Source organism: Diadema antillarum, unplaced genomic scaffold (assembly GCF_040938485.1).
Source record: "Diadema antillarum isolate AM-2024a unplaced genomic scaffold, OU_Dant_1.0 scf00000197, whole genome shotgun sequence".
NCBI classification, from domain to species: Eukaryota; Metazoa; Echinodermata; class Echinoidea; order Diadematoida; family Diadematidae; genus Diadema; species Diadema antillarum.
In genome coordinates, this window is record NW_027271086.1 from 888,934 (window position 1) to 949,881 (window position 60,948).

Consider the following 60,948-nt stretch of genomic DNA (forward strand, 5'->3'; position numbering starts at 1 on the left):
GCCCACCATAGGCGGCTGAACACACCCTTTTATTGCACAGGAAAATTTTCCATTAATTCAGGAATCACATGTTCATTTAAAATTTGTAAGTATCCATTTCCGTTCATGCTGTTTTCAAAGAAGAAGGGCCCTAGGAGCAAACCGTTTCCACAAAGCCCAGTCCGGACATTCAGCTTTCCAAAAGAAAAAAAAAAGGAAAATTGAAAAGGATTTATGCTGGTCTTACTAACTGAAACTTGGTCCAAAGTCCAATTTGACCCATTGTGCAAAAAGAATGATTACTTAGCCATACATGACCGTGTAAGAATAAATAAGATATCATTGGAAAGAGGAGATATGTGACTTTAAGATGTTGCTACTCACTTTGGTGTAAAGTTAACACAATATTCATAAATTTGAAATTAAATCTTGTTACTTTTTTATACGCACTGTATAGTCGTATCATTTAGAGCACTGATATCGCAAAAATATATATATATAGCAAATGACTTTGTTTTTGCATTTTGAATGGTCAATCGTCCATACAAATATTTTAACTATTCTTATGAATATCCATGTGTGCATCCACCGGCACATGTGTATCCCATTATTACATGTGACCTTTATTCATACAGTATTCTCTTCACTTAGAATATCCCTCCAAAGAATATATATATATACATTCCAATAAGCTGCTATACAAATCAAAGTAGAGTCTATTTTGAGTGCAGAAAGCTATCTCACCACTCTCAAATTCTTGGAGATAGAAGCGATGTATTTTTTCTGATTTTTGTAGTTTGAAATCAATGATGAGATTGCACACGTGCTCAAAATCTCTCGTGTATCGATCGATACTGACGAGACCGTCCTCATCCTTCAACCAGGCTGCAATGATCGAATCATCTTGACAAACAGCTGGCCAGGAAGACATACCCTCCTTCTTCAAGACATGCTCCTTCTTCCCAGTACCATCAAAGCACATGAGAGCTGATGAATCTGTCAGTATCAGGCCTCCCGTGGTGTGAAAGGAGAATAAATGCAGAGGCGTATATCCATCAAATATTCTTTCCCTGACAGCCTTACCGCCATGTGGGGTAAACACCTGGATCTTCTTGGGTTTCGTGTAACCCATGTAAATATTGTCGTCTCTATCCACAGTGAGACCACCATAGCATCCGTCATCGAAACTCATCGTCTCGAACGTAACGTCGAGCTTCTTCCACTCTGAAGTGTAGAGAGACATCCAGTTGTTTATATCACGTACAACACTTCGACCATCGGAAAGAAATCCAATTTTAATGACACAGACACCCTTTAGTTTCGTCTTCTGTAACTCTCCATCAGGGGAGTACACACAGATTCCGTCGAAACAGGATCCCACCGCCATCTTACCGTCTGGTGCACGGGTCATACAGGTCCTAATGGTTTTGCTAGGGAGCTCTACATCTGCTTTTACATCCCAAGTATAACCTTTCAGCTCTCCAAGACAAAGTTCACTGACTTTCAAGTGTTTACTAAACGAAATCTTTTGAGCTCGTTCTGTCACACCTTTCGGTGATTGGCCGTCAGGATCATCTCGTCCAAGGAAGCTCTTTAAGTTCTCACACAGCGTGTCGTGTGCAAACAGGGCGTCTTTCTCCAGCGGTACCTTAACGCCGTTACTTACAAGCTCCTCCATAGCGTTCATATGTCGAATTGTTTGGCGACTCTCTTCTTCCATGACTTGTAATTCCTTCTCGAACTTTTCTGACCAACTTTTTGCTTGCCGTTTCAGCGCTTCTCTTCTGGCTGACAATAGCTGCATGTATTCGTCGTACGTCTTGTCGATGTCATCATTGAGCTTTCCCAGCATGTTTGCTATTTTACTGCGCTGTGTCTCTATGAAATGGATATGATTTTCAATATTTGTTTTCTTTGATTTTGCCCATTCTTGTAACTGCTTGATGTTTTTCATCAATTTCTCCTCATGGATAGCTGCCTCTTCGATCTGATGCCCTGCTTGTAAATGCCCTAACATACCGCATCTTAAGCAGACGTACTCCCGACACCCGGTACAGAAACACACCTCATCATCGTTAGGATGTTTCTTACATTTCCGTCTCCTTTTAAGAGGAACTTTTCCCGAGAGCACCTCGCTCATGGGCACCTTTTCGTGGTTAGAGAACGGTTTCCAAGAAGAGTGTACTGTCTCACACGATTTGCACATATATTTGCCACAGTCTTGACAGTAGGACACAGCGGGCGGCTTTTCGTCCATCTCACAAGCTGTGCATGTTGGACTCTTGATTTTCACTTCATCTACCATAGAACTTACGGGTACGTTTGTCTGTAACTTACTCACATCTCCACTGGGCAGGGGCGTTTCTTTCCTGCAAATAGGGCATGTTATAGTTTGTTTGGCGGGATGAGCTCGAGAGATACGTTGCAGACAGTCTTTGCAGAAGATATGAGAACACGTCAGTGATCTAGGTTGGTTGAAAAGTGTCAAACAGATAGGACACTCCAAATTCTGACTGCTGATTTGATGAAACGTTGCCATGGTGTCGCTCTGTGACTGAAGCAAAAGAAAAATATAGCGGTAAACCCATCAACAAGTGACCTACGTTATAGCTGCATAGATTGCATTTACCAAGTAAAAGATTAACAGTTCATGCAAAATATGGTGTCAGAATTTATACATTTTTATATTTGAACATACTAATGAACCACAATTTAGCAGAATTGTGTGAATTTAATTTTTCATGTAAAGTTATGAAAAGGAACTGATTGATCAGGTCACCCTTAAAAAGGGAAGTATAAAGAAGTCTGGCCTGTGCCAAGTTCTACTCATGTCTCCTAATCTCCCTACCTCTTATCTCTTTTCAACAATGTGTGATAAAATCGCTATAAACGTGAATATAATTTCCCTCCGAGACAATGATTGAAACAGCATTATCATATAAACAGGCTATGTTATACACTGCAGCTTACCTCTATTGGTAAACATGATAGCCAAACGAGCAAAATCATAGCAGAAACATAAACCAGAGAAAAATGGAGAATCAAATACAAGTACAGTATTTTTATAGGAATCTTTCATTATAGGCACAATTAACATGCATGTGTGGATATAGTTTCCTATTCACTGCTATCGCTTACCAAGTGTGCTGTTGTGCTTCCGGGTTCAATATTGCTGATTTCTGCCTGGCTCCAAACTACATCCAGGAATGGTTTCGCAATCTCTTTTTCTGTTCAGCCAGTAGAAAGGTGCGAACACCTATTAGACTGAACGTAGTCTAATTTTTAAGATCCCAACATAAACTATCAAGAGTTTGTTTACAGACAGATACACTATGTAGCCCTATCAAAATGGCCGGGCGATCCATGAATGTACACGTATATCAGGCGAATGTCTGTATTCTTCGTGACCTTTTGACTTTGTCACATTTTTTGTAGTTCTGTAGAAGCGGGTTTTCCCCACATCTTGTGTCTACATGAATATCACAGCGTAAAATGAAATTAAGCCGCGTACAGCGAAATGTTCGTGCAACATTGAGCTCAGATGGAAATTATTCTCTCTCAAAAATGATATCAACAAAATTATAATGTTTTCATGCTAACGGGGCACTTCAACGATAGTCTGAGGGAAATTTTAAGATGACTAGGTCAATATTTCTTAAATGGTGTCAGTTTTCTTGTACAGTAAGAGTAAAGTTTGTTTGCTGTTATAGAATTATCATAATAATGATGATGCTATGGAGAAAACTAAACCTTATAACTGTTACTTTTGTTAAAACACATTATAATTGTGTCATTTCACTCAATATCGTATATGGTGTGAACGGGAACATTAACGTTCTGTGTGACGGGGGATGCGGGAGACGATATATAGTGGAGAATATTGGACATGTCTCAAGATACGCCTATTTCATGCATCATTGCAAGCAGATAAAAGTGTAGAAATATTTGAGATCGAGCCGTGTTAACGAGTAGTGGGTGAAAATGAAGAGGTAAACCTGATTGAGACCCAATACTCTATGATATATTTCGCCCTCTTCGTATATCCAAATTGAGACAATGTCAAATGAAATCCTCTGAACCTTTTTACAAACTTTCCGGATATCTTAACTTTAACTTACCTTTATGGTCCAGAGTACATTTTAGATATCCCTGCAATTATTTCTGTCCAATACAATTTACCAGGTACATTGTATATACATCTCCCTAGAAGAATATATGTATCTAATTTAGCCAGTAGCAGCTGTGTTTTGAGGTTCATACATATGTGGTCATTTATGCGTAACGAAAATGAATAAGAAATCAAATGAGCTCATTGGCCCGAATTCACGAAGGTGGTACAAATGAAACCATGGTTAAACCATGGACAAAAACCATGGAGCACGTGTGTCGCACGGAATATTTCGTCGACAAAATTACCATTTCGTTAAAGAATTTTTTATTTCGTGGACGAAATGATCATTTAGTTACAAAATGTTGTCATTTCGTTATAAAATAATCATTTCATCTCCGAAATGACTGATTTCGTAACGAAATATTCCATGCGACACTTGGCGCTCCATGGTTTTTTTTTAAAGGTTTAAACCATAGTTTCATTTGTACTACCTCCGTGAATTCGGGCCTCGTGTACTGTTTTGTGTGAATGTGTGTATGCATAAGCCTGTGAGAAAGAGTGAGTAAAGAGCGAAAGGATGTGTGTATGATTGACAGTAATTACAACCCCGGTGTAGTAATTGATAGCTACCGGCATCATAATCAAATCCTCTCATTCATTTATCCAACTTCTTCTCTTTAAATCAAAGTGGTCTGACCTTTTTTTTTTTAACAAGACAGGTTCCACAATGTGTTTTTTTTTTCTTTGCGATGAAATAAATAAAAAAAACAGGGGCCCGTTGCATAAAACTTACTATTGAATTTCAATGGTAACTACCGTCAAAATTAGGCATCACAGCCAATCAGCATCAAGGATTGTAAAATTTACCGCTAATTTGAAGACTTACCGCTAGAAAGGAGCGGTAAGTCCAGCGGTAAGGGTTTTATGCAACAGGGCCCAGAAATGACACCCATTAGTAACGACGTTGCTGTTGAAATGAAGACTTGGTAATAAGTGCGACATACTTGGATTTCTTGTTGAAAATTTGTCCCAACGAGACATCCATTATGTCTATATTTATCTCCTACCATGGACGTAACATGCCATTTACAAAAACTAAGCAAATTTTCCACTTAGATTATCTATAATAACTGATATTATTCTTTGCAAATAAAAATCACCGGCAATCAATCATTATCATGATTCCAGTTATCCTTCCTACTTACTGAATTTCCATTATTATGTCAAAGAGAATAACTAAAAAACGTACTGAGTACAATACAATCATAAAAGTGGGCTTGAATAGACCAATCTCCCACCAACCGTCACACGAAACTCGATCCCCTCAAGAGTCTCTACCTCCTTATGCGGTCCAGGGCGTGTCAAAACGTGAACCAGGATGCATCACAAAGACATTTGTATTTAAGCCAGCCATACATCCTCAGATGGAGGGGAATCGTCAAACTTCTCTGTAATAATGTTCAAGAAATCGTAGCCATTACAATGATTGCCGTTGATAAGGAATGATTTGTATGGAGAATAAAAGGGGAAAATAAGTTCTTTAGAAATTCTTTTCTCATCCCGGTTGCATGATGACTTAGCTTTAAAGAGTGCAAAGACTGCCAGCACACATCAACAAGCAACGCAGGGAAGAAGAAAGCTGTCAAACGATTGCAAGCATTAAACAATGATAAACACGCAAATTATTCAATTCAATTCAATTCAATTCATTTATTTTTCATTCTTCTTTTTCCAACAAAACATAACGCATAATATATTTGGAATTACATCATAAACATAAACATTCGACTTTGTAAAAGATAAATAATACAAATAAACAAAAGAATGGATACTGCCAAAAAGTACAAAGTTATGCTTCAGTTGAGAAAAAAAAAAGAACTGAGAGGTACACTAAAAACAAGCTTGTATGTTGTGAACCACTTAAAAAATGAACAAACTTATGAATTACGTGTACTTATTTACAAATACTTATCACAGATATAATTTAACAGAACGGAACAAGACAGGAGAAATACAAAAGACATGACACGACTTGACAAAAAAGACGGAAAGAATGGGGAGAGAGAAAGCAAAAAAAAAAGAGAAAGAGAATAAGAGAATGCCTACACACTGAACTAGGGAAATGGAACAGGGGGCGATTGAGAATGTGCTTCAGAGGGCTGGTACTGCATGCAGAAGAACCAAAGAGGAGTCTAAAAGGACCGATACTTCAAGTTATTTAAGTATATGCTTATAATATGATTAGATTTACATCCGGTGAAATACTGAACCCTGAACTGTTTCCACAGAGAAGATATATATATATATATATATAATCTTAGAGGGCAAAGAAGACTACATTATGATAGTATGATTATCCATGGAGCTAAACTATTCCATGGTATTTAAAGCAACCCCTGTAGATGGATGAACAGAATTCTACAAAGATTAAACTTCTGGTTACTATAAGTATACAAACAAAGAAACAAACAAAAATAAAGAAGCGCTGCAAATGTAAATTATGTCATCATTGATTTCAATGGAAATACAGTACCGGTACACAGAAGTTCTCGTTTTACCAATTTGTAGTTGCCGATACGCTGATATCATCAGCAAAGCGTGTAGTACACAGGTACAGGATTATACAAGAATGCCTATAAATTATTATTTTGAACAAAGCGCATTTTAACGTGCTGTGAATGACTATACAATCATATTGTGTGTAACATAAAGTATGATGACATGACCCAGATATTTAAAAAAAATATTGAGATGCATTTACATTTTTACGTTTCACATGTGATAAAGATACAATGTTTGAAGTCATTTACATTTTTCACGCTATGTCTACTAAGTGAATGGGTGAAATTGGTGTTGGAGTCCTACAAGGCCGATTTGATTATTCAATCATGGTCAGTAATCAAACATATTTGGATTCTCTGCTAGGAATATCTGTAACGTGGTATTTCAGTGAACTTTAATTCTCTTGGTGTTGTTTATAATACCTTATCAAGTGAAAAACTTGGTTTATCAAGCAATAACTAGGTTTATCGAAAAACTCTGTTTGTCGTGATAATTTTTTTTTCACTCGATAAGCAGAGTTTCCCTCGAAAAAAACTGAGTTTTTTCGGCTATAAACTGAGTTTATCGGTCGAGAAACTCAGTTTATCGGAATTATTGGGCATATAGCGTACCATATACACACCACACTACCAAAGACTCATTACCATAAACACCGGACCTCCGCTGCAACAAATTGGATGACGTCAGTGGTTTAATACGCCATTTTTTTACTCCAAATTTACCACGGTGGGAAGAATTTTACACCCATTAAAAAGAAAGGAACATTACAAGTGATACGAGTATGAAAATACAGATGACAGAGGGAGAGAGTGAGAGACAGACAGACAGACAGACAGACAGACACCACAGGGAAAGAGGTATAAATGTTACTCGTGTATTAAACGCGCTCGTGAGCTATAGATTACGAACTGGCTTTTGTGATGGACGCCTTCCAAGTCATGTCGTGTCGCCTCTGTGATATACATTTTATAATTCGTATCTATAAGTCATCACGGCATAGTAACGCATAAATCATGCATCATAAATAGATAAACGAAAGGAAGTACCACATCTAGTCGCTATTTTAATATAAAAAAATGATAACATTTAAAAATATATATGTAGTATGATATATGGATCATCACTATTGGTATTGTCAATCAGTGATATATGAGATGAGTTTTGTATGTGGAAAATAAAACCATACACTTAAGATAGGATCAGTTACCCATTTCAGGAGGAAGGTATGTGCGTCATTACGGTGATTTCCTCATTGGTACCTGTGATGAAGATTAGCTATTTCATTTATTCATTCATTCATTCATTCATTCATTCATTTTCCATTTCCTGCAGAAACATATAAATATCTTATAGAAGTTGAATGCATAAATTGCATCACAATGTATAATAAAAGAAGTGAATAAGTTTGCAAAATATTGAAATCGAAAATTGAATATTAGCTTTCAATGGCTTTCAGCTGATGTTTCCCAAAAATAATGTCATATCATTGAGAGCACTGATATCGCAAATCAATTGTTTCAAATGACTTTGTTTTACTTCTTGAATGATCAATCGCCCAAAGAATATTTCATAAGTGTATAGGAATATACATATGTGTAGGCACCGCACACGTGTATCCCATTATTGCATGTAAATTCCATTTATCTTGTTTCCCTGTTCACTTAGCTCAAGTTGTTATATATCATTTCCAACAAATTGAGATTACAATGTAACAATGAACATAATAACATGTAATAAACACATAGTTTTTGGTCAACAGAGATAGAAATAAATGCTATATCTTTCTGGAAAACTCCGAAACAAAGTTGTTGGGAATGGAGGGGACTGCTAAAAAGCAGAGCTTGTAGTATGCAGTCCCCTCATTAAAAAAAAAGAAAATACAAAGCCTAAAAACGGACTTGGCAATTTACCTTACAGATAAAATAAAAGACTGAGTAATACACACATATATTCACACACACACACACACACACAGACGCACATTAACAATCACCAGGCAGCTCTCTAATATTGTAAAGGAAGAAAAAATAATAATCAAATAAAAATATTAGTGAAGAAGGTATATCTTCAAGATACTGAAGTGGACAAGAAAAGGGAGAAGGGAAAGAGGTGGTGGGTCATAACCAGGGCACGTGAGGCACAGAAGCTTCGGCTCGCTGAGAGAGTTATAAGATTATAGACAGCATCAACAATTTTGAAAGTCAAAACTGACAAGAGAATGTATTGAGTTGTGTAAAAATTTCGTTAAAAGTTCTTTACCTTTAAAGAAAAAGGATTGAATCTTACGGCTTCTATTATACTATTATCAAGAGAATTTCAGAATTTTGTTCCAGAAGAAGAAAATAAAGATTTTGCAAGAACCGTCCTGGTCAACGGCAAATGATATTCTTGGGATTGGCGGGTCGGATATGCATGAACAGTTTCGGGTTGTTTTTTTTGTAAGCATGGAATGAAATATAGAGGGGAAAGAATGACTGGTGAGTTTGTTCACTAATTGTTATAGTTGCAAACGGTATAAATCATGGGTTTACAAAATATCATTTTCATGAAATAAATCATCAGCATGACTTCTCCGAGATTCGTTACAATTGTTAAGAAGAGGTTTTTTTTCTGCAATAATAATTTTCTTTCTATAAGTAGAAAATGTGTTTCCTCATGCGAGTATCCCATAATTTAAGTAAGGTAGTAACAACGTAGGGTAAAACATCAAAGGATTCTTTTTTTTGTGGAGAAAAAATCTAATTTTGTTTATGACGCCTATATTCCTGAGAAAAAAATGCGACATATAGAATCAATGTGTAAATTAAAGGTGAGGTTGTTGTCAAGAATCAAACCAAGAAATTTGATAGAAGACACTTCTTCTATGGTCGTGTCTTCAAGGGAGATATTTCTCGGTAAATTTTCCAGGCAATACTGAAAAATATAAAACTATATTTGTTGCTTTTTTGTGGGTAGACGGACAGTTTGTTTGCTGTAATCCATTGCAGTAATTTCATTTATTCAATATTTCAAGTATCAATTAATCTCTCAGGATCAGAATCATATAAAAACACACGATAATTCATGAAGAAGCACGTTTTGGTCGATAGTATCAAAGGGCTTGGAGAGGTCCAGGAAGACACCAATATCAAAATGAAATTTATCAATAGCTTTTGAGACTTTATCAAGAAGGTAAAGATTGCATGAGATGTGCTATGTTTTTGCCGAAAGCCAAATTGATAATCAGAAATAATTTTGTATCTAAAAACTTCAAAATTTCGAGACAGAAGTTAGCAAAGATATTGGTCTATAGTTGGAAACATCTTCCCGTTCACCCGTTTTTTGAGGACAGGAATTACGTTGGAAACTTTCGTAACCTTTTTTTGATGGGAGATTACAATATAGATTTATTACAACCCACCCATTTCCATGACATATTACTTTCCAACTCACTGCATCCCCACATCAATAAACCTACCAGAATAAATAACACCACCCATAGTAAAACATTAATAGATAATATACTGTCTAATGTTATAAATGAAACCTGTACGAACGGTATTCTTTATTCGGATATATCTGATCATTTACCGATTTTTATGATTAATGATAAATCTGTAATAACTCCAATACGTTGCCAACCCAAACAGTATTTGAAAATGTATCGAAATGAAACGCCACAAAATATTGATTCATTGAATCAAGATTTATTCGAAGAACAATGGAATGACGTCTTTGAACTCCAAGATGTTAATTCTTCCTACGAAATTTTTTTACAAAAACTATTAGATTATTATGATAAACATATTCCTTTAACTCCCAAAGTAAATGGAAGGAAAAGAGCTCGGCAACCGTGGATCACTCAAGGTCTTATACATTCCATTCTTACTCGAAACCGTCTTTATAAAATATCTCTGAGGAAACCTACTCCTGAAAACGTGAAAAGGTATAAAACATATAGAAATAGATTAACTTCTTTGATTCGAGTTTCACGTAAATCATATATTTCAAATAAACTCGAATCTAATAAGGATGATAAAAATGCTCTTTGGCGGATTGTTAATGAAATACTCAAAAAGAAACCTACGGAATGTCCTGATAGCATTACCCATAATGATAAAGTTATTACTAATCCTGATCAAATTGCAAATATTTTTAACAATTTTTTTGTTAATGTTGGTCCTTCTTTAGCTGCATCTATTCCCATAAATGATATCAAAAATTATAAAGATTACTTACCTGAAAGTAATCAAAACTCCTTGTTTTTTACTCCAATAAATGAATCAGAAATTATTGATATTGTTCGATCTCTGAAATGTAGTAATTCCTGTGGGCCTGACAACTTAAGGGTGAATTTTTTGAAAAAAATAATTTACCCCTTAGCAGCCCCTCTCACCCATATATTTAATTTATCCTTACTTAACGGTGAGTTTCCAGACTTTTTTAAAATCGCCAAAGTTATCCCCATTTATAAAAGAGAAGATCCATCATTGGTGAAAAATTACAGACCCATCTCATTGTTACCTGCAATATCGAAAATTTTAGAAAAATTAGTTTATAAGCGTCTCTCCTCGTTCATGATTGAAAATGAAATATTAAATGTGAATCAGTTTGGTTTTAGGAAAGGATTTTCTACCGATTATGCTATAATCAAATCTGTTGATAATATTATTGATGCGCTTATTAAAAAGGAGCACATAATTGGAGTTTTTATGGATCTTAGTAAAGCATTCGACACTATTGATCATGACATTTTATTTGAAAAATTACATAATTATGGCGTGAGAGGGATTACTTTGTCATGGTTTAGAAGTTATCTAAGTCATCGAAAACAATATGTTGCATTTAAATCCAGTCATTCGTTCCATTTGAACGTGTCATGTGGTGTCCCTCAGGGATCTATCCTCGGGCCCCTACTTTTTTTGATTTATATTAATGATATCATTAATTCCTCTCCATGTTTAAACTTCATTTTATTTGCAGACGACACCAATGTTTTTTATTCCCACAAGGATATTGTAACATTGGTTGATACATTTAACATGGAATTAAGTAATATTTCGAAATGGTTTAGAAGTAATAAGCTTTCATTGAATATTGATAAAACATGTTTTATACATTTTCATACGCTTCAATCCCAACCCACCCTTCCTCAAAGTATTTCTATTGATGATATAAACATTGCTGAGAAACATTCAACCAAGTTCCTAGGAGTGACCCTAGATAACAATCTAACTTGGAATACTCATGTCCAGAATATTATAACAGCAATATCTAAAGCAACTGGTGTGTTAAGGAGAATAAAATACTTAATTAATGATCAAACTTTAATGATGTTATATAACGCCTTATTTTTACCATATGTAATGTACTGTAATATTGTATGGGGCAACTGTAGCAAAACCAAATTGAACACAATTTTTCTTCCTTAGAAAAAGGCTCTTCGTATATGCACACATTCAAATTTTTTGGCTCACACTGATCCCATATTTTGTCGCCTAAAAACTCTAAAGGCCCATGATATACATTCATACTTAACTGCTATATTTATGTATAAACACATTCGAAATTTATTACCATTTTTCCATAATGCCCTAGTAACTAATGATCATATTCACTCATACCCTACCCGTCGTTCCCATGATTTTCATTTAAGTAATCCAAAGCTTTTACTTGCTCAAAAGTCGATTAGACATCACGGTCCGGATACATGGAACACTCTTCCTGAGGAGTTGAAACAGTGTGCCTCCTTGTTTTCATTCAAAGCAAACTTAAAGAAGCATATTTTATCACAGTATACTTCAAATACGAATTAAGCACGAATAATTTATATGACTTATGTTGGTCTCCCGATAGTAGCAACATCGTAAGTCATTCCCTCTTCCAGCAAACCAATTTTATCATTCCAAATCCCAGCCTATCTGCCCCTGTGCACTCTCAAGCACTCGCACGCACATTCACCACCATCACACATCAGAGTTTATTTTCCCCTGCTATCTTCGCAGCAGAATTTGTATTGTTTACCAATTTACCTACCTACCTGCCTTTTCCTTGGGCCGGCCATCTTTTCAAGCAATGCTTACAATGGCGGCCCTCTGCATTATCATTTCTTAAATATAATATTGTTATTGTAATCCCAGCTGCATAGACATGCATACTGTAATATCATTAATTTCCTTTTATATCGTTGTTTATGCAAGTCAAACGACTCTGTTTCAAATATACTTTGTATGTTTCCCATGTTCACGATTATTCAATTTATGTATATATTGATTTGCAGAAAATAATGTATCTATCAAATAAAAAAAAAATAAAAAAACCTCAGGGACAACACCATTACTTATGGACAAATTAAAGACAGGCACAAGTGGATCGACAATATAATCTATAGTACTTTTTAAAAGAACATTCAATAGAGTCATGCCCAGCACTTTAGATTATTCCACCAAAGAATCCACTTTTTTTCTGCTTTGTTGCTGCAAAACACAATAATGTCGAGTATGACAGATCACATTAAATTGCATCAAATATGTAGAATCTATCTGTAGTGGAGAAAGCTATCTCACCACTCTCGAACTCTTGGAGATAGTACCAAACTCTTTCTGGTCTTTGTATTTTGAAATCAGTGATGAGATTGCACACATGGTTCAAATCTCTCGTGTATCGATCGATACTTACGAGACCTTTCTCGTGCTTCACCCAGGCTATGATGACCGAATCATCTCGACAAACGACTGACCAGGCAAACATGCCCTCCTTCTTTAAGACATTCTCAGTCTTTCCCGTACCATCAAGACACAAGACAGTTGTTGCATCTGTCAGTATCAGGCTCTCTATTGTATGAAAAAAGAATAATTGCCTAGGCGTATATCCATTACATGTTATTTCCCTGATTGCCTTACCACCTTGTGGGGTAAACACCTGGATTTTCATGGGTTTTCTGTAACCCACGTATATATCATCGCTTCTATCCACAGTGAGACCACCAAAACCTCCTTCATCGAAGCTCATCGTCTCGAATGTGACATTGAACTTCTCCCACTGTGGAGAGTATAGGGACATCCTGTTTTTTGTATCATAAACAACACTTCGGCCATCGGACAAAAATCCAATTTTACTGACACTGACGTCCTCCAACTCCGTCTGCTGTAAATCTCCATCAGGGGAGTAGAGATAGATTCCGCCGAAACGGGATCCCACCGCCATCTTACCGTCTGGTGCAAGAGTGATGCAATTCATGCTGTCTTTGCCGGGGAGCTCTACGTCTGCTTTGACATCCCACGTGTAACCTTTCAGTTCTCCAAGTCGAAGTTCCTTGACCTTCACCTGTTTACGAAATGAAATTTTCTGAGCTTGTTCTGCCACACCTCTCGGTGATTGGTCGTCTGGATCATCTCGTCTAAGAATGCTTTCCAAATTCTCACACAGCGTGTCGTGTGCCAACAAGGCGTCTTTCTCTAGTGGTACCTTCACGCCATTACTCACCAGCTCTTCCATAGCGTTCATATGTCGAATTGTTTGGCGACTCTCTTCCTCCATGACTTGTAATTCCTTCTCGAACTTTTCAGACCAACTTTGTACTTGGCATTTCAGGGCTTCTCTTCTGGCTGACAACTGCTGTATGTATTCGTCGTACGTCTCGTCGATGTCATCATTGAGCTTTTTCAGCCTGTTTGCTATTTCACTGCGCTGTGTCTCTATGAAATGGATATGATTTTCAATATTTGTTTTCTTTGATTTTGCCCTTTCTTGTAACTCCCTGATGTTATTCATTAATTTCTCCTCATGAATAGCTGCCTCTTCGATCTGATGCCCTGCCTGTAAGTGTCCTAGCATCCCGCATCTTAAGCAGACGTATTCCCGACACCTGGTACAGAAACACTCCTCATCGTCGTTAGGATGTGTCTTACATTTCCGTCTCCTTTTAAGTGGAACTTTTCCCGAGAGCACCTCGCTCATGGGCACCTTTTTGTGGTTGGAGAACGGTTTCCAAGAAGAGTGGTCTGTCTCACACGATTTGCACATATACTTCCCACAGTTCTGACAGTAGGACACAGCGGGCGGCTTTTCGTCCATCTCACAAGTTGTGCATGTCGGATTCTTGGTTTTCACTTCGTCCACCATAGAACTCAAGGGTACGTTTGTCTGTAACTTACTCACATCTCCACTGGGTAGGGGCGTTTCTTTCCTGCATATCGGGCAAGTTATAGTTTGTTTGGCGGGCTGAGCTTCAAAGATACGTTGCAGACAGTCTTTGCAGAAGGTGTGAGAACATGTCAGTGATCTAGGTTGGTTGAAAAGTGTCAGACAGATGGGACACTCCAAATTCTGACTGCTGATTTGATGAAACGTTGCCATGGTGTCTGTCTGTCTGTCTGTCTGTCTGTCTGTCTATAAGAAGCAAAAGAAACACATGGTGGTAAACAAATCGACAGTAATCAGCAGGTATACGAAATTAGTATTTACGAAATGATAATGGGAAAGTTCGTACAAGTACGGTAGTGGAATTTATGCATTTTTATAATCGAAGGAAGTAATGGACCACAATTTAGCAGACGCGTGTGAATATAGTTTTTAATGTTTAGTAAGTGCGCTTTGTATTTGGGCTCAATGAAGCTGATTTATGGTGGTTGATGTGATTTGAGGAGTTGTGAGGTGAGCGTGTCATATACGATAGGATGGTACAACTTAGAATAGAATCAGGTGTTACTTGTTGATACACGTACTCTACAGGAGTATGAGATTAATCAAACAAGAAAGAGTTGCATTACGATACACTAGTCTTACAAAAATATGATGGGTGATTTGAGCATGACGGGATGAATCTTTTAGTAGTGATCCTGTATAGTTTTCGTGGTGATAATACCTTTCGGCGATATCGTATACGACCTACAAATGTTGTCATTAAACACAAGTAAAAATGATAGAGAAATAATGGAAATTATATCAGTAAACATTTGTTCGTTTGTATGTCGTGTTACAAGGTGTCCTTCAACCTTTACAAAATATCTTTTTTTCGTGATTGATGGCTTAACGTCTTTTTTTATTTTTCATTTCCATGAAGATACTTTCTTCGTTTGTCTTGGGAGACATTGCATTGAAGAAGTTTATTCGTTGACGTCATGCGTCAAGAGCAGTTACACACAAAGAAAATATTTCTTTCCTGGATTAAATCTTCTTACCCAACCTTCAAGGACAAACAAAATCGGAATAGCAGTATTTTACGAAACTATGATAGTCTCCGTTAATAAAGAATTTCTATCGAAATAAAAGTAAACGAGTAACTGGAGAAGGACCGATCAGCCCTTTCACAGTCACTGTATATTCGATATATGTATACATAAAATAAATCTTGTGTGCACGGAAATGTTCTTGCAGACTATGGGAAAGATTTTGACTGCCACGGTTAATTTCCTTTATCTCTTACCAGTCATGATTATTTTATAAATAATCCCATCTTCATTTGAAAATCCAGTGCCATCTTGTGAGAACTTTGATGGAATGATTTCATTGTTAAGTACGTTCAGCACAGCACCCTTTCTTTGTTGATTCATATACTTTAATCTCAATTTTAGATGAAACTTTCCACCCAAAAAAACATAACAAAACAAAACAAAACAAAACAAAACAAAGAAACAAACAACGGATAAAAAGGAGAAACAATAGTATAATTATGAAAGAGCATCATACATTCCGTTGCTTTCTTCCAACATCCCTCCGTACTTATCGTTCTGAAGAGAATGCCAAATTTTTCGTTTTCAAGTCATAAAATCTCAAAAATCCTTGATATCAGGGGAAAATAAGAGAAGTACGGAGAACAACGAAGAGATAGGCAGCGTCATAACGTTTTATAGAAATGGAAACATTCTGGGGTATTTTAAGTCGATCAGCACCCGATAGGAGCATATGGTCTAACTGTGGCTATAGAGTGTACAATGTTTTACCAACCTTGCTAATGTTTCTAGCTGTGTTGTGTCAAAGTGCATTTGAGGGAAGGGAATGTGTCTAACAGCTTCTTTGTCGACCAAATAGTTGCACCATACCGGAAACACTCTATGAACAATTTTTTCTTTCATCTGTTGACCATCATCTATGATCAAGTTCCCACAAATATTGTATTATAGGTAAAGTTACTTTTCACCCATTCGTGATAAAATCGCGAGGTATTAATATATTTCATTGTTATGTTTTTCAAGCAGAATGATTAGGCCCATAACAGGCTATACAAGCTTGTCTGTTTGTCGTGTTTTTAAACATTATAAACAAAACCAGCCAAATCAGAACAGAAATGTCAACCAAACAAAAGAGACAGATTCAAACACAAATAAATTTGGGGATCTTGCTTTATTTCTAAAAACCCAGGCACAAGTAACATGAATGTGTGAGATCATTTTATGCTTACCGAGTATGCTGTACTTCCGGATTCTGTATTGCTGATTTCTTTCTGACTCCGAATTTGTTAGGCAAACAAAGGATCACTATCAGTAACTGTTGTCTATTCAGCCAGTAGGAAGGTGCGAATACATACTAGATGGAATATGGTCAAACTTTTAAGACCCTAGCAAACTATCGAGTTCGTTTACGGACAAAGATACGCACTATATAGCACTCACAAAATGGCCACGCGATCCAAGAAGGTTGCACCTATATCAGACAAATGTTTGTATTCCGTCTTTACCTTTTGACTTTGACCCCTTTAATAGAAGCGGGGTTTTCCAGCATCTTTCATCCTACGTCTATCAGAAAATCATAGCGCACAATGTAATTTAGCCTTGTATTGTGCGCTGTTCATAATGATATTGGCGTCAAATGAAAACTATTTTCCCAAAAGAGAAAGATATAAACAAAAGTCGTCATGTTAAAGGGTCACTTCAATCTGAAGAAAATCTGAGGAAAATAAAGTGACGTAATTCATCCCTTTTGTTGTATAATCATCAGATTTCTTTTATTCCTGAGACTATGAGAAAGAGCAAAGTTTGTGTGCCGGTGTAGACTCAATTATGCTCTGGAGGAAACTAAACCTTATTACAGGTATTTTTGTTGATAAGCATATAATCATTTCATTCCACTCACTATTGCATAGTGTGAACGGAACTATTACAATCATAATTGGTTTAAGTCTAGAAGTAGTAGATTTGTTAAACGATGGTAGATAAATAAACTTGATTTAGACCAATACTCCATAATTTCACCCTCTGAACCTCTCCAAAAACTTTCTTGATACCTTAACCCTATAAAGCCGAAGGGGACACATGCGCATTATGCCCCCTACCATATTTTCACTTGCTACTCCTCCGCCATTGACCCAATGTCAACCAAATTCGACGACTTTTCCTCAAATTTTATTGCAAACGTTTTGATATAACAATTTAAGGTATGTCCGATATTGCTGGTTGCCATGGCAACCGTAGACTGTCAACCGTGGCCGTCAGATGTTACACGTTTTTCGGCTCCAATTCCAGTTAACAATATTATAATGAATGAAATTGGGGTTTTCTTGGCTGTTATTTGCTGAAGAACCAAAATGTGAAGTAATTATAATTGTGAATAACCCTGTAAAGTCTTCTAATTATTTGCTTTATTTTCTATGTGACAGGCATCAAACAATAGGATTAATTTGGAAGCATTGAAAATACAGCGTTTTCCAAATACTACCCTTATATTTGGGTCATTTCCATACAAGTTTGGCCTGTAGTATCATTTCTTCATCATTTTATCAATCTGCAAACTCAAAATTCAAGTATTATGGAGATATGGCATGTTTTACCAATACATGTACTTTTCCCAGAAATTATATCATTGGTCGCATATTTCTTTATCACTTTAATGTAACATGTGTTGCCCTTGAGAAATTTCAACCATAACAAATAGTGATGGTTGGTTTGCGTTTGGCTTGTGGCAAATACAAAAATGACTGTTATAGAATAAAGTATATATACTGGGGATAACGAAAAGGCATGATTTCATCATATTTCCTATACATTTCTTTACAATTGGTAAAAAGCGCCATCAATGGGTGACCTTGACAAATTTCAAATGTTGCGCAATGTAGAGTATGAGTTGCTCTATACCCATGTGCCAAACATGACGGTGATACATCATAATATAATAAAGAGGTTAGGGGCACAATGTGCACCCCTTGGGCCAGGCAAAGGTCAAAATAGCAAGGGCTTTATAGGGTTAATCTCAAGCTCTGATGGTAGTAATAATTTCAGTTCAAGTTTGTCTCGCCTTAGCACTCGACACCTTTGATAGAAAGTCTGTGTGACGACCAACCCTGGCTTTTCCGTGATCGTTTGTCAATATACCCGGCATCTTATAGTAAGCCTGCTGTCTCGTTTCCCCAACATAACTTCAAACTGCACAATAAACACTCGGGGCTATTTCAATAGGATCGGTATGCATAAACCTTGGTGAATGCAGCTAGCCAAAGATTGAGGCTCAATCTTCATAAGCAGATAATGGCTTGAATCGACTTAATCCAGACGGACGCACTTTTTTTATACTCATTCCATCGGAATTATTTTACGGTCAACCTTGCGTATAGTTTGTATCCAAAGGAACAGGGAGAAAAAAAAATCATCCGATCATTGCGAGTTACGTAATAGAATCAACACGTCTTTTATTATTCATCTCGTGTAATGTTCCTTCCCCGTAACATTTTTCCCCCAATTTGTGGAAGGTTGACTTACGCGAGCTTTACCTCACTTCTAAAGGAACCTATGTAGCGGTGCAATAAAGCTCGAAAAGGGAGAGAAGTGACGAGATAGCGGAGAGCTGCTCACCCGACAAAGTAAAAGCAATGCAAACGATGAGGTGATTTAGGTATACATACACCTGTTAATATCAGGCCAGGCCAACGGGAAAAGACGACAGGTGTTGAAAGCAGTAAAGTCAATATATTCTTCTTGTAGTTACAATATTATCTTCCCGAGGAAGTGCGACATGGAGCTGAAATGGTTTTTAAGGATTGGTTTACCCCTTCTTGTCTTCATGCTACCGTCACAGAGTTCTCTTGATATTCCAGGTGAGCGTCATTACACACACACACACATATATCTATATATATATGTATATATACATATATATATATATATATATATATATATATATATATATATATATATATCATACATTTATAAAGAGTATCACACATACATAAACATATATTTAAATGTATATATCTATGTATCAATACATTATATAAACGGATGACAGATATTTTCAACGGATTTAAAATGCTCAAAACTTTTTTACACTCACTCGTTTGCAACCTGCCCTGTAGAGGTTGATAAAGATTCCCTTTTGAATCACTATAACCTCAGCTGCTGTTTCCGTCAACATTTTTATTGTCAGTATACTTTACTGTTGCATCATGTGGTTTCTCAGAGTCCCATACAGTAATATTAGTTTAATTGGATTTTTAAAGTATAATTTCCCCTGAATTATTACGGTCTAAGTAGATATCCCGCGTGCTCCATATTTCCCTGTCGCTGATATCATTCTAGTACCTACGACTGAGTAAGCTTGCTTTTAATTAGCTCCCACCATATTCCTCCTGCTTTGTAAGATTGTAGCCAAAACTACCTCAAGTAAACAGACCATTATGTTCCTTTGTTTATTGAGACATGTTCCTTTGTTTATTGGATTTTTAAAGTATAATTTCCCCTGAATTATTACGGTCTAAGCAGATATCCCGCGTGCTCCATATTTCCCTGTCGCTGATATCATTCTAGTACCTACGACTGAGTAAGCTTGCTTTTAATTAGCTCCCATCATATTCCTCCTGCTTTGTAAGATTGTAGCCAAAACTACCTCAAGTAAACAGACCATTATGTTCCTTTGTTTATTGAGACATGCAGTTGTACACTCAGGTGAAGATTTCGCCTAATTTGTATTTTGCGATTTTTGTATTGTATAATTGTATTTTTTTTGTATGACATTTTTCTCAGAAAAGGGAAAGTAGATTTAAATTGAGATTGAGGTAATTAGGCAACTGATAAGTAGGACTAACAACAAGAGCACCATGATCGGATGATGATGATGAGTTTGTTTATACACTGCTTTGAGAATACTAACGTCTAAAAAGAGTATTGTCTTGAGTCAATGATTTAAAATATGTGATAATTTTACCCTGGGTAGATATCCCTTCCGCTACTCCAAAAATATGAATTGAAAGTATAATACTGATACTCGTCATTACATGTTATTTTTTTTTCTTGAAATAAGATTTAAAACTACAGCAATTAATCTACACAATTATCGTATGTTAAGGGGATCTATCACTAGGCCTATCCCCACTTCGTCCAATAGCCATTTAGTCTCAACGCACATGGTCTAATCCCATTTTATCTACACCCATTTCGTCTAATGATCAGTTAGTCCAATTGCCACTTTAGCCTCGTTACCAGTTGGTCTACTTTCAGTTGGGCTATGCCCATTTCGTCTAATACCCACAGTCTTTAAAGATCAAATGGGGAAAATCCCAAGGAGACAAAATTGTGATTAGACCATCCGGTTATTACACACAAGATAATTAGCCACAACTGCGCATTAGACCAGGTGAGGATTAGACCAAATGGGCATAAGACGAAATTGATGGTAGACCAAATGAGTTTAGCCGTAGAGGTGTTTGACGAACTGGGAAGTAGACCATCTGATAGTAGACCAACTGGCAATAAACCAATGTTTATGTGACTACAATTCTATTTCATCCCCATTGCTTCAATTACCACCACCGCTTTCATCTTCATTAGCACATTTTTCTTTCTCATCGTCACCATGTTGTCATCATAATCATAATTCACCATATTTTTGTTAGTATCTATGCACCAGAATATAAAATATAATGCATAATCATGTTCAGTAGCATTTCCCCCTTATGCTGAGTAAAATAGGAACATCAGGTAAATAGGTTTCCTGGGCTGTCACGTGTTCAAGCATTTGCTTATACATGTATATACAGTATAGTGACAGTCCTTCCGCATAATTTCTCAGGTTATTATTTGGAAATTTGGTAATATATAGGTTTTGTTAATGGAGTAAATTGAAACTTTATTTCCCTCTTCGAATCGTGCATATTGTAATCCGTATAATGATATTTTATGTGATATTACTGAAAAGAATCTTGATTATGCATGAAATTATGTTGGAAGAAAAGTAAATCAACGGTGAGTTGGCTCAGTCGGTAGCGCGTCTGCCTCACGATCACGCGGCCCGGGTTCGAACCCGAGTCTGGACTGAGCAATGTTGTGTGTAAACATACCGTCCCCTCTAGCAAGAGGCAAAACACTCTGTCCCTCGGATAGGACATAAAATGGAGGTCCCGTGTATGAGAGAGTCACAGCTCATGCACGTAAAAGATCCCGCTTCATTCATTCATCGCAAAGAGCAGGGTGTCTGACCCGGTGAAGTGGTCCCACCCCATCACATCCAACTGGACCCCATGGAAGACCAGCTTAGTGTAGCTGAATATGGGCTATCCAGCCATCTTCACGGATGGAAAATGAACAACAGCAACAAACAGACAAAATTTCACAGCTCAGATTCTTGTCAGTTGCCAAGGCTAGTTAAGGCTCCACGAAAACCTTGTACCTTTCTTTCTGTTGCTCGAAGAGAAAGTGATGCAGCTATAGCTCAAGGCTGTATTAATATCAATATGTGTTCAAAAGCACAGTGTTATCTTTGAGTAATTGCCAAATAGTGAAAATATCCACTGTGTCCTTGTCATGCTACACCTTTGCGTTAAAGCTTGAAACATTACCTGAGACAAAACTTAATATCTACTCTGCAATGAACACTACCACCGCCTGTATTATACAGAGGGAATATGTTTTGCTCGTGTGTGCACTCCTCCGATTTTTGTTGTTGTTGTTGTTGTTGTTATTGCCTGCAAGAGATCTGCTCTTGTCAACTTTGAACACAGACAAAAATGCATCTCCGCTGCAATCTGGTCTTTGTTGATTTGTTGTCTTTTGTATAGTCTATAAATGGAGATTCCGCGGAATTATCTTGATAGTTGAGGGACGTTTTCTCTCGTATGGCTCCAGTATATTCTGAATGACGAGGAGCAAATAAAACTCGATATGATGGCTACACATTCAACAATATGTCTCAATACGCATTACGTAACGACCAGTTTCCTTTTCAAAACACACACACACACACACATACACACACAATATTTTGACGAAGAATATGGAAACGAGTGTACGACATGAGGATTTATCTATCGAACTTTAATTAAAGATGGTGATCGACTGACAACAAAGTCAGACTGGCTTCAAATATACGACATAAATCGGAATATAGATGAGTATTGGTAGCAGAGATCTTTTTTACAATTAGAGATGAAAAAATCTGATTTTTTAGTATTTCATTATACTATTATATTATTTTTACTATAACAAAATATAACTTTATGCAGAGCCTTTTTCAAAGCTTTGTTCTTTAGTAATATTACATCCATTTGTACAACATATTTTTCAGTACACTGTACTTTTATTATACAGTATGTCTATCTACATCTGTTGTGAACAGGACTTCCTAAGAGAACAGTACTTTAATCGGCGAAGTGACTGTACCGTGTGTAAACGGGAATAAGTAATAAAATAGTAAGTGTTAGTCTTTATCATGTTGAGTTGAATTGAATACGAGACCTGTGCATTAGACGGTGTGTATAAGCGATGATTGCTTTAGGAGCAGTTAGTATGAACAGTTAACATGCCACCAACGAACACGCTGTGCCGTAGTACGCGGCAGAATTTCTCCTGCATCTAATTCTGAACGTAGAAGCTAATGCACCATGGTTAGATTCGACAACTATAGGCAAGAAGACATCTACCTAATTTTCATCATCTTGCCTAACTTTTAACTAACATACAACATCACTGAAATAACAAAAACTTGTATCTCAATTGTCGGTGAAAATCACTTTTTATATTCATTGTCAGATAATCAGTGTGATGTTCTATATATCGCCACAACTCTAGCTGTCTTTCGTCAAAACTGATATCAAAATGATTATGTCATGCAAGGGAAAGGAGATCATTATTTGCTGTAGTTCTTTGGCTGCCATTTTCCCCTCTCTTTAACATTACTGGGTTGTTTTTTAGACACAAGGATTTGTCGCCCAAGCAGAGATAAGCTGATCTTTAATCGTGCATTAGACGGCTGATGTTTCGATCTATTTTTTACTTAATAGCATGAATCCATAAACGCTGAAAATAATCACAATTATTCACCGTGCTTTCTGTTTGGATATCACTCCATGAACAGTCAAGATTGTCAAAGCCCCACTTTATCTTCTATACAAGACTGTGATACTGTATATATCTTAATATGTTAGGCACTTAACTTGTAACTTTTTTCTCGGCACTCTTGTTTGTCAGCCCACCATAACGTGAGCGACGTCTTCGCAGGAATCTTAAAGAGCGTGGAGAAACACTTCATGAACTTGACACATGTCCAGAGCGTCGCGAGAACTGATATCAAGGAGGTGAGCATTATTGTCGCTACGTCACTGATCACCAGCGGCATCGTTTCGGCGGTTACATTGTCTTATTCCGAAAGTTCGTTGATCTAAAAATAAGATAAGGTTTGTTATTCAGAAGATTCGTTAATCTTAAAATGAATTAAGTTTCATAATTCCGCAGATTCGTTGATCCGAAAATGAAATAAGGTTCGTACTTCCGAAGGTTCAATAGCACACACAGTTGTCACATTTTGGGATTAAAGAACTTTATTCATTTTCTTATCAACGAACCTTTGGAATAACGAACATTGTTAATTCATTTTCAAAACTATTAACCTTCGGGAAAAAAAGGAACCTTCAAAATAGCACTTCAAATGTTCGTATTCACGAACCCTTTTTACTATTTCTTTTTTTTTCGGAATAATGAATCTCTAGGTATAGGGAATTTGTGTGTACTTCGAAATAACAAACCTTCGGAATAACGAACGTCATCCCACTTCGACAGCAGTACATGAATACTCATTACTCTGCAAAACGTTCAAGCAACTGTCAGGGATATTCCCGAATGTAGTAATCTATTTGATCTTACTCTGAGTATAAGAATAAAAAGAATCAAAATGTGATGTTTTTGGAAGTATTAACATGAAATGTTGTTCTTCACCGATATTAATCAACATAGTTTACAGCAACGTTCAGTTCCAAAGGAGGTCCTGTGTTTACTAATTTCTTGAAATCTTTGATCTTTATTTCATGGCTCAACGTCGAGGTAAAGTTAATGTTCTGTGTATCAAAACGTTAGTAATGCTCATGCAGTTCTTTACCTCCACGAGTTCAAGAAACATAATAGGGAAAAAATCTGATCCTGGTTAGGTTTTAATATTTTTATCTGAGGGGATGAGAATATTGCCTAATATTACCGAATTTATATGATTCCGACAACCTGCAACTTCTTTCGATTGCTCTGAACACCAGAGTGTGTGTGTGGGGGGGGGGGGGGGCGGTGCTAGCTGACTGCTGTTACTCATTTCGATTAGATGCTATGAATTTTTTTTTATAATTTTGTCATTCTCGTTATCATCACCATGTCATTGCCCAGATGGGATTCAACTTTTCTTGTCCGCCTTCTACTTCTCCAACAATACCCACATCAGGTAAGCCAGGTAGATGTCTTAAAATACACGAAACATTTATGTCGACGCTGGAATCACGGATCCACGCGACCAATTTTTGCTAGTAATTAGAATGTAATAAGTATAATTGGAGAAGAAAAAAATAAACAGAAAATGACAAATAAAATTCCGTACCTCAAGAATAAGTTAAGTTGTGTAGTAATTCATTCATTCATTTCGTTTTTGTCAAATTGTTGTTTAAACATATTATAGCATGGAAATTTAGCTTCGTCATACGATCAATGTTAATAACATTTATACGACGTACTGACATACGAGACGGAATTCATTGCTATGATTGCCAAGGGTTCTGCCCCTAGATGCTCCCAGCAAAGAATGGGGGAGCGAAGAGAGCTGTCCATTGACTAAGAGCACTACCCCACCCCAACCCCACCTCTTGACCGGAACCTGTCATTACACGCAAACTAACAGATAGAACCTACACAAATACCAAGCTTACTCATCATTAGTATAATAAGACAAATGCACGAAATGTGACACAATTCACAACCGAAGGGCGTCTGCAAAACCGTGCCGTTTCCTGTAATGTTATGTCTAATTATTCAATGGAAATATACGGTTCGACTCTTCCGGCACAGGACAATTATGTATCTCTATACTTCTATTCATACTCGTATTCACATTCATCATGACACATAATTTATTCATAGTTACAGTTGAATATTGTACTTGTGGAGTCAATGGCAAGTTACCTGCAAAATTTAAGGATATCCTTTTTATGCTAATTAATGTCTTTGTGTGATTGATATTACACGTCATGGACACTATCATGTTTAGTGCATCTCTTGAGGCCTGGCGACATCAAAGTGGTAGCTGCAATGGGCGACTCACTTACGGTTAGTATCTCCGGTTCGAATGTTTTCAAACTTGTGCGTTTTATCTGCACATTGTCATTATATTTTTTGATGCTTTTTCCATTTCTTCATACGTTCAGCTATACTATGACATGACGAATTGCTCAATCTTCTGCTCCTGTGATGATGAAACATTGATGAATCGAAACTGACAAAAAAGTATTTAATTCTAAAAATCACTCTCTTGCTTCAGGCTGCTTACGCCGCAAAAGCCACTACCTTCCAACCAGTATACCTGGAATATCCAGGGGTGTCTGCAAGGTAAGTCGCACTGATTCTCACAGAAAGTAGAGCGCCACTGCGCCACTGCGCTGTTGTAGTCTACAATGCGTAAATCATGGTACAGACATAGGGAGTAGGTCTTAGCTGCTTGAACGTGGCATAGTCTACTACTCACGTTGTTCTCTTTTATGTTGAGGCTCCTGGAATGTTTGTCTCTTAATCTGTGTATGTAAATCTCTTCATATACCTGTATGTGTGTGGGTGTGGGTGTGTATCTGTATGTATACATTATATATATATATATATATATATATATATATATATATATATATATGTATATATATGTATATATATATATATATATATATATACATATATTATGTATATCATATTAATAGTAGAACAGAAAAATTAGTACTGATTTTGTCATGCTGTGTGCAAACAGTACATTTTCCAATAAATTTGTCAACTGATTTATGAATGAGACCACAAAAATATTACGTTCTTTAGTAGGCCTTTATATTTCTCTCGCTATGAATGAAACCTAGCTGTGATTGTACGCGCATCTTGCTCTCAAGCTTCACATTGTAATAATTCTGCAAATTTTAGTATGATAAGGCATTATCTACCTCTGTTTCTCTCTCAATTCCTCCCTCCCCCTTTTCTTCCCAGCATTGGAGGTGACAGTACACTAGAAGAAGTCATTACGCTTCCAAGTAAGTGGCATGTGACTATATCATACCTAATATATAACGTATCTAACATTGTCTAAGATGTATTCTGAACATTATTTTATAATCTGCGTTGCTTACAATATTGTAAACAATTATATGTAATTACTTACTAGTTTAAACCTTGTATTGGTGTAACATTTCTGTTGGATGGTATTATCATAAGCCCAAATAAATTTATTTGGATTCAATTAAATAGGAGCTTTTTTCATCTTCACTTGGCTTATATCCTATCAATGCATTCATAAGTTATGGTGACCATAGGACAATCAAGACTGACTATCATTATTAATATAGTATAATAAGATGGGGTCAGGCTTCTTTTTGACGAACAAGAGTGTGTAGAGTTTCCTCTTTTGACAAAGCATATGATATGGCAACGTAACTTATTTTATAGCAATAATAATTCTTTGATCATGTTATAAATAATCGTAACGTTTTCACATCTCTTCATACAAGCAACACGCAAAAACATAATAATTGTTTTGTTAAGAGTCGTTCTTAGACTCTTTGGTTGACGCGTGAAAGTCATGTCCAATTCCATTTCAAAATATGCCTATGTAGTCCTCAAGCCGTATATTCAGTTTAATGCTTAAGAATTGATGAATGCATAAATAGATGGACATCAATTTTTATCAACTTAATTTGTGAGATCGGTCATAAGCATGAACACATTGGTTCTGGGTATTTACTTGCTTCGATTTGATATTATTTCTGCATTTTCTTTTTCAAATTAGTATAATAACAAAGTAAAATGTTCTAATGAGTAAAATACATACTACTTCATCTATAGCAATTAAACGATATCACAGAGACCGGCATCTGCACTGCAATATCGATTTTTTAACTACATGATGTGAAATTATGCAAATCATCTGAAATATCCATTTAACCTGAAATATATGCTGCTTCAACCACGCACCATAATATATTGCCTACCTCTTTAAAGAATTTTTATGTGCGATGATGACGGTAAAACTTAATCTTCTTCATGATATAATAAATTTTTGAGTAAAATACTCGTGGCGACAAATACAACAGGAGATGGTTCAAGAGGCAGATGTCAATGATTGTGTGAAATGTCATAATCCATCAGTTTCAAATGAGGGGAGGAAACACAATTAACTGATCTCTGTATGAGGCATCTGGGTATCTTATCGGCCCTTTTACGTTGTACAAACTAGTGAAGCCTATACGCGCGGCCATCTTACCACGCACACTCTGTGGGGATTTGTCATTGGGATCTGTTAGGCATTTTCGAACTGAGGCTGTCACGAAGATCACGTGATGTTGTGAGCTCCGTACACAAAATGTATGGGCGATGTGCTTGAAGATGGCGGCGTTGGGCTTCAAAGCGAATGGCCCATGAGATATCCAGATATTTTCTATAAAGATCAATGGGAAGATATCACCAGGTAGCATAAGTTTGCACTTCCCAATGACCTTTCATCCCGCTCCAGATATTTTTAAAAAGTACAACAGAGACATCTACGGTTTCTCCACTGGTCAGGCCAGGATCTTCACCCAACCCAGCAACAAAAAGTTCAATGTTGCCGTAACTGGATCTTTCGCAAGGTCAGTATATTATTGTTGCGTATTCATTTACAGTGGCAATAGAATTATACTTGGTTCTTCTTTTCAGTAGAAATAGTCTACCTAATTACCCATGATTATTTGCATCCTCTTTTTTGTATACCTCTTGTCAAATTTGATCACAACAATGACTGACCATTTTTTTTAACGTCAAATTTACAGAATGTTGCTCAATGGTAATTCTATAGCAATATTATACAATAATCTTTGCTCAGGCCACGTGGTCTTAACGCCTTTATTGTCAAGGCCAGATGATATCATGTATACCAAAAGGCTTCCAGAAAGCAGAGGTAAAGAAATATTTCCCTTATAATTTTTGTTATTTTTAATGTAATACCCGATTGTAACATGTTAAACTTTGGTGGTCTTCTTCGCCAGCTATAACGGCTCTTTGATTTCACTAAAACTTGATAAAAAATACTTTGAACATTTTGCAAGATTTTTCCTCAAACTTCATCAATGTGTTCTTATTTTGATGCCTTCACGGAATCCACTTACATGTCTTTTAGGGGATTTTTTTTTTCTTGGAAGAGGACTCATTAGCACCCTATGACCTCATTTTCGTAGAGAAGTACCACAGCAGGCGAGAGAGCTAATCACCATGTTGAAAGATGACAGTTCGGTAAACCTCAAGAAAGACTGGAAATTCATCACGATCTTCATCGGAACCAACGATCTTTGTCGTGGTTGCACATTGCCGTACGAAAATTCAGCGGAGAAATACGTCCAGGACGTGGAGAGCGTCATCCAGATGTTTCATGATGAGGTAGTATAATGTTGACAATAAAGAGGTCTTAAAATAGTCTGAGTGCCAAACTACGATTTTTAGTCTATCTTGTTTTACCTCAGACCAGTGTCTTTTCTTTGGTTTTGCCTCATTTCGAAGGTGCCCCTGAATCTGAACGTGTGAGGTGTGCATTGGATCTAGAAAATCAAGTATAGGCTACTGAATTTAGGAGAGGTGCAATTTTAAACCTTGCTTCTATGAGTTTTTCGTAGGAGTGTAAGGATGGGGCGTGAATCTTTTATTCTTACACGTTTCCCCATGCCTGCCTTCCATTAAATGCTAATGAATGAATACGGGAAGAGAGCATCGACACTAATAAAGCAGTGTTATTCTTACGCAATCCGTAGAGCAAGTAACCCTGCTGCACTATCTATTGTCCACTCCATTCTTTTGATCTTCAATCCTCCGACGGTGGTGCGAGCTGGAAGAAAGCTTGGTGTCCAATGTTCCTTTTCAACAACGGATAAGGCCTACCAACAAAGTGTATTGGAACTGCTATCACAATCTGTTGTATACAGAATCAGTGGAACTCTGGGATTAGGGCTTCTATAGGGAATTAATTCATTACTATGTAGCTATATCGTTGGCAGATGGCCCGGACAATAAAGGGTTTGGTCTTCACGCGCAAGTCTTTTTCACTTCAAGCTACGTTGTTGTGCTATTGGACAGTCTCGTCTCTAGATTTTAGAGAAAGCGGCTAGCAAGAAAAGACTATAGTTTACTCGAGCACACTGTCCTCTTTACATTTTAGAGAAAGGGGTTGGCAAGAAAAGACTAGGTTACTAGGGAATCATTCATACACAACACTTAGGAGTCAATAAAAGCGATGCAACCCCCGGATGGTCGGGCGGATTTTTTTTATTCCCTGATAGCCGTAATGACAGGCGCCGCACAAGCTCCCCACCAATGCCCCCACGCAATCGCGGACACTCTTTTTGTTTTTCATTGATATTTCATTTTATTGATTCCATTCAAATCATTCTTGAATCTACCCATTCCGGGTGTAACATGAACAAGAACATTACGAATACAATTCAAAATACATACAAATCCATTTTTTCAATAATACTGCAAAAATCTCTTTTCAATCTCTCTCTCCCCTCTCTCTCTCTCTCTCTCTCTCTCTCTCTCTCCTTGTTGTAAGCTCAATGTTTTTTGAAAGAGCTGTCCTACAGCAAGATCAATATCAGTATAGAGCGTGGATTTCAGCAGAATAATAATCATATTATGATAGTCTGAGAGTCATAGTCAAAGTTTAGGCCCAACCTCATTTTGTTTGTTTGTATTTTGTTTAAATGTTGTTGTCCTTTCACGAAGGCGCTGAATTCGAATCTGGATGGCGATCGTCTTGAGTCCATTAGCTTTAAATGTTGTATGACTGTGATTTATTATGAATCTTGAAAAACACACTTATTCATTATAAGAAATTGCTGTATATTCTGAAACTCTGTACCTGATTATAACCAATTTAAGGGAGTTGAAATGCAAAAGTGTAAAACTCATCCGGTTGTGATCTCCTTAAACTCTTCTGACCCATTTCCCGTTTCAACGCAGGTTCCGCGCGTATTTCTCAACGTGCTCAGCGTGCCTCTTGTCAGCAAAACCTCGGAACTCAGAGGTCCCTACACGTGTGACGTCATGACAGGGTTAGTCTCGTCAAGGGTTAAAACACCTATCAAAATATCGCATACTGGAGTCACCACCATTAAGACTTACATCGACCAATAGATTTTTTGTAAGACAAAGTCAATTGATGCATGATATCCCAGATTGTACGCGCAATAGAATACTATCATCAACAAAGGACATGGTAGTCAAATTATTTGGGTTTGAATTTAAGTTAAATGCTGGAGAAATAAAATGGAAGCTAGAAAATTATGTGTAAATAAACTACATTACGATGTTGATAGCACAAGCATTAATCCTTGGATGTAACCATCTAAATTGAGGCTAGCACAGACATTATTTTTTGTGAGTGTGCATGCTCAACTAATTTAAGGAGTCAGAAAGACAAGGAGGAGGAGAAGAACAAGAAGAAGAAGACAGCATAATATGATAAAGCATAAACCAAGCAATAAATGGTCATGACTGTTGCGTTGTGTGTATAATTGATTTGTGTATTTGAGTGCCTCAAACGTTTTTGAAATAATTTACTTGTATCGTTTTGGCTCCGTTATCACTTCTGCTTATTCTCTCTCTCTCTCTCTCTCTCTCTCTCTCTCTCTTTCTCTCTTTCTATCTCTCGTGTGTGCCAGTAGATTTTATTGTGGTTGCAACTTTGATCGTCCGTCAGCAGAAAAATTAGTGTACCACAAAACCAACCGATTTCAGGTAACTCTCCCTTCCCAAGTTTCAACATCATTGAATATTTTATGCACGTCCAGAGTAATGACCCACTGGTTAGTTTGTGTTTCTTTCTTTTTTCAACAGTAATAAAATTATTAATGATAACAGGACTAGTATTGAAAACATCGTTTGATTTGATTTGATTTGTTTTGCGTTGATTTGATTTCTGCATTCTTAACAATAAATGTGGCATCGTAACAACAAAAGGATGTTCCAAAATATCATACACTAAACAATGCTAAAAATCACGTATAGTGCTTAACCTACGAGACAATACGCTAATCATACAATTGAAAAATCATAACTTATCAAATCAAATTTCTACAAAAAGAATACAGGAGACCACGGAAGCTTCCGTTATTAAAAAGGAAGCTTGATTTTGTTGGCGGCCTCTGAAAAGAGGTACAGGCATGTTTGATTTCATACAACTAAGAATGGGTAATAGGCTAAAGGAATTTTAATAACAAGTCAGAATTTGAACCATAAAACTCTCTTTTTTCTCTCTCATTGCTATTAAATATAGAAATTGCTTCGGACGACAATTCAGAGTGGTAAATACGATGACAAAGATGATTTCACGGCAGTTTACCAACCATTTTTCGAAAACTCTACCCCACCTCTATTACCGGTGAGTACGAAATGCACATTTATAAGTACAAGCGGATGGAGAAACTCGCCATTAGGCCTTCAGTGGACACGTGCCTACAATGTGACTATTATATATATATGTATATATATATATATATATATATATATATATATATATATATATAGCTACGAAACTATAGTGATTTCAAATAACTGACCATGATAAAGGCTTCATTCTTACGAAATATGATGCTTTTTGTGTGACGACTGTTCTTCTAGTTAAATGGACTCTTCAATCACAAATAGCTGGAGCAGGATTCCGTACGTGTTTTCGTCCTTCATTGAATATTTTTTCGGCTTTTTTTCCATATCATTTACGGTCTCCTTGGCAACGCCGTGGAATTCAGGACGGAAGAGTAGACAGATCTTATTTTGCGCCTGACTGTTTTCACTTCAGCCAGAAGGGCCAATCAGCCCAAGCCACTGCCAACTGGAACTCCCTGGTAATTATGCAGATATTTTTTCTCTCTCTCGTTTGCGCACTCTCTTTATAAAAATGATTCCATCCCATGTCGAAAGCATACATAAACAGATATTCTAATCAATAACGCTTCATAGAAATATACTTTTTCTGGCGAACAGTTGCACTTTGCTTAATATCGATGTAGCTCGAACTCTTCAAGCAATAATTGAAGTGAATAGATATCTAACTGTTTCGTTTTTTTATCCTTGTATCTAAGTGAGGAATATATTCGAGGAGCCTATTAGGCCAAGACTCAAGGCTTTTGTTGATAGAATGATATTGACTGTTACACTGCCCTACTTTGGCAAAAGGAAGCAATTTGAGTTATTGATGTTTTCATAATTCACATAATGAGCTCTTCTTCCAGGCCAAATTTCATGCAGAAACACTCATCCTACTAAGAGATATGTTAGATAAGACATCATGATAGTCCATTGACGTCAGTGTAAAATTAATGACAGACACATTTTGATCTTTTTCGAGAAATGTCATTTTTGTCACTTGCTTCCTTTTGCCAAAATAGGGCAGTACAGCTAATAATGATTATGCATAAGAAAAGAAGAGAGGGAATCTTGTAATAGAAATCAAATGACGGAAGTGGTGAAGGAATATCGAACAATGCGTATTCGCCTTGGAGTAATAAGATTGCAGAAAAGAACGATACTAGCAGCCACGACTTATTAGAATCAGGCCCTGGGCCCTGTTTCATAAAGCTGTTCGTAAAGTTACGAACAACTTACGAGCGATTGGTGATCAGATGCGATGTGCTATACTTACTAGAATTTCAATAATTCACCACAAGAACTGATCACCAGTCGCTCGTATTAAGTTGTTCGTAACTTTACGAACAGCTTTATGAAACAGGGCCCTGGGCTCTTATCATTTGGCTACTATATTTTGTTTGAAATGTAACTGAATAAATGAATAACGTAAATAAATAAATAAATAAACAAATAAGTAAATAAATAAATAAATAAATAAATAAATAAATGAATACATACGTAAATAAATACATACATACATACATACATACATACATACATAAACAAAAAAATAAATCAATATAATTGCTACGGCATGTGTAAACGCAGCTGTCATATAATAGTTATGAATGAGTTTTACTATTGATCGCAATCTTGAATCTTGAAGCCGCGATCAAACGAATGTTGTCATCAGTGTCCATAGTACCTAATACACTCCTTAACCTCTTTTCAGTTTCAGCCTGTTGGCTCCAAATCCCGGACCTACTATCCCGCAGAAGCGCTGGAGTGCCCATCAACAGTAAGACATTCTTTACTGACTCTGGTTGACTTTCATTCTTTAAAAAAAAAAAGAATCCCAGAACATACATGACTGCAATACATGTGTAACTTTTGTTAAATATAATACTGCATTTTATCAATGTATCAATGTTATGTATTTGCATTATTATTTTTTGCGTGTTCTCAATGCCTAACGAACGTCATTTACGCCCTTTGGGAAAGTGCATTTCATCTCTATACCTTAGAACGCATCATGATGAATCATTTTGAGGTGCAATTGTTGTACGCATAATTTAATGTAAATGAACGTCGGGATCAACTTGGGCTTTGATGTGACTCAAATGAAAAAAAAAATGTTTGAATACAAATTGGCAGCAAAGAATCCAAAAAGTCTTGTCACGTAGTCGTTTGGGCGAGTTTGTTTGAGTCGTTTCAGTTTATCACAGGCTGACAAGGTGGACTGGGACTGGGAACGGTAATGCACGATATAAAAATAGCAATATAGATTTCTGGAGTCAATTGAGTCGGTTTTACGTCGCGTTTTCATTCGATCAATTGTTCCTTCCAGTTTGACTTTGTATGCATGTTCAGTTATTCATTCATTCATGTACTATTTCGTGTTCTATGTATTTTTATGCATCGTCTTTTATGTAAAAATCCCGCCTTGAATTCCCTGTAAGTTTTTTTTTTATTATTGGACGATTAAATTGAATTGAATTAAATTGAATTGAATTGAATTGAATTGAATTGAATTGAATTGAATTGAATTTCTTATAACTCTACCATAATGAAACGTCATTTAAAGGAATTTTGACATATCTATCTTTACAGGACTTTCCCTACCTGTACACCAACCTCAACAGCAGATCAGGATTCCTGCAACAGTTATTCAATCGTTCTTCTTCATCGAGGAAGTGGGAGTCGAATTGATAAGGGACCCCATGGTGTCTCTAGGTCTCGGGATGTTGATCTTTGTTTTGCGTTCGTTTGTTAAGCAAGTTCAAACCTTATGCACGTCGAAGCAGATATTCAAAAAGTATTTTCAATGTGATTTATTCGAAAATGAGATAAGATGTAACTCCGTAACCAAGGTGTATTTAACTTTTAACTTTTTAATCAGTTTCAGCAAACGTATCTAGGGGCGTCTGTGTTATGGTCTTCAAAGAATATTTCAAATGATAATGAATTCGTTATCATTATGTATGAAGGGGAATTCAGATACCCTCTATACTATACCGACAGAAAGCATTGGTAATTGAAACAGTGGATACTGTTTAAAATAAAAGGCACATAGGTACTGACACATTGGTTTTCCCTTTCTTTTAGTAGTTTTACGTATTGCAAATATTACACTTTTTCACAAGCCATGTTTGTCACGTCAGACGTGTTCCACTTGCCCGTGGTGAAAAGCAACCAACGTATTCATTTGCACAATGAATAAAAAGAATGTAGAAAAGTTGGAGGCCATCGTTAAAATACCCTCGCGTTCTTCAGTTCAGTGATCAGCAGTGCTGTAATTATCTCGACTCATGTAATTATTTTCTACGATGACGTGTCACGTGTGGCCATCATGTGATCATTTAGAGCTTGCGCAGATCAGTATGGCTGCAATGTTGTTGGAGCGACGGTTGAGGTGTTGGGAGTAGTGTTTCACATTCGCATTCAATAACCAACTGTGTAAAAGCCCTTAGCTTAGGGCAAAAACACTTATTTCATCGCGATTATCTCATCATTTGAGTCACGGGGCGGATCTGACAGCTAGAAATAATCTGCCAACTCTGCAGATATGTTTCTTTCTTTGTTTCTTTCTTTGTTTGTTGGTGAACTAAAATAGCGATTTTTACGTGCAACTAACTCGACTACAACATTGTGTGTGCGTGTTTGAGGAGGATGCTCTTACTTTAAAAACAAATAAACAAAAGACCTTCGTACTATAGATTCAAACAGTTTTCCCGAAGAATTAAAGGGAAGGAACAGGCAGTTGTTGCCGGTAAAACAAGCCTTGATGGGTATGTATCTCTTGAAATAAGTTTATTAGTTTAATTCAGTGTTGGAGGATGTCGATGTTGACTCAAAGCTAGACCCCAAGCATCAAGCAAAAATGTTATCTGATAGATTCAAGATGGTTTTATAACAATAATTTATGCGTTTCTACATACCTCAATCGCCCGTTTGTAAGTGATTTCGTGAAGATTGAGTATTGTGTTATAGAGGCGGCCTGAGCGAGGTCCACAGACATTAAGATACCTATACGAAATGAATTGAAGGCGGCTTTCTGTTCCCCAGTCACGACACTATGGCGGAAGGACGGAGAATTTTGACAATTGCCTAAAAATGGCATTTCAATGAATAATTATGAACTGTTACTAGTCTCGTGAAACATAGCTTATTTAGTATTATTATTGAGTGTAGAAGAAGCTTCATGTATAATCTGCCTATAATTTGGATCAAACTCCTGTAACTAAAAGGGCTCTCTATCCGTAAACATAAGCTTGGAGAATAAAGGAAATAAATGAGAAATAACATGTGTCGATGTTGCTATCATTTTGTTCACGGTAGCCACGCGCTTGGTGCTGTCAGCTTGAACTATCCCTTGTACTCTTATAATGAGTACCGGCCCGTCTTCAGTTCCATGAGCATAGCAACCACTAAACTGCACTTATATGACGCAGAGAACTGTGTCTTCGTCTAAACACTGTATAACCCTCTGAGTATTATAGACCGGCTACACACTGCAAAAAGATAGACAATACAAGGATTTTAACCCAGTGTGTAATCGCACTGACTCTTCTTTTCTTTAATTGCAGTTTATATGATTGAAAACATGGCCCAAGGTTGTACTTTTGCCGATTTTTATTTTACTAATCTAGTGACGACATCCTATTTCCTCCAGCAATGATACCAGATAAAGCAAACGGACAAACCATGCACCGAAACAGGTACTGTTATACAAATAACCTTTCTTGGCATGAATACAGGTAAAGTGTAACTCGTGGATACCCGATGGAAAGCTTAGGAAATGCTACCAATAGATTTCTTGATATATCGTGCTAATGCATCAGTCAGTACTTTCCTTATTTTTTTTTTCGTTTCAAGACATACATAAGAATTAGAGCAGTCAACTCATGACACTTGCAAACTAGCAAGACACCACTTCATAATCTTTTTAACCGACAGGCTGAAGTATAACCGAAACTGTCGTTCAACATGCAGGAACTCGGTGTAACGTGTGCAAAAGTCAAAATAAGAAAAATAATCAATGAAGTTACTGAGAGATGTTTTAAAACGCAGATTTATTTCAAATCGCCATACACCAAAAGGTAGGCATACTCTGTGTTTACAACTAAATTAATTATCATTGCGCTCTTTTTATTTCTCTCTGCCCAGTACAAATAATAATAGGGACACATAACGTGCACTTCACGAAATATTTCACGATCAAAGCTATCGAGACTCCCAATGACTTTTGTGTTTGAATTTCTTTAAATTCATATAACCTGTATGTGAGTATGGATGTGTGTGTATGTATGCGTGTGTGCGTGCGTGTGTGTGTGTGTGTGTGCGTGTGCGTGCGTGCGTGTGTGAGCGCGTGTATTGTTCAAGGTACGTGATGAGTTCCATCGTCCTTACCTTTTCTAATCGGGCATTGCATGAAAAAAAAAGCACTCACACACACACACACACACACACAAATAGATTTTTTTAACCTTGAGATGAATAGACACAATAGCAAGCAATTTCCATTTGATATTTTGACACGTTTGAGGACTAAAAAAACTTGACCTACTGCAACAACAACAAAGAGAAAATCATTATGTAGTGCTTTGAAGCTTCGCTGACCACTGACCTGGGAATCGTTGGGTCAGTACCAACGGTCAGACAGAACATTGTTCCGATGCGTGACGAATCTTTTTATACTGCGAAAATTCATATCGGGAAAGATTAGAATCTATGCAAGATAGTCTTGTGGTCTGCCAACTATTATTGTCTCCGAAGGGTCCACCAAAGTACAGAGCAGTTCAATAAACTCCCCATTAAACTTCTAATTCCTGTTTGATTCACTTATCCGCTCTCGACTTTCTTTTTATTCACAAACACAAATAATCTGGACTTAAGCCAAACACGCTTGCTTTTATGTAGGCCCCATCATATTTCATTTTGTACAACCCCCGATGTCGACCAGTTATCATCAAAATTATTGTGGATACATTATGTATATTCTTTTGTTTGTTTACTTTTGACAAAGTACAAGAATTTGTGCTATCATTTTCAATGTAATCTTATATGAAAAGTATGAAATCAACTGAACTGAAATGAAATTAGATTGATACCTTATATCCTGTAATCTAATTCTCTTCCAAGTTAAAACAATAAAAGAAGAAAGGTCTACAACTAGTGCATAGTTCGTGAATTTTACTGTCTTTGAAATGGAGTAATGATGCATGGTTTCCAAAAAGGATGACCTTGAATCATTATCATTATGCCAATGGGTTAAAAGTGTTTTAGGCCCCCATGAATTCCATTCGGGTCACAGTAAGAAAAATAACATGTATTACGAACTTTGTTGCAGATGCAAGTCTAAGGTAATGAAACACATCAAGATCATCTCACATGACATAGACTTTTGTTTCGTAGAAAATCTCTTGAAATTCAGACTAAAGAAAATTCTTGATAATCATTCAAACACAAATAACTCTTATGTAGGTACTACGATTGATTCACGTCTGGGATATTGCTGTTTTTGCTGTTGCTGGTTTTTGTTGATAATTTTGGTGCCGGTGAGTTTTCATCTCTTCTCGACCCGAATTATTCTCAATTGAGTTAACATTATCGCCAGAGTGTCAGTTTTTATTATGTACTTTCATTATTATCAATAATGATATAATGCATATCTTGCAGTTCTCAAGACGTCCTGACACTGGCTTACATGATGACACATGAAAAGGTTGACTAGTATAGATAGCATCAACAATCATTAAACTATCTGGATTTCAGTCTAAAAGCAATATGCTCTTCCTTGCAATACACCATGGACGCCAACTTTGTATACTGCAGTATTCTGGGGGCTTAAAAAGCAGGGGCGGATCCAGGAATTCTGTAAAGGGGGGCGCAACTAATATTTCTGGTGCCACTTCCGGGTTTCATTTCATTTTGTTCTTTTTATTTCTTTTGCTTTTAACGAAAAATAAAGGGGGCGTGCGCCTCCTGCACCCCCTCTGGATCCGCCACTGAAAAGGCTAATCTTTTTGTTGGAAAAACAGTATATTTACCTTTTCTACAATAGGTGTGTGCATGTGTGTAGAAATACAAATTTGGAAAAACGATATGAAGTGTTTGTTCGCAAAAACCGGTAAGTCCATTTTTGAAGATTTTGAAGTACGGTTTCTGTCATAAAGTACAAAATAATACCTTTTAAATTATATATTGGTCACTACATATAAAGGTACATTTTTGAAGTTATGGTCAAAAGAAGCAAAAAAAAATATTATTCTCTTTATTTTTCTTGAACTTTAATCGCAAATATCTCCATTTGGCAAATATGGACTTATCGGTTTTTGCAAACAAACTCTTCATATTTTCCATGAAACCTGCAGTATTTTAAGCAATAGACAGTACAAAATACCTCAAAGAAGTAACAGGTAGCATCTATTTAAAATGCATGTAGAAAGTGTACGATTGTAATGCTTCAGCAGCAGCACTGCTGTAGGCTGGAGGTGTAGGAAAAGACTGCTAGCACTGAGTATTCTGCACTTGTATCCGGACTTGTGTAGGCCTAAGGAAGTATGTATGCAGTAGTAGTGTGCGTCGTCGTCACCCAGTCGGTTGGCACAGGACAAAGAGATTATAATCTCTTTGGCACAGGACTGGTCGCGTGACGAGGCGTTCTTGCCAAAGATACCCCGAAATGCGCAGCAACGTTGTTGTGGGTGTAATTATCGGGAGAGGGCGCTAGCGCGCAAAGTTCAGGCAAAGCTTGTCACTAAATTCAAACTGGATCGTCGTGCAAGATTATTCCCCCAAAGACCGCCTCATGCTACTGCTGTGATTGCACAGTAGTGGTTAATGTGAGTTCATCTACTCTTTGTCTGAATATCTGTTTTCGTTTCAATTTTGCATGCATAACTGGTCGGATGAAGTTTAGAGATCCTGTTATTGGTGAGGCTGGAACGTAAATGTCATGAACAAACTGTACTATATGTAGTCCCACTCGTTAGAATATATGTCATTCAGTAACCCTACCAGACGCCCCTGTTGCCAGACAGCGCAGCACGCAGCTCAGCGACCGACAGGGCTGTGCAATAGTTAGCCATTAATTAAGTACCGCGGTAGCTAATTTATTAGCTCTTTTTTTCTACTTTTACCTCTTTCAGAACGGCTAACCCAAAAGAAATTCATTTCGCAGTGCTCAGTCTATTTGGCTCTAATATTGTCCGTAGTCCACTTAGACTTTAGTTCACAGTAGATTCTACCCAGTTTAGTTGACCGAAAGATCGGTCTGTATCTGTCCGTCGGGGAATGTTCCGTGGAGACTGCGTCTGGCTTCACGGATCCCCTCCGTATACAGACCGAAGTCAATGATTGCGGCTCCTGTGTGGAGCAGTCTCGCACAGATCAAACGTTACGATTAACCAAATTTCAGACAGCTTTTTTACATTCAAACAAGTTTGACATGACATGACACATTATGCAGCAATATTTGGGATAAATTTCTAAATTGTGCAATCGAAATACTCACATAAACTCGGTTATAACGCAGACATTTTATCGATATCGCAACATCGCCGTTCGCAAGCTGTAAGTCGCCATTTTGAATCTGTAAGCCAATCACATGCGAGGTACGTGTTTTAGTAAAACAAACACTTAGAAACTACCTCGCATGTGATTGGCTAATACTATAGATTCATAGTGTATGTTTCTGCAGTTTGAACGTGACGACGCGACAGGCTGTGTTTTACGTTGAAAATTCTACTAAAATTTTGGATTATTCATTAATCTGGTGAGTTTAATGTATTCTTAAAAAGCTAATTTCACTATACAAGCTTAAATTTGCCGACCTAGGGCCGTGAATTAGACGCAATCGAGAAGGGTGAGGTACCTCACCCAATTTTCCATAGAGACAGTAGTTAAGAACATCCACACAGCAATGGGTACTGCAACCTTCCGTCTGTCTACGGAGGACAGCGTTAATGGCAAAATATAAAAAGAGTCCTCCGAACAGACGGATCTTTCTGTCTACCAGTTTAGTAGCCCGACCAGACGCTGTGAGTACGCTGTGCGAATACCTGTCGCGACGTACCTACGTACAGCAACTGGGCTGTGTATAGTTAAGTACCCAGTAGCCTACCGGTTTTAAGACTAAGAGATCTGAATTTCTGTGCTATTTGGTTATCAACAGTCACAACATGATCAGCAATGATTATGTTGTGAATTGGTAGGGCCTTAACCCCGTCGCGGGGCGCTGTAACATACGTACATACTGTATTTGTCCGTATGGGGTCGCTGTAACTGCGACAGCCGCCACACGCAGTGTGGCGGCTGCGCCGTGCTCCCATTTCAGATCTTCATGTTGAACAAACGGGTGCCTTTGCGGCGCTATATTTCCTTAAATTTTCAACAGAAACTACTAGGAATACTTACATGGGTCGATGAAACCTAAATGACTATCATCGGCGACTGTTTGAGGCATTTCATTGCTTGTGATGCACAAAATGATGTCTTATAAGCAGCTCACCGATGTTCACAGAATTCACAATCACTCGCACAAGCACACAGAATAGGGGAGCTCTCACATTAGCGAAACTGGGGGGAAGCCGCCAGGACCGCGCCTGGCGGTGCGGTCTCCGGGGCTAGGGTCGCTGCTGCGGTTAGTAGGGCCTCTGCTCTGCTTTGTGGTTAGTGATTTTGAACCATCATGGAACCATGTCAAAATTTCATTACAGACTGGACCAGCGCTGCGATGAGTTAGAACTTCTAGACTATAATTTAAATTACAGCTGCAGCCAGCTAACCCTTGTGGGATCGGAGCACCCTGATTGTCGTGTCGGAAAGAAAACTTTGGAGGCGGTGTTCTCGAAACTCTGATTTCCTAGACCATTCAACATGGTCTCATAAAATCATGCATATCTCTGCAACGAGTTAAGTGTTATATATGAAATGAAAGCGAAAGACTTGGCAGAAGGGAATAATGTCATGCCATTTTCAGAAAATCAACCTCCCTCGATCCTTTTGTTGTAACGGGTCACATACCTGTATTGATTAGAATACCTGTATTGATTAGCCAGCGCATGCGCACACATCACATGCGCACAAATTTCAAATCCATTGACCGGATAAGATGTCTGTGCGCATGCGCTGGCCGTCAATTCAGTGTAGCTCTCCCAGGTTCCTCTCGACTGAGTCACATTAAGTCATCAATTCGAACAGAAAGGGACTATTGGCAGAACCAAATGTTGCCCGAAGCCTGTTGTCAATACTTCAACTTCACTGGTAAGTCTTCAAATTGAAGAAATTTTTCGATTTTAAGTTGATATTTATCCGCGATGGTACCCTGTCATGATCCTGAATGCTACAGTCTGCAGCCCCATTACACTATGCGTATGGGGCTGCTGGTCGCAGTTAAGATCTGTTCTACACCATTTCAATGGCAATGCATGAGTTCAGCAAATTTTGTCATTCTGGATGTGTACTGACAAAGCTTTTATTTCTTTTAATATGTTTATGGAAATAAAGTAAATACATTTTCAAGGTTCAAAATCAATACACAGTGTGTAATATTGTGATTTTTCTTTCTGTTTTTAATGGGTAAAAGTTATCATTCTTTTGCTTTGTTTGGTGTTGCATGTAAAACTTATCTACAGCTATACACTCGACATTAAACTCTGCGAACTTGGCCTCTGCCACAATGTCCTTTGTGCGGGTACCTCGACGCTCTCAGTCGCTGTCAGGAAAGTCCAGAAAAAAACAGAGGAGGCTGCCAAAATGGGATGTAAGTACTTGATCAACCTCCCCCCCCCCCCCCTCCCGGGTTTATCATACATTTATACATTTCATGTACTTAATTAATGTTGTTGGTCCTTGCAGCATGATACAGAGTTCCTGTAAATTTTGCAGTGGGTTCCATACAGTGAAACTGTTCTTTTAAATGTGGAAGGAAGAAACTTCTTTTATAACTCCTCTCACTTCAATTGATTGTCCAACACAGTGTTTGTATTACAGTCTATTTCGGAGAAGTATGACCTGCACCATATACAAGTACAGTCAAACCTGCCTTAGCGGCCACCTGTCTATAGCAGCCACCTGTCTATAGCGGCCACTGAAAAATCCCCCCGAGAGAAAAGCCCTGTTAAAGACACTGTGTATAGCGGCCACCTGTCTAACGCTGCCAGCAGCCACAAATTTTGTTTCCCGCGGTAGATTTTAACCTGTCTATAGCGGCCAAAAACCCAATGGAGCCCTAGTCGAGCCGATAATTCAGCGTGTTTTTCTCCTTTGTAGCCGTGCGGGCAACGTTCAGTGATCACCATTCATCCTTCATCCAGTCATAATAATGCTTTCTTCACGACAGTACACGTACTACTGTGCAACAATTTCATATACACCGGCATGGTTAAATGCATGAAACACACGTGTGCATACGTACACACATACATGTACATGTAAGGATGCAGCGATGATACCTGCACATAATATAAGCAATGCACACAAGGTTGGATGTCTATAATGGCCACATTTTCCGTCTCCCTTGGGTGGCCGCTATAGACAGGTTTGACTGTACCATTGTAGATTGCTTTCTAACTACAGATGTGCACAAGTGTATGTGGATTTAAAGAATGCAGTTTCATTTGTTGGTGATTGTACGAACATAGAAAAGAAAGGAACTACTGTAAAGTGTAGGGTTTTGATCGTTAAAATACTGGTATGTGTACCACATGAATACACTTTTTAAGCTGTCAAATCTGACACACACCACAGATCGATGTTTCATCTATACACTTTTGTTTGCTAGATCACTCCTCCCCTTGTCTTGTCCCTCTTTGAGCACTGTTAAAATGGCTGTTTTTTCATTATAAAAGAAGGATGTAGCTTTAGGAGAATTAAGAGTTCTATATGTATCTAACGTGTACATAGCCAAAGCTGTGTTGATGTTTTTTGCTATGTAATTGTATATTATTTTTACTCCACTTAAAAAAACCAAAAACAAACAAACAAACCAATGTTCAAGACTCTTGAAGTTGTTCTATAAGTATTTAGTAAGGATACTTCTAGCCCATTTCATACTTTTAGAAATTTGTCAAATCCTGAATTTCAGTACTGAAACAAATGAGCAGTGTACCCTTTGTTCTTTACAATTTGTACATTATGTGCACAGGACACCACCAGTGATCTGACAGTGCATAGATTGAACAGAGAAGAGTTGGTGAGTAAACGCTCTTTTTCTTCAATCTGTCGTTTTGGGTTTGTTTGTTTTTTTAAATCTTGTCTTATGATGCCTTGTCTCGTCTCATCTTTGTTTAACTTTCTTCCAACCTCAAAGGAACGGCGTCATAAGGTACACCAGTCAAGCAATATTGAAGCTGTTCGGGAACAGCTCAGGAGGCAAGCACTGATTAAAGGTAACATAAATCATTATTTTCCATTTTTATTTCTTCATTGTTCTTGAACTCTCTAAATTTTCCTGTCATTGTCAGGTTTTTCAAGATCTTCCTTTCTCACCGCATGACTAAAACCACAAGCTGTCTTTTCCTTTGGATTAGAGGTACAGATATTGTTACAAATAATGCACATTCTTAAAATGTTGGGAACTGTTGCATACTGTAAACCCCATATATTTTGTGAATTGGACTTTGGTAATACAATTTCACGAATGGTTAAATTTGTGATCATGAACAACATTGTGTGAATAGGAAAGAAGTGTTGCACAATTTCAAGAGAAAGATGTTACATGAAACAAAATACATGATCTACTGAATGTGGTAGAGCACAGTGTGACTTGACATTCAGTCACCTTTGACCTTTCCAAACAGCCAGGAAAGAGAGGTCGCAGAGCGAGGGAAGCCAGGTGGGTCTGCTGCGGGAGATTCTCTACGACGAGAAGCAGCTCAACGATGCCCTGGCGCACTCTGACCGCGTCATGTCCGTCGTCAAGGACCTGTTCTACGACGACCCGAAGAGGTTGCGCGGGATGCCCAACGTCACTCGGGCACCGGGGGCGGATGGCGAAAGAAGGTAGTGCCATATGTCACTGCAATTTGTGTATGAGTACTATGCGTGTACCCTGCAAAAAAAACAAATAATAATAATAAATTGACAAGATCTTGTTGTTCGAGTGCACTTATGGTTATTACAATGTGTTATTAATAAGCTAGCTTCATTTATGCCTGTCTGTTTGCATGGAAAGTATTAATTCAGAATGGGAAGGTTGGTTATTAGTGGCAGTGGAATGACTTCTGTTTAATACTTTCTGATATTTCCTGCCACTTAAAATAAATTTTGTACATCAGGAGATCCTGTACGAGGTCATGCATAGAACTTACATTGTAGATTTCTTTCCAAATTTGGCAACCAAGGAAAGGCATATATACTTAGAACTATTGTTTTACATTGCATTGTTTATTAGATTGGTATGAGGATTCTGTATGCGTAGCTGTATTTTCTCGACGTTTCATCCACATGTGGTAATGATATGCTCAATCTTCTTTTTTTTATTTCTCTTTCTTGGTGTTTGTTTGTTTATTTGTTTGTTTGTTTGTGTGTGTGTGTGTGTGTGTGTGTTTATGTGTGTTTATGTGTGTTTGTTCATCTGTTCTTCTTCAGGAGGGCAGGCCCCATCCGTGAGGCTGAGCCTCATACCAGTCACCTGGATGTCCTGAGTGACTCCATCATGGATCCCCATGCTCTGAATGACATGGAGGATGAGGAAGAAGGTAAACCTCCAGCAGAAAATGAATCATCTGTATCTTCATCTGTCGTGTGTATGGCAGGTTTTGGTTGTTTTTTCTTTAATTCTGTGTTATTTATCCATTCATTTATCATGGCATTACATTGTTATATCAGTGAAGAATCTGCTAAATGTTGATTTATTACCTAATTCCTCTGTTTACGCCTCCACCATATAATATTGCTGGTCACCCTTCCATTCATCTCATTATTCTAAACATAAAATTTCAATAATTCATCATTTCACTAACTCATTCATGCAGTTATTTCATTTTCAAGGATCGATATTCTCAGTTCATAAAAGATTTCATTCTCTATTCAAGGCTGTACCTTAGATGGTTCATGAATAGATTTTGAAGTTGTTGTACATTTGTAGATATAGTCAGGGAGGTGTTACAAAGATGGAGTGGCAACTCTTCTTAATTCATGCGAACACATGTTTGGGGCCAAGGCGTTACAATGGGATGTCTAGCATTCCACTATGCTTTGAAGTCATGCTCGTCACCGCTCTAGTTGCAAGACGAAGTTCGGAGACGAAGAAAGCATTTCTTTTTTCGTTGAATGAAAAGCTTTATTTTACCATTAAATTTTAAATGAAATACTCAAATTGATTAAGAATAGTTTAGGAAAGAATTCAATAATATAAACATGTATTTCTAGTTTCTTCGTAATGCGCAAATCGAAATGAAATGAAAATTAGGCCCTCTTAAAAACGTAATATTTTTCTATAATGCGCACATTTCTGCATGTTAGTTTTCTATCTTTTAATCTGGTATACTTTGATCTTTCAAATGAAGTACTCTGCTAAAGCGTGTTCCAGCGTGCTTTTAAACTATTTGCTGTTAAAATTGTCAGTTTTACACTGCATTTTGATTCGCTGCTCCAATTCAAAGTACACAAATTCATTGTTGCCATCACATTGAAAGAGAGAGCAAATTGCAGTAGGGGCAAGTATTTCTAGATGTGAGAACGCTAGTCCCGATTATTGATGCTCTCTTTTGTCAAAGCACATGGATAACACCTGTAGTGGAACGCATAACTTCTTGGCGGCGCCGCGCATGACTTCAAAGGAGAGCAGTAGTTGTCTCTCTTTCTCTAGCACCTCCCTGATATAGTGCACTAGATTGCACTATACTGAAATTATGTTCTGCTCATGCAGAGAGGTGGATTGTGATCCTTTGTGTACATGAGGTTCAATGTATGGTGCACCCCTGATCATTAGTGACTTTCAGATGGATAATTTCACACCAAACCGGCGGTGATCTATCACTTGGTCTACTCTCACTTCGTCTAATAGCCATTTAGTCTCAACCCACATGGTCTAATCCTGTTTCGTCTACAACCAGTTCGTCTAATGACCATTTAGTCAAATTGCCACTTAGCCTCATTACCAGTTAGTCTACTTCCAGATGGGCTATGCCCACTTTGTCTAATACCCACACTTTATTAGACAAAATGGGAAAAAGTCCAAGGAGGCAAAACTGCAATTAGACCATCTGGAAATTGGACAAAACAGTAAGTAGCCAAACTGGCCATTAGACCAAGTGAGAATAGGACCAAAGGGGCATTAAACGAAAGTGATAGAAGACCAAATGAGTTTAGCTGTAGTGGTGTGAGAAAAACTGAGAAGTAGACCATCTGATAGTAGACCAAGTGGCAATAAACCAAAGCAGCATCCCCTGTATAGGTGTGGCAGAAATTTACAGTGCCATCTGTGTATCTACAACCATTTCCATTACTGAATTTCTTGCTAGATTTTGTTAGTGGAATTTTCTCAAGCTGTAATAGACAATTATGAGGCACAATGCATTTGTATAAAATTCCTTTTGGGTATTAATTAAATGTGGCAATATTTTAAGAGTGTACAGCTTTTGCAGTGTTCTCGTGTTCAAGAATTCTTCCTGTCTGACTTGGAATATGCAAACTGTACAGCCTCTGGCGATGAGATTGATGTGGAGCACAGTGGAGATGAAGAGAAGCCAGTGTTTGACAGCAAACTGGACATCGATCGCTTTCAGAGCTACATTAGTAAGGCATCAGATCAGGTCAGTCTGAACTTAAATTACCACCTCACATCCCCTTCAAACTTCAATTGCCTTTGAAGTTTCACTTTTGTTCAAATTTTGCCATAATTTGTATTGTATCAAAGAAGGCGTTATCTGTACTGTTGTGTGTTATGCCATATTGTGTCTTTGTTTTTCCAAGGGTGTCCTCAGTTTCCATTTGGAGAACTTTTACAGTTTAATGTATTGATTTGGGTTTAGAACTTGTTATGATGATAATGACCTGGGGGGGGGGGGGAAGAGATACATGTAGTGCATATCTGAAATGTCTACAACATGTAAGTGTGATGCACTCTTAGTATTTCTGACAAAATTCATATTTGCAGAGAAAAAGAAAGCTTATAAACAAAACTGCAAGTAGTATGACCATTAAAATTGAAACTAACATTAAGGTACAGGGGTTACAGTAGACTTTTATATTCAAAATTTTGTGATAAGGCCAAACACAGTTAATGGAGTTGTGAAGAAAGTTTGATGACCCGTGCTCTTTTTGCCACAACAAATTGTCTTCTGAGTGTGGAACTTCCTCAAAAGTTAGATCGCAAACTCAAAGCAGTATAACTAATCATGTATAGGAAGTCAAAAGAAAAACTGAATTAATTTGAACCGACCTATTTTGTATCAAAGCCAATGTGACCATAGTGTTGAATTGCACTATACTCTCATTTTGTTTTCTTTCCTGTTCTCATATTAAAGTTTCATTCAGATGACCAGTCCAGGCTAGCAGGCGGACCTTCACAGCAGCGGCCTTCAAACAAAGAAAATTATGGTAGAATCCTGACGTGCAATTGTACAAATGCACTCTGCGTAGGGAGTAGGACATGACTATGACATGAAGTCCAGCAGTACACATTCATAGTGAGAAGTAACAGGAAGTACACTGTAACATAGCTTGTAATTTGAGCATTTTAGTCTTTTACATTGTAAGCAGTTACTTCTTTTATTTTCTCCATAGGCATTTACAGTATTTTTTTAATGTTAATTTTACTACCGTTATCTTCTTTCTGTTGATTTTCCTTAATCCTCTGAAGACAATTAGAGTTTTGTCCACTGACCCCTGCTCAATCATAGTCTCACCTAATTCTGTACAGTGTTGCAGTTTTCATGTTGGTGAGATAAAGAAAAATAAAAGATAACTATGTGATGTGTGTAGGGAGAATGTTATTGAATGCTTAGAACCTTGTCTTTTTCTCCATGATATACCCTTGAATACTACTATGTGGAATGTTGTTTTATTGCTTTCTGTACCACACATATTGGCAGGATTTTTTTTTTTTTTTTTTTTATGTGCATTAGACCCTAAAGGCATAGTAACTCACCTTATGCATGAGTGTTTTGAAATTATTATGTTGCACTGCAGATCCGAATATGACGCCATCTGACAAAGCAGATCTCTCGCAAGACACGAGGGCTATCAATGACACAGCCAAGGTCAAGAATAGAATGAGGTCAAGGGTCAAGAGTACAGGTCAAAGGTCACAAGATGTTGGTCACAAAACAAGATCAGAAGACCTCACTGCTGTAAGTGTTATCTCTCATGTTCCTTGGTTGTGGGCACTTATTTCTTGGCATGATTTAGAGTAAATTTTTTTTCTTTAGTCATTCTAAACCCAAAATGCCGATTCCATGTTGAATACAGTGAAAAAATTAAAATTTCATGGTAACACGTCCTATTAAAAGATTAAAAATTTCATGTTTTAAAACATTCAAAGACTTTGAATTTCTGACAGATTGCAGTTATGATAATCCAACTTTAAATAGTGAACTAACTAAAAATTACTTTTTTTAACTAAATAACTTGTTTTCAAGTTTCCTGTGATACTAGAAACATTCATGGCATGAAACTTTGGGAATTGGAGCCGACAGCCTTTTTCATGGCTTGAAACTTTCGCAATTGCAGACCATAAAAATAATTATGAGTATACACTTATGTACTGAATTGTGTAGACAAAAACTTCCGTGTGCATTTTACTTTTCCAAATTGTGGCTCTGCAAAATTTGCAAAAGTTTTATCCTTACAAAATTTTAGGTTTTACACTACAATTCAATTCAATTCAATCTCCATTTCCGATTCAATATATAAATATATGAAAAAATACATGTGAATATGAGCAAATTGTACAAAAAGTGAGTTTAAAAACAATGAAAACGTCAACAAAACAAGGCGAGATTATGATAAAGACAAAAGAATTAAAAAAAACACACATGGAGAAAACAGATATCACAGGTACATAAAGAACAGAAACTCATTAACATTGTGTGTTTGGTTGATCGGAAATTGAATTGAAAATTGAAATTGAATTGAATTGAATAATATATTACTGAACATATTCGCAAAAATGATACCAGTCATGCGTGTGTTTGCTAACACCTTTTTTTTTTTTTTTTTGCCGGTGGCAATGCTCCTTATCTTCATGTAGGCCTACCAATAATGGTGACTGTACATGGGTTACATAATGACAGATCACAATTATAATTGAAGTACAATGTACACCTTCTTACCATGTACAGTGTTTAAATGAGCTGATGAGGGCATGCAGTGAGTTGGAGAGGAAGAGGGGAGAGGGAGGGGGCGGGGAGACCACTGCACCCCTCGACACCAGCAGGTTCTCCCAGCTGTCCGGCTACACTTCCTTCCTTGTCCAGACACTCACAAAGGTCCTCACATACCTCAGTGACGTAAGTAGCGCAATCCATGCACACTTTCACAAGCTCGGTTTCTTGATGTTATTGTTGTTGATGATGGTTTGTGTGTTTGTTCTGCTATTCATGTCACAGACAGGCTAGTAATGAGGAAATTGCATCTCTATCTCTATTTCCAACCACCACCGTATATACAAAAAAAACAAAACAAACAAACAAATGAGAAATAGGTTCCAAATGGCTCAGCATTGCAGTATTTGCATTTCAAATATTACTAAGGCAGTTGTGGGTGTTTCTCGATAGCCGAGGTGGGAGCTTAGGGGATGTTGTTATCCTGTTTGCTTTTAAACACTGCAAATTATAGAAAAGAGGAAGAATGAAGAGTGTCACAAGTAAAGAATGTAACACACACAGCTGTAGTTACACTTCACAGACATGATTTTCAAACAGATCAAGAGCAAAAAGGTAGTTAAATCATTAATGAGTATATTGAAATACAGCATAATTGTACTGGCAATAAGATTAATATTTGAAATTGATTAGGAAACTCAACATGAGACATTTAATGTTTTGTTTCTCATTTTTGTCTCAATTGACAGCGAGTAAAGTTGGGACACCACGTGCAAAAATTTGTGGCAAGGTCATTTCAGGGTCCCGTTTCAAAAAACTTGCTATCAGTAACAACTGACACATTTCTGTGACAAATTTTGCTCTCAGCCAATCAGATGCAAGGTTTTCAGTAGCTTATAACACGTTTTAGGAAACGGCGCCCAGGTCCAAGGGCTCTATGAAGTTCAGATATTCCTTCAGTGAATGCTCGAACAAACTTTTATCAAATTTATGTTAGCCATGTAATCAGTGTGATTAGTCATGCTGATGTGACAATTTATTGTAAGAAATTAATGCCATGATGCATTAAAGTTGCTCACAATCATGACAATTTAACATTGTTATGCCTGTCATGCAGGAAAGACCGACTTTGTTCCAAGGTTTTGTTCCAAAGCATGTAGCCTGCTCCAGATATTTCCTGCAATGACTGAACATCATTAAAAACTCCAGCCGCAATGCTGTCTGATCTTACAGAGGCTATAGATGTATGCCCACTCATTCCCTTGTAAATATTGTTTCAGTTGTGTTTGTGTTTTTATCTATATTTGATAGACTGAGTCAAGACTACAACAGCAGGAGGCCAAAAACCAACAACTGGAAGGAGAGATATTGCAAAACAGAGAACTAATTGATGCAATGACAGTGGTAAGTTGATAAATCAAGTACTGTATAGTATTATATAAATCTATATTGAGAATTGTATTGTGATGAAAGTGCAACTCATTTATTACAACCTTAGTGGCCTTTCCATTCATGATAATATATAAAAACCCATTATAATCCTAACCCTAAGTCCCTGGAGAAAATAAGACTGGAGCAATTGTCGCAGGAGCAAATGTTGTGTCATCGTGTCTTCCATTTATGATAGTGATGAACTAACTCTTGAGATCCATTCATGCAGGACATGATCCAGTCACAGGAGCTTAGTATGAAGATTCAGTCAGAGGCCAGACTTCAGATAAACCAGCTTGAGAGGAGACTACAGATTGTGGAGGTGGGCTTACTTCTCCTTGTTCCCCCTTTCTGCTTCTTCTATTATTGACTTTCAAGCAGTGTGAACTGATATGTGACATGGCACTTTACTAATGCTAATAATAGTTTTTGTTTTTATAGCACCTTTTCTACTGGATACAAAGCACTAATGGGACTATGTTATGATACTTTAAAGGGATAGTACAGTTTTGGTCGAGATGAGAATTAGGCTTTTAAAATTTTGCAAGATACCAAGAAAACACTTATGATATTGTACAGAGCCTACCATTTTAAGAGGAATTCAAAGTTTATTTGATGAAAATTGGTTTTGGAATAACTGAAACATCCAAAAACAAAGTAAAACATAGCGATCGTTACAAAGTGTGGGTCCCACACTTTACTAGAATCGTTCTTTTTTGGATATCTCAGCCATTTCAAAACCAATTTTTATCAAATAAACGTTGAATTCCTCATAAAATTCCATGCTCTTTCATATTTCATATAAGATTTCTCATTATCTCACATAAAAAATGTTAGAAACCTGAAATTAGGTCTCAACCAGAACTGTACGATCCCTTTAATGGAACTATGCAATGCACATGCATTTTGCTAATCTGATTGGCAAAACACATTGAAGGGAAACATACAAGTTATGCTTTGTCTGGGGGAAGGTACATGTATTTTGTTAAACATATTAGTACTTTTATAGCAGTGATTTACAGATGATGTCATTGACAGAATCTTGGTTTGATTTTGTTTTTTTGGAGGGGCATGTCTGAGTAATCTGAAGAAATGTAGTACAAAATTATTTTTGAATATACATGTATGGCACACGTGTAGATATCACATAAGTGAAATTGAGGGTATCAGTAATGTAACTGTAATCACTTTAAAAACACTATGCATTTGCATTGCATGATTCCTTTAAGCCCATGTATGTATTTCCAGTCTACCTACTCAGGTATGATATTTTTCTTCATAGTTCCACACTTGACCGTCACAATGCAGCAGCAGGAAAAGGAAATCATTTAATCGTAGACTGTCAGTTTCTGGGCAGCTCTGCTAATTGGCTTATAAAGTAGACTAACAGATCTGCCTGTAAAGATTGACTCACAGTTTTGTCTATTTCGTTTTTTTCTCCAGCACCTCATGGTGAACTCAGATTTTGCTGAAGGCATCTCAACTGCTCAGCCCTCTGCTAAGGAACCTGGTGGTGAGTCATTGCTAATCAACAAGGAATGCAAATTTCTTGTTCCTTTTCATCAAGCAGAGTCGCTTCCATGAATGGTTATGGAGAGGGAGAGAGCTAAATTGTTATTGCAGGATAAGATGAAGCTGGTAGCTGTAGGGCATAAGGAGGACATTTTCTATCTTCTTTTTTCTCTCTCTCCTTTTTTTTTCATGGCTGGTCAACAAAAATCCTATGAAGTTATGTAGTAAAGGAAAAAAAATTAGGTTTGGGATTAGATTAGGAAATGGCTCAATATGTTGAAAATTTAATGGGCTTTGGACTAAGATATTTTTGTGTATGTAAACTGAATAGTTCATCGCTGCCTACCATGAATGAAAGCATAGTTAACATGAGGGAAAGTAAGGATTCAGTATGTACATTGTCCTCACACTGAGTTTTATGACAAGGTTTCCCCCAATATAGAGAAAAACTTTGAAAAAGACTGAAATGCAGCATATTCTTGCCTTTTGTTGTGTGACACAGAACTGCCTGAAAACGACCAGTCAAAGCAGCAAGCTGTAACTTCCGTGGCAAGTTCAGCTGTACCCTCGCCAGGAGCGCCTGACAGCCTCTCAGATCAACGGAAGGGTGTCGGAGAAACCGAGGAGTCACAACCCGTGTTTTCTTCCATCTCATCCGTCCCGGCTCCTCTATCTCAATCTTCGTCACTGGTGACACCCAGCATCAGTGGTGCACCACACACATCAAGTGCCCCACTATTTACAGGGGAGAGTCATACCCATCTGAGCCAGCACACCATAGATAGGCTCATGAATCCAGCAAACTTTCAGTCCAGTGAACCAGTTGCTGCCTCTGCTGGACTGGAGCAGCGGTCGTCGCAAGAGAAGGAACACATTCATGTTGGTGTAAACATCAGGAAGGTGCAGACAAATATCCCATTTGTTCAAGGCGGTTTGATGAATGACATCGCAAAGTCCGAGCAACTGAAACCAACCGACCCCTTTCAGACTCGGTACAGGTCATCAGGACTTTCTGGTGTGGATGAGAAACCCCAAGCTGTGCAGTCGTTACCTGCTGCAAGGACTTCATCCACAAACTCATATTCAGGAGGTGGTGCAGAAACTTTTGCGGGGACATCGAGACCGGCAACTGGTGCGGATGCCACAGTCGGCAGCGAAATAAACCGCCTGCACCCTATCCAGCCAGCCATGCTTCTCTCACCTCCAAGGCAGAAGGACAGAAGAGACTTCATCAGACCACAGGGGTACCAGCAAACCATGGCCTACAGAGAGCATGCTCCCAACACAGGCGCAGCTGGAAGCAGAGGGTCAAATACTGCTTCTGCAATGGCAGCCTCAGGCCCAGCTTCGGGGCCAGCTTCAAGATCAGCTGCAGTCCCTATAATGAGGCCCGCAGGAATTCAGAGTGGACAGTCGCTACGTCCCAATGCCTCTTTAAACCAAACTGGTGCCCCACCCTTCTACTCCCTCAACAATCAGGCTAGACCTACACAGACTAAGCTGCCGGCAAGCGACCATCTGCAAGATAATAGGCAAACAGCGCCCTCTGTCTTGTCTCTAGACAGCTCATCCACCCGTTACCTTTCTCTCCCCAGTCAGCACAGAGAGGCAGTGGTCATCAAGAACATCCTGAAGCCAGAGCTGCCTCCTGCTGGCGAGGCCCGTCAAGACCCCCTCGTTAGGCATCGACCTGGTCCAAACGGGCAGGATCACTCACATCCTCCTCGAGCAGGAGACCAGGATAGTCTGCGAGGGCTGGACTCAGAATCGGCTGACGGAACCGTGGAGGCCAACAGCGAAATTGCGGCTGAGCTATCCGTGGACATGAACGAGAAAATCGCAGCTCTCTCCCGCCAGCGCGCCGAGGCCCAGGCAAGGTTGCAGCAGCTGAAGAATGTCCACACCACAAACAAAAGCATGGACATTCGACAGCGACCATCTGCCAGTGGTGCGGGGGCTCCTCCTCTCAACCAAACAAATGGGACTTCATATACACATGCAGGTAATTCTTTTAACACAAGCGATTGGTGATACTTTAATGGATTGTTTTGTTTATGTCATGCACTTGGCATATTGCATTTCAACTTGATGAATTTAAGAGACTGGGTCTTGTATAGTATACACCTGACAAGTACATGTTATTCATATTTTGTGTAGACATATCAATTACAGCATGGTAGAGGACACAAATAGATTAAAACGGATCCCTCTTCATACTGCAGCAAAGTTTTAACTGCTACTCCAGTGCTATATGAGGATAGGAAGTATTCTGCTTGCACTGCGTGTAGAAAAAAGACTATGGCATGTGCTCTGACAAATTTTCCAATGGGTTTGTACCTCCTTACCACCAGAGTGGATTGTAGATGACTTTGTATTCACGATATTTGTGTCCTGACAAGGAGTGTAGGGTTGATAGGACTCGATTCGTGATGAACAGTAAAGTCATTCAGTGCAAGAAGCATCCTTTCCATTAGCACTCACCACACAGTTTTGAATCTGTCCCTCCGTTGATCTTTTTGAAGGAGTGCTGCTCGGAGCATCGCCACCAGTGTCGCCGATCCCGAGGGAACCGCCAGCCCCAGTTTCCATGGCAACACAGTCCTCCTGGGCATCCTCAAAGGGGAGAGCCATCCATGTTTCCCTACCAAAGCCAGATGACCTGGAGATCTCCGCAACAAGCACCCCAGCCTCAAAGCGGTAAGGTTGTCAGTGAGGTTGTAAACTGATCAGCACCAGCAATCCTGCATTTGGGAGGGGGAGGGGGGTTGGAGTTGGAGGCTATGATCTTCTACCGAAAATATACTGTATAAGCTCTTACTCTTGCGTACAGATATTTTCAAGAATGAGGAGATCACAGCCATTTTTATGCCTCCGCAACGAAGTGGCCAGAGGCATTATGTTTTCGGGTCGTCCGTCCGTCCGTCCGTCCGTCCGTACGTCCGTCCGTACGTCCGTCCGTCCCGTTTTGTTTTTGTCGATATCTCAAGAACCGTGTGGTGGTTTTACATCAAACTTGGTATGAGGGTATATCCTTGGGGGATAATACTTTGTGTGGATTTTAGGGTCACAGGGTCAAAGGTCAAAGGTCACAGGTTATTTTTTGAAAAAAAAAATTGAAATTTCATGTTTTTCTCCATATCTCGCAAATGGTTCAAGGGATCTTCATGGAACTTAGTATATATGCTTGTACCGATGGGCAGTGATTATCTAGGGAAGTTGGGGGTCATTGGTCAAAGGTCAGGGGTCAAAGGTCAAGGTCAACTCCTCAAAATATCACTACTTTCCTTAAAATGCAATATGCCTGAAGGGTTTTTTTTTTTTTTAACTTGATGTATGGCATGTATTACCCAATATATATTTCTGGGGAAGTTTCTTGCCAAAAGGTCAAAGGTCAAAAGGTCAAAGGTCAAGTGAAAGTGCTAAATTGCACTTTTTCCTCCATATCTCGAAAGTAACTCAAGGTATCATCATGAAACTTACATATTTATGCATGTTCAACCTAACAGTGATTTTCTTTGGAACTGTGAGGTCAAAGGTCAAAGGCCAGGTTTAGATAATGCTATTTTCCCATTTGATACTGAAATTATACTTTTTCTCAATACCTTGACGATTACTCAATGCATAAACTTATAAAAGGGTCAAAAGTCAAGTAAAAATCATCAGTTCCCCAAATACCTGCACTCTGACATTTTAATCATTCATCCAATTGAACCTAGTTCTAGGAAAGTGAACATTCAGCACATTTGTGTTAAACCTGTCATTTTGATATTTTGCCAATTGTGTGAAACTGTCATCACACATTGTCAAGACATTGTACTATAGACCTATTAGGAGAACCATGCATTATGACGGAGGCATATCAGTCGCCATAGCGATATATCTAGTTGTGAGATGTTGTTTTTTGCAAATGGACACTTGAGGCTATCGTAAGGGCACTATTAACCTAGTGCATTGTGACATTTTTTGTGTGTTGTTGAATTTGCAGTCTATCGGTGATTCGCAAAATTTGCGAAAATTAAACCCTTGCAAGTCAATTTAACTCTTTCAAGTATAGGTCTTTTATAGGTACAAAGCAAACATGGATTACCCTGTGACTATTCATAAGATGTCATTGTCACATGGCTGTATCTAGCACTTGGTATTTACTGTGTACTAAAGAATAGTTTCGTGAGTGGAGGGTGAGGGATGATAGCCTTAGGGATGTTCCTCCCGAGATGTGATGGAGTACTTTTGTCCCTCTCTAAGAATGTCACATTTATGAGGAGTGACTCTGAGACTAGTGTGATGTCTGACAAAATCTCATGGCTGTTGTTGATTTTGTGATACACCAAATCTGTGATCTACAGTGTACTTGTAGGAACATTGCCTACTGAAAGAAGAAGAATGATGATAACAATTATAGTGTACACTTTTATAGTGCAACAATCCGTCAAAAAGATGCTTTTTAGGTTTTTAGGTTTAAGAAAAGGAAGAAAAAAAAAGTATGTGACTTTTTTTTAATGACATTATTATTTTAAAAACAGATTAATACCATTATTATTTGTATTTGACATAGTTTGGTTAGTAATTCATTATCCTCAGTAGTAGAAGTAGTGTCAGTAATATTGATGTTGTTGTTATTATTATTATTATTTTTATTATTATTATCATTATCATTATTGTTATTATCATCGTCATTTTCATCATCATCATCATCATCATCATTGTTTTTATTGTTGTCATCAGTACTATTAGACAATTGGGTTAAGGTGGCTTCTTCTTTACTCATTGCAGGACTTCATTTGGTAGTGATGGGCCCTCTCCCAGTATTGATCAGATTAACTGGAAGACACCGCTGAAGGTACGTCACCTATCCACAAATATTCCTCTCAGCCCTATCCTGTCACGTCACAGCCCCATTCTACTAAAGAGCTGCAATCAATTAAATCTTTTGATACCATGATTGTAATCCAAGGTTAGCAGCATTGCCACACAAGTCAAGTGCAGTGTTGTGTTTAGTGGATATAAGCCCTATATCTTCATTCTCAGAAGAGCTATTTGACTGAATTTGTTTGGTACAGTAAGGTGTGCAAATCCCCCTTGCCTTGTCTTGTCTGCTTCTTGCAGTCTCATGGGGATGAACTTCCTCGAAAGAGGAATTATCTCTTTCAATCGAGGCAACGACGTAAAGTCAGATCTGTCAAAGTTTTGAGTTAAATACAGTAAAGAGAAGTGATTAAAAGGATTTGACAGTTTGAATGTCGCTACCAAATCACCTTGTATGGCACATACATTTGTATGGACATAGTGAGTATCTTTCTTTGCCCCTCAGCTAAGCCTTGTTATGTCCTAAGCTTTGTCTTCAGCCTCAGTCTTCATTCTGATTCCTTTCTTCCATGCAAAGTGAAAGATGTCATTTCTTTTTAGTTTACTAATAATGATAGGAAATAAAGTTCTTCAAACTGAATTGAATAAGGTAATCTGTAGATGTAAATGCATTCTTGCAGATTTTCATTTCATCTGTCTCTTCCTTTATCCTTATTATGCCTCCGCCACGAAGTGGTGCCGGAGGCATTATGTTTTCGGGTTGTCCGTCCGTCCGTACGTCCGTACGTACGTCCGTCTGTCCGCTTTCGTTTACGCGATAACTTGAGTAATATGTACTGGAATTTTACCAAACTTGGTCCAAGTACGAAGTATGATGGGGCAATTATTTGATTAGATTTTGGGTGAAATCGGCTGAAGGTCAAATGTCAAAGGTCAAGGTCAAATCATGAAATTGTATCCGTTTACGCGATAACTCAAGACTGGATGGAGTAAATTTCACCAAACTTTGTTGGAGGATGATGTATGATGGGACAATTACTTGATTAGTTTTTCAGTGAAATCGGGCAGAGGTCAAAGGTCAAAGATCAAGGTCAAATCCTAAAATTTATCTGTTTACGTGATAACTCAAAACTGGATGAAGCAGCTTTCACCAAACTTGGTCCAAGGATGATGTATGATGGGAGAATTAGTTGATATGATTTTAGTGACATTTGCAAGAGGTCAAAGGTCAAAAGGTCAAGGTCAAATGCTACAAATGGTCAAGGTCAAATGCTACAAATGTTGCAATTTCCCCCATATCTATGCACTGCCCATAGGTATTTTCTTGAAACTTGGTGTGGACATGTACTACTGCGTAAAGAGTCTCTAGAGAGAGTTTCATGTCATAAGGTAAAAGGTCAAAAGGTCAAAGGTTAGGTGAAAATGTTTCAATATCACTTTTGTCACAAATGGTTCAATGTATCTTCGTGGAACTTTGTACATACGCATGTACTGACTGGCAGGGATTATCTAGGGAATTTAGGGGTCATGGGTCAATAGTCAGGGGTCAAAGGTCAAGGTCAACTCCTCAAAATTTCCCTCTCCCTCTCCCTATTTCCCTCATATACTAGTACATACAATGCTTGCATTATTAGTTTCAAAACTTATTACGTGCATTACCTAATGGAGATTCTCTTGGAAATTTCCAGCCGGAAGGTCAAAGGTCAAAGGTTAAGGGTCAAAGGCCAGGTTTCAATGCCCCCCTCCCCCCCCCCAAAAAAAAAAAAAAAAATCCATTTTGTACCGTCATTACACTCTTTCTTCATACCTTGGAAATTACTCAATGCATAAACTTATAAAAAGGTTTGTCAGAATTCAAGTAAAAATTCTCAATTCCCCAAATATGTGTACCTGCACTCTTAGAAAATTAAAGCAAACCCAGTTCAAGACATTTCTGACAAACCTGTCATTTCAATATTTTGCCAGTTATGTGAAACTGTCATGGATCACACATTGTGAAGACATTGTACTATACGCCTATCGGGAGAATCATGCATTATGGCGGAGGCATCAGTCGCCATAGCGACATTTCTAGTATTTTTATCCATCAGTTTACCCATCCGTCGATCAATCTATCCACCCATTCCATCGATTTACCTGTCTATCTACCCACCTGTTGATTGTGCTTCCATCTGTCTATTAATCTATCTCTCTTAGTTTATGATAGTTTATATCTGATTTATGATTATTTCTCTGATATTCAGGACTCCCACGGAGAAGAGGAATTCTTTGCTCTCAAAGCACACATCTCGTCATGAGCCTCTCAACCGTGTACCGTGAGCACCGAGGCTCCCTTTCCGTGCAGGGGACTTTGGACAGTGTGTTAAATTATTGCTATGGAGTTTTCTGTGCCAAACAGCACTCAAGGCATGCAAACGAATAACAAGGAACAATGTGGAACAGCAGAAAGATGGATAATGCATGCAGCATGATGATGATTATCAACAGTTGGAAATTGCTGCAATGC

At 37.8% G+C, this 60,948-nt stretch overlaps 2 protein-coding genes across 2 annotated transcripts; both read left to right on the plus strand.

Annotated features, from left to right (window-relative positions):
- The first annotated feature begins 23,353 nt into the window (after positions 1–23,353).
- LOC139723678 (phospholipase B1, membrane-associated-like) lies at positions 23,354–35,130 on the plus strand. Its single transcript, XM_071634903.1, has 12 exons — positions 23,354–23,381; positions 24,022–24,128; positions 25,201–25,255; positions 26,072–26,130; positions 26,342–26,409; positions 27,043–27,086; positions 28,562–28,676; positions 29,262–29,460; positions 31,036–31,127; positions 32,873–32,918; positions 34,160–34,219; positions 35,032–35,130. The coding sequence occupies exons 1-12, from the start codon at positions 23,354–23,356 to the stop codon at positions 35,128–35,130; spliced, it is 972 nt and encodes a 323-aa protein (XP_071491004.1).
- Positions 35,131–43,102: 7,972 nt separating this feature from the next.
- On the plus strand, positions 43,103–60,739 carry LOC139723679 (uncharacterized). The gene is made up of 16 exons (XM_071634904.1): positions 43,103–43,186; positions 44,570–44,617; positions 44,735–44,813; positions 45,225–45,426; positions 46,015–46,124; positions 48,070–48,182; positions 48,897–48,969; positions 49,561–49,721; positions 50,712–50,879; positions 52,005–52,097; positions 52,354–52,446; positions 53,568–53,637; positions 54,139–55,638; positions 56,159–56,333; positions 58,410–58,476; positions 60,686–60,739. Exons 1-16 carry the CDS (start codon positions 43,103–43,105, stop codon positions 60,737–60,739), a joined length of 3,090 nt encoding a protein of 1,029 aa, XP_071491005.1.
- Positions 60,740–60,948: the final 209 nt, after the last annotated feature.

Excerpts from the sequence above, each read along its gene's own strand:
- LOC139723678 (XM_071634903.1), top strand. The coding sequence starts at position 23,354 with ATGCCACCAACGAACACGCTGTGCCGTA. Across the intron at positions 31,128-32,872 it reads ACGTGTGACGTCATGACAGG|CCAGAAGGGCCAATCAGCCC; the intron begins GTTAGTCTCGTC and ends TTTTCACTTCAG. Across the intron at positions 34,220-35,031 it reads CGCTGGAGTGCCCATCAACA|GACTTTCCCTACCTGTACAC; the intron begins GTAAGACATTCT and ends CTATCTTTACAG.
- LOC139723679 (XM_071634904.1), top strand. The coding sequence starts at position 43,103 with ATGTCCTTTGTGCGGGTACCTCGACGCTCTCAGTCGCTGTCAGGAAAG. Across the intron at positions 52,098-52,353 it reads TAATTGATGCAATGACAGTG|GACATGATCCAGTCACAGGA; the intron begins GTAAGTTGATAA and ends CCATTCATGCAG. Across the intron at positions 52,447-53,567 it reads GGAGACTACAGATTGTGGAG|CACCTCATGGTGAACTCAGA; the intron begins GTGGGCTTACTT and ends TTTTTTCTCCAG.